Genomic DNA, 72,089 nt, shown 5'->3' with positions numbered 1-72,089 from the left:
TTACCACTATATATATATATTTAAAAAAAAAATTTTTACCAATATATTTTTTTTTTCTCAATGTAATTACATGACTGATCCAAAGTAATTGATACGATTACAGTGAAAATAAGATTTGTTATAGTTTTTGTTTCTTCTTGTCAATCTATTGATTGAATACAAAATTCAAGTTCTGTTTTTAACTAGGGTGTCACGTGGCCAGCACAACAACCGACAGCCCCTATTTTTCCCACTAGAGCTGGGTGGACTCAAAGACGCTAGAAGGAACATGAAATCTAAAAAAAAAAAAAAGCCTTCACCAGGATTCGAACCCGGCACCCACCGGTTCGGAAGCCAAGCATTTTCAACACTCAGCCGCCGCCTCTGCCTCCTGAAATGACACATTAGTTTAAACACAGTATTGTTTCCTTCCTGAATAAAAAGTTCACGTATTTCAATAGCAGGGTTTGATTATTCGTCATTTTTTAGCGAACATGGTAGCCAAAGTATAAAGGGCATAGATTCAAACGTTCGAAAGCCTTTAAAATGGGATTTGCGAACGGGAACTTGCGAAACCAGGAAGTAGATCGAACGGGCAACGGGAACTTGCGGAACCAGGAAGTAGATCGAACGGGCAACGGGAACTTGCGGAACCAGGGAGTAGATGAAGAAGCAGACAGAGAAAGCGATGGGAACACACAGTGGCGTAACTAAGGGGGGGGGATGGGGGGAGAATTTTAAAATCCCCCCCGGGCCCCCACCTAGGGGGGGCCCCCAAATGGGTGTCCGAAATTTATTTGTAAATACATAAATTAATATATTTGATTGACAAATAGTGTCAAAGGGTGTCTTTTTTTATCAACATTTATGGATTAAATTTATCACAAAGACTAAACCTAGATATTTTAAAAATATTTTTGCCGCAGGGATCAATTTTTTGGTAACATACGTTTATATCCATTAAAGACTATGTTGCCACGAATAAAACTGCATGATATACAGCGAATTCCAGGTATCTTGTTACATTTACTAACAATAGATCTAAACGTCGAGTATTATATGGCTACACTAATTAACGTTGAAGTAAAATTTACAGAATCGAGTATAACTAAAAGTTATTCTTAACAATGCTAAAATTGTCCATTATTCGGGTTTGGCGTCTATAATTTCAGAATTAAACTTCACACTCGAGTTATTACCCCTTTATTCATCTTTCCTCAATTCAATGGAAACTCTCTCTTTTTATTTACATCTAATGATCTAATCCTTTTGCTTTCGCACAAAACATAAACAAAAAATAATGACGTAATATCATATAATATTAATACATCCTTCCTATTGAAGTTATTATCACACACTTCCTTTTAAAGTTCTTAATAGTGATATCTACTTGCAGGGCCGGCTCTAGCATTTGCGGGGCCCTATGCGAAACGGATCGCGCGGGGCCTAGTCTGGGTAGGGATAAGCTTAATGTCAAATTTATTTTTTTTTAATTAGAAAATAGGCCTACTTTCGTCTTTGCAATAAATTTTTATCAAACGAAAGCTCGCAATGCCACTTTTTATTTATTGGCACCCCAAAATGTCAATTTCGTCTATTCTTCAGGAGATTTAAATAAATTCAAAAAAAGTTCAGGACTTTATCGTATATTTTGCCTTTTCATGAGATTTCCTGGAGGCCCTGAAAAATCAGGAGGTCGCGAAAAACCCTGTTATTTTATATACGTTATAATTGTTTAATTTAATAATGTACACTTGGAATTAGCGCGGGGCCTATGAAAGCGCGGCGCCCACTGCGACCGGCACTGTCTACTAGGAACTTTAACTATTCGTCCACTTCTGGTTGTCTTGACTGAACAAGTTCTCTAGACGTTGGTCTATAACTGTCTGTTTCGTTTGTTGCAACAGTTTGCAGTTCATTGTCTTCATCGGTATCATAGTACCCAGAGATGTCTTCATCGAAACTCAAAAAGCGTTGATTTCTTCTGTATGTTTTTCCGTTTGTCTTTATGGTGTAAGATCTGGGTGCTGAATGGTTTTTTTATGACAACTGCTTTCTGCCATGTTTGACCTAGACGAACTCTCCGACAGAATAATCTTTAGGTAGTCTTGCTTTTGCATCGTATTTCACTTAGCTTTTCATCTGTCGTTCGTTGAGTAATGTCTCTGCATTTTCAGCTACCAATGTTTTCAATAGTTTGTGATCAGTTGGAATAATTCCCTGAGTCTTCTACTCGTCAGCAGTTGTGATGGTGAATACGGCAGTCCACTTATTGGAGTATTTCTATACTCGAGCATAACGAGATATGGATCTTTCCCACCTTTGTATATACTCTGAATCCTTTTGCTTTCGCACAAAACATAAACAACCAACAATGACGTAATAATATAATATTAGCACAGAATCTTCTTCATGCAGTGGAAAATTAAGAATTTTTTGCCTATCTGGAATTCTGGTCAAAGCTCCTGTGCCCAATTAATATAGTTCGGAAGAAACTACAGAAGTCTGGACTGCATATACGGGAATCTGCTAAAGAAATTAGTACCCTTTCATGCTTTCTGCAAAATGATGAGAAACTGACAAAAACCCAATCCATGGAAAAAGCAAAAGAAGGTAGTGAATACTATGGATTCCCTGTAATCAAAACAACCATATGAAAGAAAAGACTTGATGGGAAGTTGAGTTCTAATGTAGGACTGTCAATACAACTGCAATTCAAACGTGTTGCGACAGAAGTGCTGGACAGATTTCATATGGAGATGAAGGGCAAATTCCAAAGGCTGGAAAGAAAATGGACACCTTTGGGTTTCTTCTTGAACCAAGACACCTGTTAGATGAAGACACGCTTGTGACAAACTGTGCTATTTTTCCTGTTTGTATGATGAAGTAAATGTCAAATCGCTTTTTCAATGATGTCATTGATGCACGAGCACTTTTCATCAACAAACCAGTAATACAATCACCAATAGACATATTGAGGAAACAGGCTTCATATGGTAATTACGTGTGCTCAAACTTTGCAACCTCCTCCGAATACCGCTAACTCAGGCCACTTCCATTACGTCATGTGAGAGATCATTCTCAAAGCTCAAGTTCATCAAAAGCTATCTCAGGAGCACAATGACACAAGAAAGGCTTATCATGGTTTTAATGTCAGTGAAGTCACAAATACTAGAAAGTATCGATGTAGTTGATGTTATAGATGTCTTTGCTGCACAGAATGCACGACGTGAAGCGATATCAATTTAGATTTGTCATTTGTGCATTATTTAACTAATAAACAACGGTATTATTCAGTAAATAAAACTTTATACAATGCAAAAATCGGAGAGGGGTGGAGACAGATGGTCAACAGATCTTGTGTCTTGCCCTAGGCTAAGGAATACGTGAAGGTGAATGAAAGCCATAAGAGAGTTGGGCGTCATAAAACTTTTATTGCTCTTGAGAAGAAAACTCTACGTGAAATGTCAACTTTAGCGTCCCCTAACTACCTACAATGCTTGGTCTAGGTCAGTGGTTCCCAAACTTTTTTGTCTCGTAGACCCCTTGAAAGTCTTCGTAGACACCTGAGGGGTCTATATAGACCACTTTGGGAATCACTGGTCTAGGTTAATAGTTAAAAAGTTCACATGACTAGATATTGTTCTTTTAGGAGATTTTTTTTTGTCAAACAATAAGTGTTATTATTTTGATACCATTTACACATGTATAGACTTAACATGAAGCCCTCAAGAGAGGGAATGCCTAGTCAAGCGGGACCACTCGCTTTTGGGTAGCTGATCTACAGATTAGTATGCAAGACATGCTCCAATCAGATTCCCATTTCTGTAGTTCGTATAATTCTCTTTTTAAAATTTGTGTCTTGTGTTGGACTTGGCAAAATTTAAGTCATTGGTTAACTTGCATGACTAGATTGACCTAGGACGTAATCATCATCTTTATTTTAAAGTAACGTCTGTATTATATAAGATAAGATAAGGAACAAGCGTAGTACATAGTCATCTTTTTTTTTTAATTAACGTTTCTTACCTCTGTATTTTATAAGATAAGATAATCATGTTATATAATCTTATAAATTACAGATGCTTCGCATTTCATGGGTCAATCTAGTCATGAAAGTTGATCAGCGACTTAAACTCTGCTAAGTCATTAGTTTTCCTGGCTGATTCAGGCAGCCCATTCCATTCTCTAATGACGCTAGGGACAAAGGAGCACTTGCATGAATTAGTCCTAGCATGTGGAATAAGAAATGTGCCTCTATCTTTTTTGTCTTTTTTTGAGTATTGTATTAGCTTAACATAAGGGGTCATGTTTAGTCCTACTATAGCCCTGGATGTTACCAACTATTTTACAAATAAATTAAATGTGTACTTAAAATAAGATGTTTTTATTTTTTTTTTTTTTAGGGAGATGGCATTTTTGATCAGCATGAGACGTCGTCTGATACTTTTGACGCTCATTCAACTCATGACTATTCTCCTGGTCGTCCATGTTTACACGTTTGGAAAATACAAGGAAGAGTCAAAGGGAGAGTACAAAGAAACACCCAAACAGGAGTCCAAAGAAATGGTATCTTTTTCTAAAGATGACCCACGATTACTTCTGCTGGAATTGATGGAAGACCAGGGGCACCGGCTGGACTACATAGAGAAGCACAACGCTGATATTCAAGAAGTGTTCCACCAAATGGACCTCGTTACGAAAGAAAATAAGAAGGCGCTTCTTTCGTTTCTCTCTCAGCCGGTCATAAACGACCACAGTTTCGACTACATCCACAACCCAGACAGAGCCTGCGTCAACTCCAACACCGATGTTCTAATCATGGTCCCTTCCTCGCCTGGGAATTTTCAGAACCGGAAAAACATTCGCAGCGGGGATTACAGCACCTTCACGGGAAACATTGAGAACAGGGCCCAGATCATGTTTTTCATCGGGCTGACGAAATCGAATGAAACTCAAATGAGAATCGACGAGGAATCGGAGACGTATGAGGACATCGTGCAAGAGTCTTTCGAAGACGTTTACCGAAATATTCGATACAAGTCGGTATCGATGCTGAGATGGGTCAGCACCTACTGCCGTGAGGCGAGATTCGTCATTCGAAACGACGACGATATTTCTGTGAATCTAAGTCTTGTACTCGATACCGTTAAACGCACACGAGAAAAATATGCAAATTTCATTCTAGGCCGCGTGCGTATGAACGACATGCCGATGAGAAATATGAAAGACAAATACGCGCTGTCAAGACAAGAATACGCCCCGAATGTGTTCCCCCCTTTTGCTCTGGGCGGACTCCTCGGCTTGACGACCTTGACAGCGGAGCTTCTCTACCAGGCCGCGCTCAGAGTGAGCCCCATCTGGCTGGATGATGTCTACATCACTGGCATCTGCGCACCGCACGTTGGAGTTAAGCTCATCAACGATAGCTCGTTTGCGTTCAAACACAAAGGAAAATGGGCGCACTGATGATGTGCAAGAAAAATCCTTATCTTTTCGCAATCTCGTTTGGAAAAAAAAAAGACTTTGGTCACGTAAGCCTTTTACAGTTACCTAGACAATAGAGTACTATCCTTGGGGGATAACAATCCAAAAACTGTGTTTCTATAGTAAGGATAAGATATTATTGATCTCAATTTAATTCCAACCGTAAGTGATAATCATGTGTGTCCCATCGGGTCATTTTGTGTATATGTTTCTAACTTCTAAAATATTTGAGATTTGGTGAAACAATAACCCGTTTGATCAAAGGGAAATATATATATATATATATATATACAAACATATATATTGTTGTAACTCTGCCTTGCACCATTGCTTGAGATGCGCACTAGCGCACTGTTGAACGTAAACAGGAAGACACTAAAATAGAGAAAAGAACAGTGCATCTGGGATTGTGAAGAGTCTGAATTTTTGGGAAACTAAGAGGCCAACTTTTGTGCTGCCTGAAGGTTGTAGTAGGGACCTGGAGCGAAGCGGGGAAGACTGTCGTTGGTCCACATTCGGCTTAAGTAGCAAAGGACTGGTATACTTAGTAGTAAGACTCTGAGGAAGCTGAAGGATGTTATGTGTTTGTCCTAGTAAATAAACACAACTATTTATTTCCTGTTCAACTGTGTTGAGTTGCCTGCCTTTTCGTTGAGTGCCTAGCCTAGAGTTGCAACAATATATATATATATATATATATGAGCACATTTGGATGGAAGACCAACTGGTACCCAATAACTCTGCGTCCCAACATACAAAGCATGGATGGATTTATGGACAAATAAGGGACAAACAGTACATCAGTATAATGTCAAAATATCTAACCCCAAATCTGTGTATTCCAATATTGATATTTTAGGAACAGAATAAATTAATGTTGTGACTTTAAAATTTGCATTCAAATGTGGAACAAGAAAGACTGAGTTTTTTTTTTTATTTATATTAATTCATTATTATGATCAGTTTTATGTGCCATGTATAAAACAAAACAAAACAAAAAAATGACAATGCGACGTTCGTCTATCGTGAATATTTCTATTATCCAATTTACAGAATCGCAACGAATTCTAAAGTAACTGCGGAATTTCTTTCCAAAGATTTTTTCTAGATTTTTTTTTTTTTTACTTTAAAATTATTTTAACCATCGTGCCAAACTGTAGAAACAATAATTAACTATACAAGCTTTGTTGTTATTCTAAATAGTTTATATATATATATTCTTGTTAACCCGAGGTATAGCCCTTCCTCGAAACTCAAAGGACCACCGTACCTGTCATTTTATTGGAATATATTTTTTTTATTGTTATGTAACAAATCTTGAGACTCCCCCCCCCCCCCCACTCTCACTTTCTTGTGATAAACTGTATACCCCCATCCACCCTAACCTTTTCCCCAAACACACACTGCATCATCTTCATCATCCTCATCCTCATCATCATCCTCATCATCCTCATCCTCATCCTCATCGTCATCATCATCATCATCCTCATCATCCTTATCATCATCAGCAGCATCATCATCCTCATCCTCATCATCATCTTCATCCTCCTCCTCCTTCTCATCATCATCCTCATCATCATCCACATCATCCTCATCCTCCTCATCATCATCATCCACATCATTCTCATTATCATCGTCATCATCATCCTCATCCTTATCCTCATCCTCATCATTCTCATCATCTTCATCATCCTCATCCTCATCATCATCATCATCCTCATCCACATCATCATCATCATTATCCTCATCATCTTCATCATCCTCATCCTCATCATCTTCATCATCCTCATCCTCATCCTCATCCTCATCATTATCATCCTCATCCTCATCCTCATCCTCATCATCCTCATCCTCATCCTCCTCATCATCATCCACATCAACTCATCCTCATCATCATCCTCATCATCATCATCATCATCATCATCATCATCATCATCATCATCATCATCATCATCATCATCATCATCATCATCATCATCATCATCATCCTCATCCTCATCATCCTCATCCTCATCCTCATCCTCATCATCATCCTCATCATCATCATCATCATTCTTATCCTCATCATCATCTGTCGTAAGGGTGCTGTGACAGTTCGCATAACCGAGTCCCTCCTTTTGTCCCGGTCAGCAGCTGTCCTGAGCAGGATATCAAGACGGAGGTCGGTCCTCTCTTTTGTAATGTCAATAGTCCGATAGTCGCTTCCTGCTCTCCGGACGTTTCCGTGGGTCTACTGAACATTGTGTACTGAATGCAAGAAGTACACTGTAGTACGCAATAGTAGTGACTAGCTAGTACTCTATGTTTGCAATGCACTTTATGTCACGTGGAATACTGCACTCCATATTAATCATCGGACTCGAAGAATAGCCTTATTATTATTATTATTATGTTAGAAATGAACGAGTAGTCATTCTCTGGCGTTGCCAGGGTCGAGTTTCGCTAAAGAGAAACAAAATTCATCGTAGTCCCTTTAACAGTTTCCACCGAGGAATTTTCTGGTGATGTGGCAGGTCTGCAGCAGTACCGCCCTCTGACAGGCAACGAAGATGTTCCTAGGAATGTTAAGGGCCTTGAAGGTGTCTGTGAGGTCAGTTGTTATTATCCCCTCGGTTGATATAACAATGGGGTATATTGTTATTTTGGACAACTTCCATAGACGCTTAAACTCCAAGCCTAGGTTCCCATATTGTCTTTGTTTTTCTATCTCTATTATTATTATTATTATTATTATATAACTATGCAGAGCCGGCCTAACGAATTGCGGGGACCAATTTAATGGATGTTTGCGAGGACCCTCTTTCATTTATTTTTTACAATTACTTTTACTATTAATTAGATCACTATATAAACATGTATTATACAACATGCATAGGAAGCACCTCAATCTTAATAGGCGCCAGTGGGTTAATCAAAGCTACGTCAATCGTACGATACACTAAATATGTTAACCCTTTACGTCCTAAATCCTTAAAAGCATGTGACAAGAGCTATGACATAGTGAAATGCCTAAGTTAAAATGCCCGGCCCACTGACAGGCGCGGGCCCAATTTTGACAGTCAGATCAGCCTAAGGCTTGCCCTCTTATTGTGTAATGACTACGCACTTGTTTAGTATTACTATTTAGTGTTAATATTGTATTTGATGTATTTATTAGATGTTTTTTTAAGCTGTATTCATTAAATGCAACATGTTTTATATTGTCTTTGCTGTATGTTCCATATCTGTATATTGCATATGTATTTAGGAAGTCATGCTAACGTTACTAAGTGTATGTAGATGTATTTATAGTGCAGTCGATGTATGTTAAATGCTCTTAGAACGAACCCTGTAGAAGGTGTATACGTTATAATATGTGTTTTGTATGAGATATTGAGCCTGATACGAACATAAAACAGGCTATTATTAAATAAATATTTATTTTTTTTAAAATCGTATTGAATATTGCAATATTTGTACAAAACTTGTAGTAACACTGTCTGTCTGTATGTCTGTCTGTCTGTCTTCTACATTTTTTTTTACATGAGATTCTTCTCATCCCCATTCTCGGATTAAGTTAAAACTTAACACAATTATTTATTGTACCTTCTAAGTTACAAAGCAGTCTTTTAAAGGTCGTCGCTTTAGTCTTAGTGGATGCGAATCTGAAAAATAGGACGAGGCTTTAGGAACAATAGATTACTGTCATATCTTAAATGTCATCTTTGACCTTATATATTACAGACGTTACTTCAAAAGAGAAGATAATTACGTCCTACTCATTTCATGTGTCAATCTAGTCACGCATGTTAATCAATGACTTCAACTCTGCTCTAGTTCTTTATGTTTTCTTGAAGTTGAGAGATCTTAAACAGAGGATGCATATCCCTACACAGCCATTTCTAAAGTTAACTTTGATAATTTTATAAACTCTCCGCTAGTATAGTGGTTACCGTGTTGGCCTGAGAAGGCTTGAGCCATGAGTTTGAAATCAGGTCATTTCCCCTTTTTTATTTTTATAAATGCTTTTTTATTATTCGTTTAGATATATTACAAATTTTATTAAATGACTGATCCAAACTAATCAGTATAAGTATGCTTAATACAAGTTTTTTTTTAATAATTATTTCGTTTGTTTGTGTTTGTAACTATTGAAGGCCTTGTGGCCCAAATGTCTTTTGTTCTTACTTTGGCGCATCAAGTTTTTCTAAATATATTTTTATTCTATTTTCTTTACATTTATTTTTCAGCCACAAAGTTTCCTTTTTTTTTTTGGCTAGACTTTTCTGAATCTAGATGAAGGGATCCTGGGTTGCCCATAAGCCTTGACCCCTATCTCAACTCCTTGGGCAGTTATTGCACGAGTTGTCGAAATAAATAATACTAGTCGACCCGCGGCGTAGCATACCCCCGCTATTTGCCGGAAGTATTCACGTATTGTCGAATGTATGACTATGCTTCCGTTAGTAAGAACAACGGACAAAGCATCACCATAGTTATCCCAATGTTCGCAAACAAAGCTTACAGCCATCTTGCAAAGCGTCGAGAGCAACAGTCTCGTCGATGACATTTCCAGACGTGGGAAGCGTGGTCGAGAGGCCAAGTGCGCTTGAACTTGGCTTGGCTTGGCTACACCCGACACCCGACTTGGGCAGAGTTGAGTTTTCTGAGCTGCCTAACGGCAGCACGGAAAACCAACTCCTAGATATCCCCCCCCCCAACTGGTCAAGAAATGACGAGACCTAAGCATGAAAGTAGCGCTATATAAAAGCTATAAATAATAAATATGCGACTGACAGAAATAAAACATACAGGGATTTCGACTATATTGAAAGACCTGTTTTGAATCCACGAATTATATATGAAGCGGTGGCCATGGTTAGCGAAAGAAAGGTTATACAGACGGGCAAAATCAAAACAAAGCTACAGAAAAAAAAACAACTATGCAACTCTTTTAATGACATCAGATATTGACGTGTGTAAAAAATTATTCAAATATAAAGAGAAAGAGTTCTTCCCTCCTCTCTTTTTGTTTGTCTGAGCCGTTCTCTCTGTCGCTTCGAAAGTTACGTGGGAAAACTCTAGTCGGACTTGCAGAAATAAAAGAGTTATCGTTCCATGACTTTTTTTCGTTGTGTACCGCATGGTTGGGTCACAAAGAGAATTATAGAGAGAGATTGTTGATAGTCAGAAGGCCAAATCGCTACACTCGTGATTTTTCATTGAGGCTGTATTCTTGGGCTCTAGCCCTGTTTGATACCATAGAATCACTCTTATTCTTCTTCTTATAAATTATAGACGTTCCTTCAAAACAGAAGAACTGACTTATTAAGCTGAAGAGATCTTAGTTTAGGATGCACCAGGTATCCACCTTCATCATTGGACCTGTTAATACTGGTTGTTTCTCCGGGATTACTATCCTATCCACACGAGCATGCCAAGCGACGGACATAGTTATCAAAAACTAGATTCGCATGACGTTCAAACAATGATGAATAGACAATGGGAGCTTGTCGAAGGCAACAGTAGTGAATGAAAGTGTCATAAGTTGTGGAGACCTCACGCCACAGACGTTCTCCTCCATCTTCCCCGAGGCACATTTCTTGCCGAAGCAAAACTAAAAGGTCTAAAATATCATGATGTTGGATTTTCAATATCTTTTCAATATCTTTTCTAGTTGACGAGATTTGAACGGGACGGACGGACGGACGGACAGACAGACCACACAAAATTAATAGCGTGACGGTATCGGAAGAGGTTAGTGATTGGTTGTGAATGATGCAACCTAGGTGGCATTGTCTTCACTTGGTCTTAGTTAGGACAGACGACTCCAGAACTTGAGACTGAAAGGTTGTGCTTTCTATTACGCCTACAGCTGTTTACCAGCAGTTTAGTGCCACAAGACAACGACCGGTAACAACAAAGGTTATATAACTAACAACGAGAAACATAACCATAGTCACGCTCAATAATAATTTTCGTTTGTCATGTGAGGCTACATCTGGGCTGAAAGGTCTTATCTTATCTTATATAATACAGACGTTACTTCAAAAAAGAAGACGATTACGCCCTACGCGTCATGCATTTAGTCATGCATATTAACCAATGACTTAAAAATTCTGCCAAGTCACTGGTTTTCCTGGCTAGCTCAGGCAACCCATTCCATGCTCTAATAGCACTAGGGAAGAAAGAGTATTTGTACAAATTTGTCCTAGCATATGGGACGAGGAATGTGCCTTTATCTTTGTGTCTTTCAGAGTATTTTACTAAATTTTGTTTTTGTATTTGAAGATTATGGTTCAGTGTTTTATGTATGATTGCTACTTTACTTTTGAGCCTTCTGTCCTGAAGGCTTTCTAAATTTAGTGATTTTACTAAAGGTGTTACTCTAGTCAAATGTGAATATTCGTTTGTTATGAATCTCACTGCTCTATTTTGTGTCTGTTCCAGTTTCTTAATGTTTTCTTGAGTTGAGGGGTCCCAAAACGGAGGATGCATATTCTATTATTGGCCTAACCAAGGTTAAATAACAGGTCAACTACTCCATGAAAAAAAAAGTTTTATATCTATTTGGTTTGGTTTGACGAGATCTTTTTTTCACTTTCAGTACTATATTTTCATTTGTGTGTGTAAAAGAATCCAGTCAGACGGAGGCTGTGCTTATATTATATGATATTACGTCATTGTTTGTTGTTTATGTTTTGTGCGAAAGCAAAAGGATTTGACGGAAATAAAAAGAGAGTCGTCTATGTCTACTTTGATAATCGCAGTCTCCGTTATTATTATCATTATTTTAAATTAATGTCTACAGTATGTTTATGTCAATATTTATCTGTGACAACAGAACAGAGGCTAAGTATGATTTGCTTCGTCTTGGCTACCTATCAATGGGGCGCGAAGTTCGACACCCTACTATAAAAGAGTTGTGTTTACTGAGCTTCTCAAGGAAGCAAGGAAAACCTCACAGATACCCCACTACCCATCTGGTTCACAACTGAGATTGGACCATAATGCGCTGAGCATGGTGTAAGCATGAAAGTTGCGCTATATAAAAGCTATTTTAAAAAATTAATTGACAAACATGTTGTTTTTTTTCCCTATATATATATTTATTCCGTGTCTAGCTAACTGTATCATCAGGTCGGATGTTCTTGCTTGGCCCACTAACCTTTCATATGTAAAATATGCCACCGGCCAGGGAAAACAGTATTCCACCTACGAATAACTGACACCCACACAGACACACAGACGTTGTAGACCCGCCTTACCGTTATAATCTCGTGGTTCTTTAGTGTATCGCTTGTATTCAGCTATGCTCGAAGTGTGAATAGACTATGTGTATCGTTGGTATGCTGTGAATAAAGTATCTCTTGCTTGAATGGCCCACTCTCATTATTGTACATTTCAACAGCGCATGAATTGGAAATTGTCACGTGGTTAAACTATAACGGAGCGCTACTATTAAAAAGTTTCATCCCAAAAAACTTACAAAGGTTATTTTTATGTCTTTTCATGTTATTTCAATTTAAAAAAAAAAAACTCTTTTGCAAGGAGATCTCAGCTAGTGACGGTATTCACGATCAATCAATGTCAAGGACGCTAAATTAAACTTAAAAACCGCCAACCACAGACCTATATCTATTATATCTAGTCTGGACTACAGACCTATATCTATTATATCTAGTCTGGACTACAGACCTATATATATTATATCTAGTCTGGACTACAGACCTATATCTATTATATCTAGTCTGGACTACAGACCTATATCTATTATATCTAGTCTGGACTACAGACCTATATCTATTATATCTAGTCTGGACTACAGACCTATATCTATTATATCTAGTCTGGACTACAGACCAATATATATTATATCTAGTCTGGACTACAGACCTATATCTATTATATCTAGTCTGGACTACAGACCTATATATATTATATCTAGTCTGGACTACAGACCTATATATATTATATCTAGTCTGGACTACAGACCTATATCTATTATATCTAGACTGAAAAACGAAACAAATTCTTATCCGCGATTGATCAACTCACAGACCTATATAAAAGAAAGATGTATTTCCAAAACACGATTCTTAAAGACAAACCAGCACCCATTAAACCACTGTTACATCAGATCTGAACGAAGTGGTCGTCTCCTTTCCATTAGAACTAAAACAGAAAGATTTAAAAACTCCTTTATCCCACTTTCAGTCAGAGTGTTACAAGATCAGCTGTCGTCATCGAGAAGTACATAGAAGTCTAATTCATAAAGCGCTGGGTTGTGAGTGTGTATGTGTTTCGTGTGTGAATGTTGTTCGAATTTTTCATCTATATTGTTATTGTTACAGTAGTTACGCTGAGGTTGTCAATTGTAGTTCAACTGAATTTTCATTTGATTGGATCAATAAAATTATCTTATCTTATATATATAATAAAATACTCTGAAAGACACAAAGACAAAGGCACATTCCTCGTCCCATATGCTAGGACAAATTAGTACAAATACTCCTTCTTCCCTAGTGCTATTAGAGCATGGAATGGGTTGCCTGAGCTAGCCAGGAAAACCAGTGACTTGGCAGAATTTAAGTCATTGGTTAATATGCATGACTAAATGCATGACGCGTAGGACGTAATCATCTTCTTTTTTGAAGTAACGTCTGTATTATATAAGATAAGATAAGATATTTATTTATATATTGTTATGCATTAATCACAGAACTATATATTCACAGAAATTCATAAAACAAAGCCATTTCCTTTTAGTTTCCAATATATTGTGATGTTGCTAGTTCAGGCTGTCTTGAAGTCAACCAATTACTCTGCAATCGTTTGGGTGTAATTGTCCGGGTGTATTACGTGCAGTTGAACTACAACACAAACAAGAACTGGCACATCTATTTTAACTAGTGAAGAGATGTAGTCGACTCTGATGAACTATTCAACATGTATTTATTATGATAAAAGGGCCACAGTAGAAGTCTCTGTCACTAAACACGTCGTTACCCTGGAATGTTCTATCGCTAACTGATTTTCCGGTCTCTAACCCAACATATCCCAAACGTCACTAGTCCCGTTCAATATGCGTCTACTATGGTGCGTCGCTAAATAACTAAAATAACTAACCTATATAAATAAGGTGTCTAACAGATTCCTCCCCCCCTTGAAAAAAAAATATGTCAATATTTTTCCACTACTGTCAAGTCTTACAAGGGCGTTTTCAATTTAAGGGGAAGACAACAAACATAAAATCTTGACATCTTCATCTTGACTTCTTCATCTTGACATTTTCATCTTGACTTGACAGTTCTTCATATTCAATGTCAATGTTCATAACAGTTCATAACATTCCAGAATCATCCTCCTTAGTACACAGTTCATCATAGAGGAAAATGTGGCATCCTATGGGCATGTCCTACACATCTCAAATGTTCTTCACTGGCAGTAATCTGATAAAATACAATATTTCAAAAAACAATTACAAACTTTATTTACACATTCAATACATTTTTTTTTCTTACCACCCTTTTATACGCTTTTGTCCATTTTTCTTTTATACTCACCCTTTTCCATAGAACTAACTTTCGTCAATGATATATGAAATGATTCACACAAAAAAAAATATCCATACTTACTTTTAAATGCTTAACATCAACTTTACTTATCTCCCTTTTCATAACATATAAATGGTGTCAATATATTAATATATATTACATACTCAATATAATCATAGTTTATTTACAGAAGTATTTCATTTCAATGTCATTCTAGACAATAGATCAGCTACAATATTCACAGATCCACTAATAGCTTTCACTTCAAATTTATATTCCTGTAGTGCTAAGAACCATCTATAAACACGACTGTTTTTCATGCTCTTTTGCTGTATATATTGAATAGGTTTATGATCAGTTAATAATATGAATTTCCTTCCTATTAAATAGCTCTCTAGCTTAGTAATTACCCATATTACAGCTAAGGCTTCTCTTTCAATGACACTATATTTTTTTTCTGCCTCTGACAATTTTCTACTTACATATAATATAGGATGTAAGTTATCATAGTTCTGCATTAAACAACCACCAATAGCATTACCAGATGCATCAGTTGTGACATAAAATATTTTGTCTTTATCAGGTAGTCTTAATATTAGTTCATGACTAAAAACATCTTTAATTCTGTCAATAGCTTTCACACATTCCTCATTACAAACTACTTTTTGAGGTTTTCCTTTTTTAAGTAAGTCATTTAGTGGATTCACTATTTCTGCTAAGTTTTTTATAAACTTTCTGTAATAATTTACTATTCCCAATATACTTTTAATTTGTCTTTTTGTTGTAGGTATTTCAATATTAAGTACTTTCTTTATGTTATCTTCAATAGGGCTAATCATGTTGTTATTTACTTTATGTCCTAGAAAAATTATTTCCTCCAATCCTATTTCTACTTTTTCTGCTTGAATTGTAAGTCCACTTTCTTTTATTATTTTGAATACTTCTTTTACATCTACCAAATGTTCCTCCCAACTATTATTAAAAATACATATGTCATCCAAATAGCAAATAACATTTTCTTTGTTTCCAATTATCATGTTCATCATTCTATTAAATGTGGCAGGTGCATTTACTAATCCAAAACTCATATAATTCCATTGAAAAATACCATATGGTGTCACAAATGCTGTGTAAGGTTTAGCATTTTCTGTTAAAGGTATTTGCCAATAACCTTTAGTTAAATCTAATTTAGTAAAAAATTTTGCTCCATTTAATTTATGTAAAATATCCTCTATATTTGGCATTGGATATGGGTCAAATTCTGTGATGTTGTTAAGTTTCCTATAATCAATACATAACCTTATATCTCCATTCTTCTTTTTGGCTATCACAATTGGTGAAGCATAAGGAGATGTTGATGGCTCAATTATACCTGATTCTAGTAAATTGTCTATTTCTTTCTTTACTTTGTCTTGTAAATGTAGCGGTATTCTATATGGCTTAAGCTTGATAGGTTTTGAGTCTGTTACTTTAATGTCATGTTTAATAATATTAGTTTTTCCTGGTATGCTGGAAAAAATTTCTTTGTATTCATGTATTATTTTAGTTATATCTTTTGACTTTTCCTTAGTTAAATTATTAAGATTAATCTTTTGCCAAGTTTGATTCTCTTTTGTTTCTATTACAGGTATTTCCTTAATATCATTTTCATTGTGATTTTCATTTGTTATTATCATCAAACATTCTTCTCTTTCTGAAAATGTATTTTCTATTTCCTCCTGAATGTTTTGTATCAACTCATCTTCTCTATCATGATACAGTTTCAAATTATTTATGTGATATGTTTTAACTTTCCCATTTATTTCAATTTGATAATTCACATCACTAATTTGCTTTATCACCTTAAATGGACCTTTCCATTGTTTACCAATTTTATTTTTCAGGTCATTTATCAATATTAATACATTGTTTCCTACTTCTAGTGTTTTCAATTGTCTTTTCTTATTTAGATTCTCATGAGCACTTTGTTTGTACTTCTTATTGTTGTTATATGCTTGAGTCCATATTTCTTTCAATTCTGTTGTGATTGTTGTTTCACTGTCATTATTTAATTTATTCTCATTGCTTATTAGATTTTCTTTAAAAACATCTAATTCATCTCTGGGTTTTCTTCCATGTATTATTTCATATGGTGAAAATTGTGTTGCTTCATGGATGTTGTTTCTATGAGCAAATAGTACATAGTTAATGTAATGATCCCACTTGTTCTGATTATTCTGAATTATCTTTGTTAGTGATCTTTTTAATGATCCACCATATCGTTCACATAAACCGTTACTCTCCGGGTGGTAAACCGAAGAGTATATGTGTTGTATATTGTATTGTTTAGTCCATTTCTTAAATTGTTCTGACTTAAACTGAGATCCCTGATCACTCAATATAATTTTAGGTATACCATGTCTTGTAATTACTTTTTGAGTTATGGCATTAATGATATTCTCTGCACTTGTATTTGATAATGGGATTGCCTCTGGGTATCTACTAAACATGTCTATTACTGTTAGAATGTATTTGTTATTATTTTCAGTTTGAATTAAAGGACCTATTAAATCAATAGATACTTTCTGAAATGGTGCTGTAGGTTCATCCATTTCTTGAATAGGTGCTTTATTCACTAGACTTTTGTTAGATCTCTTTTGACATATGTCACATGAGTTTATGTATTTGTTGATTGTTGCTTTCATTTTGGGCCAAAATACTTGTTTTGACAAATTCCTATAACATTTCTTTACTCCCCTATGTGCTGCTAAATTATTATCATGTGTCATGATTAAAACATCTTTCCAATATTTCTGTGGTAAGACAAGTTGTTTTATTTTCTTGTTATCATTACTTGTTTGTCTAAACAATATTTTATTCTCTATACAAAATTTCTCCATTGGATTATTATTGTTTTTATCTGATATTCTTGAATAAATTTTCCCAATAATATTGTCATTCATTTGTTCTAATGCAAATGTGGGTGTTGTTTCTTTTTCACTTTGAGATATTTGTGTTTCAAGACTATTTTGTGTTTCATTTTCTATCTCTTTTTCCTTAACATCTGTATTTTCTATTTGTATTACATTACTGGTTTGTTTTTCTTTATCATTACTAATTACATTTATTGTATTTTCCTGTTTCTCATCTTTTTTATCCATTGATCTTGTTATTATCATACTTGTTATATTTTGTGTTTCTATGTTTTCATGATTTTGTCTTATGTTTTTGTATTTGTTTTGCCAGTCTTCTAATTCTTTTCTTGAACATTCTTTAACTCCTTTTATGTTTCCTACTAACATATCATATCTCATTTCTGGTATTGCAATGCCATCACAATAACCAGTGAAAAATGGGGTTTCAATGTATACCCTTATAGCTTTAAATTCCCTTACGGTGCCATCTGCTAATTCTACTTTCCTAGTAAACCCTTTATACCAATGAGGTTTGACAAATTTAGTTTTTACTGCCAAAGTGTTACAACCTGAATCCCTGATTAATTCCACCGGAATTCTATCTACAAACCCTGGGTACACTGCAAAATTGTTCCTATTTCCTTCCATGAAATATATCCTATCTGTACCTTTGTTTTTGTATTCCCTACTGTAACTTCTATTTCTATAATTTCCCCTGTCATTCCTATCTCTACTCCTATATCTACTGTTATTTTGTTCATTGTGTCTATTTCTACTTCCAGACCTACTATTCCCTCTTCTACAGTTAGCTGCTATATGACCTTTTCCTTGACATTTAAAACAAGTTATTTCACTATATTTTCTATTTCCACTATTTGATCTGTTTCTATTTCTACTTCTATCAACATTTTCTTTGGTGTATCCTATTAAATCTACTTTGCTCTTATCCCTATCAGAAAATGGTTTATTTGGATAGGCATTTTTGTATACTCTCATTATTTCTGTTATTTCATCTATAGTTTTTGGGTTTCTTTCTTTAATAAAAGATTGTAACTGAGGATCACATTTATTTACAAAGTTGTCCACTAGAATAAAATTTTTTAATCCCTCATAAGAGTTATTCACTTTTTCTAATTTTACCCACTTATTGAAGAAATCCTTTTCCATATTAATGGTAGTTTGGGGTTCTATTTCTAATGATGGTATATTGTCAAAATATTTCTTTCTAAAAGTTGTAGCATTATGACCATAGGCATTCAATAATTCTCTTTTTAAAACTTGATAACTATCATCAATATGATGGTCATGATTTTGGCATATTGTTAGAGCTTGACCATGAACAAAGTCTATCAGTATTTCAGACCATTCTTCTTCAGGCATATTAAATGTAGACATTTTTGCCTCATATCTTTTCAGGAAATCACCAATGTCATCCTTCTGTTCATCAAAACTTTGTATTTTTCTCTTTAGCCATGTCTGTGAATTAGGGTTGTCTCTTTGAGTGGTATAATTATTTGAGTTATTTGTGTTATTTCCTTGTTCAGTTTGGGCTCTGGCTTGTGCTGCATCCAATCTCATCTTCTCCATTTTAGCTTCATGTTCTCTAATTTTTTCTCTCTCCTTGTCTTGCCTATCTTGGTCCTCTTTTTGTTTCTCATATTCTTCCTTTCTGATCCTTTCTTGCCTCTCTATCTCTTGTCTTTGATGTTCTTCTTGTCTTTCTATCTCTTCTTTTTCCCTTCTTATTTTATCTTGACGTTCCATTTCTTCCCTCACAACTTGCTGTACATAAGCGGCTAAGTCTTTTCCTTTTAACTCCATGGCCTTTCCATCCTGCATAGCTGTTTCCTTAACCTCCTTAAGGTCCACATATGATGATGTAGCCATTGTGTTTTATATTTTATATATATTTTTCCTTAGCCTATATTGGTTATGGCTATACTTTAAAAGTTTTTACACACTTTTATACCAGTTTTAAGTGTTATGTCTCTATCTATAGATTTAGTAAATGTGTAAATCTAGTCTGAGTTATTATGGTTATATTCAAATCTGTATATTAGGTCCAGTATTACACACAAATTTAAATCTAGTATATTATAGTATGTATAATATTACCATTTAGATCTATAGTTATCAAGAGCACTATGACTTTTAGATCTAGTATGAATAACTATGATCAATTTTAAAATCTGGTATGACTGAAGTCACAGTGAAGTGTCTTAGAGTAAATTCAAGGACTGTCTAGAGTCTAGATCTAGAGTAGATTATGGTTCTATTTAACCATACGAAACAAATATGTGTATACAGTGTCAAATATATCTTCAACAAGATATATATATCTAGAATGTACTACCTTCATTCATCTTCAACTTAATAATATTTCAAAGTAGAGTCTAGATAATTAAATTGTACCAAAGAGATGTACAACAATTTGCAGATCTAAATTTAGCCAGACGATAGTGTTTGACTACATAGCCAGTTTCGGCATTATTCTCATGGCAAAATCATATTTGATTTTAACCGCTCAAACTAAAATTATTTTAGTCTGATTCACAGTAAAAGAATCCTACCCGCACTTTCTATCATTAAGTGAAAAAAAAATACAGATCTAATTAAATTAATAAAAATAAATAATTTAAAATAATATAAACAAATGAAATAATTAAATGAAACTATCACTATGGGTTGGGATGTGACAATATGGCACACAATGATAACGTCACGAAGTAACCAGGCAACAACGGATATGACGTTTGCACAAACAAAACAAATTACAACCCTAAACGTATAATATAGCTTTTCATCTAAATTACGTCTTCTACCCCGACGGGTTTTAAGGCGCACCACCTGATTTTACTCAGGCTAACGTACCAAATTTAGACAAAATCTATTTCTAAGGGCAATCTAAACATATACTAATAAGAAAAATGGCACTTAGCTTTTGATAAGAAAGATCCCTTTGTTCGGACTCCCGAATATGCTAGATCACAACAAATTCCACTGCCTCTCTTCCAGTTCTGACTCTGTTCTCCGGTGCTACTAGTATCCCACGTAATGCCACAGATGTCCTGATATGCCACAGCAAAATGTTCCAGTTTCTTCGACGACTGTTGATGACCGTATGTGTAGTTCCGACGACTTTGTGTACACAGTTACTGACGAATAGGTTAACGGTTCTTCTGGCGATGACTTGACTTGTGTAGACGACTACTGACAAATAACAGTCTCTTGACGACAACTTGATCTGGACGACTGACGAATAACGAATTTCTTGACGATGACTTGATCTGGGCTGACGAATAACGGCTTTCTTGACGATGACTTGATCTGGGCTGACGAATAACGGTTCTCTAAAATAGTTCACTGCTTCTGCTGCTACTCTGGTAGTACGACGAAGTTTGCTGTTGTACTCTGCTTCACTAGACCAAACTGTCCAATGTAGACTAGGTGAGACCAAGGTCACCTCCGACGACGTTCCGTTATACGACTAACGGTTTTCAACGAGATTAAGTGGATGTAGCTGTTTCCACAACTGCAATATCAACAAGTCTAGATATGGTCTAGACCGACGAATACTAGATATATCAATGTTCAGTACTGATAAAGATTACTTCACTAACCTTCCAAAGGTTAAACACAGTGACCGTTATAAACGTGGCAAGCAACCGGTTCAATGAGCAAACTGCTCCACAAGAATCTCTCCAAGGGTAAGACGACAGAGCGATTTCGATTTAGTTAGCTACCAAACTTGTAGTACTCACAATACTTCTGACAGCGGGTAAACTGTCCTTCTCGAAACTGACGAGGTAAAACTTGATACTCAATGTGGCTCCTATGACGAAGAAAAAAATATGTCCAACAGGTTCACTAACGATCTCTCACCCGTTATGAATGAACGGTTTCTCTGGCTGTAGGTCGATTCAGCATATGAAGATCAGGCGTTGCGATGATTACGGTCCTGACGAAGGTCACCCTGAGTTAACGGCTCGTTGAACGTGCGATCAAACAGGCGATGACTGTATGTAGATCTAGAACAAAGTCACTCTGCGATACTGCTGTGTTCAGCCGTACTCCGATGAAATCTTATATCTTCGAGTGCACGACCCTCACCTGAGTAAACGTTCTGCTTCGAAGTCCGGTTCGATGTTCAGCTTCATCAGGGGTCCGGCTTCGAGGTTCGGTTCGATGTTCGGCTTCAACAGGGGTCCGGCTTCGAGGTTCGGGGTCGCCACTGTGATGTTGCTAGTTCAGGCTGTCTTGAAGTCAACCAATTACTCTGCAATCGTTTGGGTGTAATTGTCCGGGTGTATTACGTGCAGTTGAACTACAACACAAACAAGAACTGGCACATCTATTTTAACTAGTGAAGAGATGTAGTCGACTCTGATGAACTATTCAACATGTATTTATTATGATAAAAGGGCCACAGTAGAAGTCTCTGTCACTAAACACGTCGTTACCCTGGAATGTTCTATCGCTAACTGATTTTCCGGTCTCTAACCCAACATATCCCAAACGTCACTAGTCCCGTTCAATATGCGTCTACTATGGTGCGTCGCTAAATAACTAAAATAACTAACCTATATAAATAAGGTGTCTAACAATATAAATAACCCAGATCGAAATAATTCACGTCTATTGATTTTAGTCATCTTATGTACATTTAAATAGATTTATTTTATTGTTATGTATCTAAAAATTGCACAATAATAATTATGAGACGAGAGTGCTCTTATTTTCGATGTTCAATTACCAGATCAAGATCTAAACATTAAATTACATGTTATATAGGTTAGGGTGGAAAAAAAAATTTGACATCTTATAATTACTTTACAAAACAACGCCTTGTTTCATCTTTTAAAAAAAAAATTTTTTCACGAGATTTTTAGTAGTGTTAAAAGATCTCCATGTCCAGTATATATAATATATATAGTTCTGTGATCTCCATGTCCATTCTAGATATAATATATATATATATACGTCTGTAGTCCAGTCTAGATAGAATATATATAGGTCTGTGGTCCTCGTCCCATATGCTAGGACAAATTTTTACAAATACTCCTTCTTCCCTAGTGCTATTAGAGCATGGAATGGGTTGCCTGAGCTAGCCAGGAAAACCAGTGACTTGGCAGAATTTAAGTCATTGGTTAATATGCATGACTAAATGCATGACGCGTAGGACGTAATCATCTTCTTTTTTGAAGTAACGTCTGTATTATATAAGATAAGATAAGAAAAATTCTATTTATAATATATATATATATATATATATATATATATATATATATATATAGGTTTGTGCTGCTACCTAAATAAAAGCTACCAACGGAAGTGCTTAGAGAATTTGATTCTGCGATGCTAAAGAATGCCCACAAATAAAAACAATCATAAACTTAAACAAGAAAAAACATTTAAAAATACTTTTAAAATACCAATGCATATATCAAGTGTAATTTTATCAATTAGTTTGGATCAGTCATGTAATTATTTGCATGTCATCAACCTAGGCGTAATAGATCTGTGCGATCAGAAATATCTGTACCAATTGCTTTTGTTGAGCTGTTAACTTTCTCAGATCCTATCACTTGTCTGGACCAGTTGTGAAAGGGGGAGGGAAGAAAAGGGGGCGGGGTTATCATGTGATCGTTTTTTTTAAATGGATTTTTAAAAAAATTCATTCAGGGCTCAAGGGGACTAATTCAACTTATTCAACAACATCTGTCAAGAACTATTTATTCCTCTTGTTCAAGATACCGAAAAAAAAAAAAAAAAAAAACTAATTGGTATTTTTTTTTTAAATTGATTCTTGTGTTGTCAGGTACAATAAATAATTGTGCAAAAGCTCAGCTTTATCTTAGATTGGGTGTGGAAGAAATAACGTGTACAAACTTTTTACCAGTCAGACACACAGACAGTCAGATGATATAAGCTTTATAAAAGAAAGAACATTGATTATAAATTATTTTGTTTCTTTTTCTGTATTTATAGTTATAATTTTTTAAAAGTTTGTCCGTCATTTCTTATCTTATCTTAACTTATATAATACAGACGTTACTTTTAATAAAAAGATGATTACGTCCTACGCGTCATGCATCTGGTCATGCAATGTTAACCAATGACTAAAAATCATGCACAGAGATGTCACATATCCAGTTAATAAATCTTAAGTTCCTCTTTCAGACCCTGCGATCTTTAGGACAGATGATGTAATGGTCATCTGTTTCCGTGGCCCACGGTTAAGGAGGGCGTCACGTGGCTAACAAAATGACCAACCGCCTCTACTTTTTCCCCAACTAATATCAGGTACCCATTAGAGCTGGGTGGCCCCCAGGGCGCCCTAAGAATACCGAAATATAGAATCCCAGTATTCATCAGGATTCGAACACGAAAACCAACGGTTTGGAAGTTAAGCGCTTTACCGCTCTGTCACCATGTCACCGTGTCTCCCAATTAAATCTGTCAAATTATTAATGTTGAGCTGTTTGTTTACTTGGAATGGGTGTATTACGACAAGTATGTTTCATGGACAATTCATGATCACTAGACTAGAAAATAACTTTTTGACATTTCACCAAAAGAAAGAATCAATGGTCTCCTAACATATGCAGTCTAACAAGTAGACCCAAACATTCATGGATAAGGTTTGAATCATAGTATAGACTTAAAGCGATGTTAAAAGACATAGAGACACTGAGTTTACTATATTTGAAATTTTATCCATGTTTCACAAATAGTTTTTCTAAAAAAAAAATGCCTTTGAGTCCTTTGCTAGGCCCCCACCCATTGGAGGCCCAAGGCGGATGCCTAGTTCGCCTATGTTTAAGGCCGACCTTTGAACAGATTAAAATAGGGGGGAGTTCACCCCGAGTTCATGGATTTATGCCTTACAGTACAACATTTCATATAAAATAATAAGAACAACACAAGATACTGAAATTTTACAAAGAGAATTAGATCAATTACAGAAATGGGAATCAAATAGGAGCATATCTTTACACATAGAAAATAATGCTTATTATTAAGAGACCCAAAAAATAAACAACTAAAAAACTGCATATCTTATTAAACTTGTACCGATTACACAGACTAGAAAAATTCAAAATATCTATTTTTTGACATAGAATCCACATTTGACAATATTATTTACTTAAAAAAACAACAACAAAAAACTTAGGGTTTATTAGAACATTTTTTACAAATCGAACAGGAACATAAAACTAAAATGCTAAATAACCTTGAATTGACCAATATTATTGCTAAAGTAGCAATACATAAAACAAAGAACCATAACTTACAAATACATAAACACCAGCTAATAAATTACCAAAATACAAAGATATAAGTAAATTTATTTTCCCGAATCCTAGGATAAGCATAGATAAGTCTCCGTTCGTCCTTAGTGCCATTACAGTAAGCGTGGCCAACCTTTTAGTTCCGTTCGCGATAATTTATCACTTCTGATTCAGATGTGCCACTTCAAATTTTATAAGTCCTACTATCTCGAGGTTTAGAGATATAGAATGTATAACTATTATAGTACACTAATATGTTCTGTTATTGGTCTGAATAGTGTAATATACATTTCGATCAATTTGGGCGTCGTATTAACCAATTAATTAAATTTCCTGTGAAACTTTTTTTTTTTACAAAAAAATTGGTTATTATCTTTTTTGGGGAAAAGAATATGCTTTTTCTTGAATTTCTTTCTCTAGGTAAAATGCGCCACTTGTATTTGTGCAATGTTCCACTTTTGGCGCATGCTTCATAGGTTGGCCACCCCTGCATTAGAGCATTGAGCCTGAAAAAAAATGTCTTAGTTTTAGTCTCTAATTAAAAATGTAAAACAGAATTAATTGACAAGAAACTCGATTGATAAAAAGCTTATAATATCCGCTGTGTTATCAGCAGCAGACAACTTTGCCCGCTTGGCCACTTTCGTAGAATGCCAGTAGGTCGACTTCCACAGGACATCCTGTATGGCGATCTAATAGAAGGCAGGATAGCCACTGGTAGATCACTTTTACGTTATACGGATGTATGCAAACGCGACATGAAGCTCTTCAAAATCGACACTAGCAGCTGGGAAAAAAGTAGCACTGGATAGATCCACATGGAGAGAGAGAGCATGAAGGAAGGGTCACAGATTGCAGATGTCATACACAACAGAAGCAGAAAGAAGGGTGAGAATGCAACGGCGCCTGGTGATCACATATGCCCAACCCTGCGATCGCAGCTGTGTATCAAGGATTGGCCTCTTTAGTCACACAAGAAGTTGCAAAGGGAAAAGATCGTCTCTCGAGACGTAAAATGCCACAGACTATCACAATGTGTAATATAAAAATAGAAATGTCATTCGTGATAGTTGAAAGACAGACTGGGTTTAGGAACTGACCAAAACATTAATGCACTCTTAGTCTCTTACTGAAAGAGCCGGCCTTAGTTAAGTGGAGGTCCTAGGCGACGTGAATTTAGGGACCCCCCAGATGAAATAGAAAAATAAAATAATAAACAGCGAAGAAATAAAATTACGCAATTTAATTAAAAAACAATTTCGCGATATTTCGTCTTCAAAGAAATATTTAGAGTCCTGTGAGAGTGTGACAAGAGGGACAATAAGGGTGGCTACCTATATTTTTTTTAGTAGAGTTAGTCCCCTTTATTACTGGATTTAAGTCCCTGTTAACTGTTTACAATTGCCACTCTCTCTCTCTTAAGTCTTTCAACTGACCAGTGTAGTTTGAACTAAATCTCTATAATGTTTAACTAATACTTGTGTTGTTGTACTATTGCTGTGTTACTCAAGAGGAGTGTGCCACTGTTGTGTGAAGAGTATTTCGATAATGAGCTAAGTACACTTTATTTATTTGTTAGTACTAAGTTGGTTTATGTAAATGGTATAGGTCTACTTAGTCTCTTATCCTCTCCTGTATGTTTTTTTTAAAGGCATCTTTTGTTTAGATACGACACAGTAGTTTGTCTCATGAATGACGTCATTTCATTGTTTATGCATGTATGATATTATTGTAAACCATCTTTTTGGTTTTTCGGAATAAAAATGTTTGTTTTACATGTTTCGGATGTTCCTTCAGAATTGAAGATAGTTTACTTCCTAGTCCAAACCTCCCGCAGGACGACGGGGGATGGGAGCGGGCAGGGTTTGAACCCTCGACCGTCGATAAATCCGAACGACAGTCCAGCGCACAAACCGCACGACCAGGCAGCCATCCAATAAGACATTAATGTGCCTCTATGATGGTGGTTCTTTAATTATATTGACCGGAAACTGTCTTGCTACTTTGCTTTGTTTCATTATGTTATTTTCTTTTGTGAGCCTTTATTGCCATTTCTATTTTCCATGATCTTTTTCTTTTGTTTGTAAATAAAATCCTTTTTTTTTTGTTGCAACTGAAATCTCAGAATTATTACTTGTCTGTCTCAGTAGTTTTGTACATCTAGAGGCTATAGTTATTAGCCTAGATAATATAATTGGGACCACAAAGTACCACTGGACTAACTTGCCAGTACAGTACAGGTCACTGGTCTTATGACCTATCCTAATTCTAAGTCACAGTGAGACTTCCACCAATCGAAGGCCCTAGACGACTAGGATATTCTAGCTCTTATTATTAAGCAGTGGTTCCCAAACTTTTTGTCTCGTAGACCGCTTGCTATGCTTTCATAACTTATATTGCATTTTTGCAAATTCACCAACTCCATTTTTTAAAACAAATTTCTAACTGTAGTTAGTCGAAGAGTGAAAAAGTAATACAATTAATTTAAAGCTACATAACAAATTATAGAGATCTGTCTTCTTTATTGACGAAATTCATATCTGAACCGATTAAAATAACAATTATTGTGTATTGCTGGAATCACCAAACGCACTGGAAACGTTTTTTTTAGCAGGTTCATCATCCGTTGCTACGGATATTTTATTAAATATAAAAATTTGTTGTTCAATGAAGTAGTCCTTCAACATTAAATATTAATTAATTTATTTATATGCCTTAAGTATCATTGTAAAAGTATTCGCAAACAGTAGTTTCTTGTATATTTATTTTTTTTTTTATCTTTCACGTCTGGCTCAAATATTGTGTCCGCGGAACTGTTTTCATAAACAGGTGAAGGAGAGTAACTGGAGCATAAACCAGTTAGCTTTGAGCAGGAGGGACTGATTAGACTCGGCTTGCTACTGTGATGTTGCTTGTTCAGGCTGTCTTGAGGTCAACTATGGATGACTGTTGAATTTCAACCAATTACTCTGCAAGCGTTTGGGTGTTATTGTTCGGGTGTATTCCGTGTAGTTGATCAACAATCCAGACAAAACAAACACATCGGTTTTAACTAGTAAAGAGATGTAGTCAACGCTGATGAACAACTTCACATATATTTATTCTAAGAAAAGGCCACAGTAAAAGTCTCTGTCACTAAACACGTCGTTACCCTAGAGGATTATATCGCTAACTGATTTTCCGGTCTCTAACCCAACATATCCCAAACGTCACTAGTCCCGTTCAATATGCGTCTTCTATGGTGCGTCGCTAAATAACTAAACTATAAATAAGGTGTCTAACACTACCCACCTAGCAGAAGAAAAACTGAATTCAAACCTCTGAAACTTGCAGCTATACCCGAACATGGAAACATTTTCGTGCGTCAACTCCGAGGAAAAAACCCTTTGCTTTCACACAGCGCTACACCTCGTATATGGCTATAAGTAAAGAGATCTTGTAAGACGCTCACAAACCACCAAATTCTCTAAATGATGTTGAAGTGAGATTTTGTGGGTCTATTCTGAATTTGTGTTTGAAATAATTAAATAATAAAGCCACGACCTTGCTTAAATGAAATCCATTATAGTAGACCCTCGTGGACATCTTATAGACCTCCAATTTATTTTTTCACTTCCGTAGACCCCTTGGAAGTCCTCGTAGACCCCCTTGGGTCTATATAGACCACTTTGTGAATCTCTGTTATAAAGTCTTATGATACGTGTCTATGCGTGTGATTGTGCGTTACTGTGATAAGGGAGACAATAATATTTTTTGTGTTTGCGTAAAGTTTTTATGCTTATTATTTCCCTTGCTAAAACCAAATTATGCATGCCTGACCTGTGTCGTCCAGTGGGCCCAAGAAATGATCCGCACTCATGACGCGGGCCGCATTTATTACAACATATTATATTCAATTCGGATAAAGGAGGGGGGTATACAAATTTGTTACGATTTGTTAGAAGAGGGGAGGGGGTGAATGAAGATTTTTTACGTAGGAAAAACATGTTCAAAGGAAATTACAAAACTATTTTTAAAATCAGTTTGTCATTTACAGTTTCATATGTCATGTTATCACGACGCCTCATGCTTACATTGTGTTTGTAATAAATTTAAATTATTATTATTTACAAGTACAGTGGTCCCTGGACTATCGCGGTTCCTACTTTCTTTCACCACGAGTTTTAAGAAATATTAATATTCATTTTTTTTTTATTACGGAAGCCGCCCCCAGGTATATGTGTATAGCATTGGGAAAAAAAATGAATTCGTCTTCGAAGCGCTTAAAGAAGTGGATACTTTTTCCAATCAGTTCGATAAATATCCATCCCAGTGACACTACAGCTCATGGAAGCCCCTGGCCTGCTTTAGCACATCTCTCCATTCTGATTTATCCAGTGATTTGCGTCTCCATGGAAGACCGTTGCCTGCTTTAGCACATCTCTCCATTCTGATCGATCCTGGGCTTTGCGTCTCCATCGAAGACCATTGCCTGCTTTAGCACATCTCTCCATTCTGATCTGTCCTGGGCTTTACGTCTCCATGCCCGGAATTTTAGCTGTTGTAGATCTGCCTCTACGTCATCAAGCCACTGTTCTCGTGGTCTGCCCTTTTGGGCGCCTGCCTTTTGGTTTTAGCTGGTGAACAATTTTATGCTCATCTGTTCTCTGCGACCTGCCCTATGTAATCTGTTCATTTTTATTTCTGTCACCATGGAGTGGTTTTCATATAGCTGGTATATTTCTTGGTTGATGCGAATCCTCCATCCGGTATCCCCATGTATGGGAGCATTCATTTTTCTGAGATTGTTCATTTCCAAGGTGTTTAGCAGACTTAATGATGTTTTTTTTTTTGTTTTATTGATTTTTTTTCGATGTCCAATTTTCACTTGCATCTATATCTACTGGTTTTATGATTGCTTTTTGGATAGTTTCCCTTTGTTTTCTTAGATATACGTTTGCTTTTTAACTCTTTCTCTCCTAAATGACGATACCAACGTTGATTTCACCCGAATGTTGTAAATAATTACGGAGAGAAAGAGTTACGTATGTGTTACGTGATAAAGAAATCTCTGTTGCCTGCAGCAAGTCGTTCTTCAACTCTTTCGTAGTGGTGCCCTTTGGAAAGTATCATGTGTCCTAAATATTTAAACAAACATGTTTACGTTTTCAAACTGGTGGTTGTTAGTTTGAATATGTTGTCCTTTTGCCTGGCCTTCTCATCTTGTGATTAGAGAAGTCTTGATTTTGTCGTCATTTAGTTCAAGTCCTGCTGGTCGAGATTGTTCTTCCAGTTGTGTAAAAGCTGTAGCAATGTCACAGGTGCCCCAATAAGGCATATATGTATGTATGTGTGTATGTGTGTGTGTATGTATGTATGTATGTGTGTATGTATGTATGTGTGTATGTATGTGTGTATGTATGTGTGTATGTGTGTGTGTGTGTATGTGTGTATGTGTGTGTGTATGTGTGTATGTATGTATGTAAGTATGTATGTGTGTATGTATCTATGTATGTATGTATGTATGTATGTATGTGTATGTATGTATGTATGTATGTATGTATGTATGTGTGTGTATGTATGTATGTATGTATAATTCTCTACGTCTCCCAACCATGCGGGACACCAACTCTCCAACCCTCCTCCCGATGTAAGCACACTATGCACAAATTGTAAGACAAATTTCCTTACGGATAATAAAGATTATTATTATTATTATTATTTCACAGGCTGCACGAGGCTTTATACGGAGGATAATAAATATACTAACACACAGTAATAAATAAGCTTATTGAGCCCTTGAATTCACTCTTATAATAATAGATCTAGATCTATTATAATAGTATCTAGACTAGAGATGGGAAACGAACCGAACCCGAACCGAACGAACCGAACTCGAACCTCACTTATGACCGAACCGAACCGAACCCGAACTTTGAAACTGCTTGGTACGAACCAAACCGAACGAACCCTCCTTTTCTTAACCGAACTAACTTTGCAATTTGTACATCCTTTTTTTTTATATTTTTGGTTTAAAAAAATATAAAAAAATACTTAAATATTTTATTTAAATCCTAATGATTCCATTATACTTTGAAAACTTGGGAGGGGGGGGGGTATTTTGAAAACTTTAAAAAGAAAAAAAAAAGCGGCGCGCAGGTATTCCCATGGGTTTTTCCGTACGTGCCGACTCCCCCCTGGCTTTGAATTTTCGCGGGCTGTTTGCAATATTGGTATTGAGTCGAATAGGCGCCCTCTAATTCTTCTTCTTCTTCTTATATAATACAGACGTTACTTCAAAAAAGAAGATGATTACGTCCTACGCGTCATGCATTTAGTCATGCATATTAACCAATGACTTAAATTCTGACAAGTCACTGGTTTTCCTGGCTAGCTCAGGCAACCCATTCCATGCTCTAATAGCACTAGGGAAGAAGGAGTATTTGTACAAATTTGTCCTAGCATATGGGACGAGGAATGTGCCTTTATCTTTGTGTCTTTCAGAGTATTTTATTAAATTTTGTTTTTGTATTTGAAGATTATGGTTCAGTGTTTTATGTATTATTGCTACTTTACTTTTGAGCCTTCTGTCCTGAAGGCTTTCTAAATTTAGTGATTTTACTAAAGGTGTTACTCTAGTCAAATGTGAATATTCGTTTGTTATGAATCGCACTGCTCTATTTTGTGTCTGTTCTAGTTTCTTAATGTTTTCTTGAGTTGAGGGGTCCCAAACAGAGGATGCATATTCTATTATTGGCCTAACCAAGGTTAAATAACATTTTAGTTTTATGTTCTTATTTGATTTATAGAAATTTCTTTTAATAAATCCTAATGCTTTGTTTGATTTTTTTGTAGTTTCATCAATATGTGGATTCCATGACAGTTTTTCATTTATTATAACACCTAGGTATTTTGCGTTTTTAGTCTGTGTTACTGGTTTGCCATGAATAAGATAAGTGGAATTAATTTGTTTTAGTTTTTTTGTTACTCTTAACAACTGACATTTTTCTGGGTGGAAAGACATGCTCCAATTTGATTCCCATTTCTGTAATTCATCTAATTCTCTTTGTAAAATATCTGTGTCTTGTGTTGTTTTTATTGTTCTATATATTATGCAATCGTCTGCAAATAATCTGACTTTTGTTCCTGAAGTAATGCAATTTGGTAAATCATTTATGTAAATTAAAAATAGTAGTGGACCCAAGACTGTTCCTTGAGGTACAACTGAGTTTACTGTTATCGGTGTTGATTTAGAGCCATTTATTATTACAGTTTGTTCTCTCCCTATCAGAAAGTCTTTAATCCACTGATGCAGTGCACCATTAATGCCGAAATATTTTAATTTTTTAAGCAAACTATGGTGGTGAATTTTGTCAAAAGCCTTAGAAAAATCTAGTAAGATAGCATCTATTTGTTCACTATTATCTAAACCTTTTGAAAAATCATCAATTAGTCCTATTAGTTGTGTTTCACATGATCTATATTTCCTAAAGCCATGTTGGTATGGTGTGAGGACATTATGTTTGTCTAAGTGGTTTATGATGTTGCTACATATTGTTGTAACTCTAGGTTAGGCACTCAACGAATAGGCATGCAACTCAACACACAGTGTAACAGGAGATAAATACAGGTGTTTATTCACTAGGACAAACACATAGTATCCTTCAGCTTCCTCAGAGTCTTTCTACTAATTTACCAGTCCTTTAGATAGCAACCCGAATGTGGACCAACGACAGCCTTCCCCGCTTCGCTCCAGGTCCCGTCTACAACCTTCAGGCAGCACCAAAAGCTGGCTTCTTAGTTTCCAAACATTCAGACTCTTCACAATCCCTGATGCAATGTTATTATCTCTCTCCTAGTCTCTTCCTGTTTACGTTCACTAGTGCGCTAGTGCGCACCTCAAGCACTGGTGCAAGGCAGGGTTACAACACTACCCCCACCTTAGTCTTTTCGTCCCGAAAAGAAACATGTTCACGGTTGGCCAGTGCAGGTGGAGGTCGGTCAGTGGGAGTCACAGATTGCATTGATCGTGCTCCCCACAAAGCAATCCACACTGCTCTCTGCAGGTACCGCTTTCTCCTTCTGCTCCAATTGACCTGCCTTTGGTTAAGGGGAAGTCGTTTCCGTTGTCTGGCCTTTCTCTTAGTTACCACCGACGGCAGACTCATGGCAAGAAGCGATGCAGTGGATGTCATAGCGTAGGTCATCAAGACCATTTGTCTTACACGTTGCTCCAGCAGGCTTTCTCGATGTGCCGTGGGCCCCCAGGAGGCCAAGTTGTCAAACACGGTATAATCTTTAAGCTTGTCTGAAAGACATATCTGTGGGGCACGTTTACAACGTCCTATGTGTCCATCTGCTGTACCACCATCAGCGCTTCTCTTGCTGATACTGGTATCAGGACAAATACTTAGTTGGCAGGTCTTCCGGTGCTCGAATTCTCCCTTTGAGGAGGTCCCGTCATCACAGTTATTTTTCAACGTCTGAGTGTAGGCAGGAATCACGATAGCATGATCAGATCTGTGCTCAGTACTTTCACAACAAATGTTAGGATTCTTGTCGTAGGAGCCAAGCTTGCACGGCTCACTATTACAGTCATAAACAGCGCCACCATCAACGGCGTCTCCGTTGAGTAACGGATTGTTTATACCTGTCGACATGGTAGCCATCTGATCGTCGGTCTTGCTCATCACGGTATCAAACGTATCATCAGTCTTGTTCAGCGAGGTACTGATACCTATCTGTTTAATCATGGTACAGATCTGCTCGTTGACCTCTTTTAGCTGTACCTGGAACGAGTTCATCTGATCTGTCACGGTATTCATGAGCTCTCTGATATCTGGTTGTACTTCGAACAGATACGAGTCCGGATCTTCATCTTCGTCCAGCAAGGCTTGTCGAAGGCGTTCTCTCATTTTTTCTTTGGCACAGAAGATCCTCAGCTCCCTGGCTCGGAGCTCCTCTTTTAACTGTTTACAGCTTAGTTCATCTAGCTTCCTCAGCGTTGTCATTGTTTCCTTTCGTTGAGCTGCCTAAATCCCACTTCTGATACCAATTGTTGTAACTCTAGGTTAGGCACTCAACGAATAGGCATGCAACTCAACACACAGTGTAACAGGAGATAAATACAGGTGTTTATTCACTAGGACAAACACATAGTATCCTTCAGCTTCCTCAGAGTCTTTCTACTAATTTACCAGTCCTTTAGATAGCAACCCGAATGTGGACCAACGACAGCCTTCCCCGCTTCGCTCCAGGTCCCGTCTACAACCTTCAGGCAGCACCAAAAGCTGGCTTCTTAGTTTCCAAACATTCAGACTCTTCACAATCCCTGATGCAATGTTATTATCTCTCTCCTAGTCTCTTCCTGTTTACGTTCACTAGTGCGCTAGTGCGCACCTCAAGCACTGGTGCAAGGCAGGGTTACAACAATATTATGTGTTCTAGGATTTTACATGTAATGCTGGTAAGTGATACTGGTCTGTAGTTTCCTGGGTCAGATTTTTCTCCTTTTTTAAATAGGGGGGTGACATTAGCTTCTTTCCAGTCCTTTGGTACTCTGCCCTGGTTAAGTGAAGCCTGAAAGAGTATTTTGAACACTGGGGCTAGCTCATTACTTAGTTCTTTGAGTAATCTAGCTGGAATACCATCAGGTCCAGAAGCTTTATTTGGTTTGGTGTTGGCTAATAGTTTTTGAATTCCATTTTCTTGTACTACTATATCTTCTATGTTGTCTACTTGGTTCAAATTCAGTAATATGTCTTTGTCTCCTGGGGCTGAGAATGCCGATGCAAAGTATTTGTTTAGAATGTTTGCTTTAGTTTCATTATCATTATGTATTATGTTCATCTTTTAATGGCGCTACGCCTGTTGTTTCCATTTTCTTAGACTTAATGTATGACCATAGGTTTTTGTTGTTGTCTTTAGATATTACATTGTTTATGTATTCACTCTGCAGCTGTCTGCTTACTTTTTGGGTTAAGTGTTTAATTTTTATATACTTTTTGTAAACTCTTTCTGCATTAGTTTCTTTAAATTTTCTATATAGGTTTTCCTTCTGTTTACAAAGCTTCTTTAGTCTATTATTAAACCAGCATTTATTTATTTTGTTTGATATGTATTTAGTTGGTATTTGATTTTCTATAATGCTTTTAAGATGGTTTTTAATGAAATTCCAGAGGTCATCGACTGGTTGGTTAATGTCTTTTTCTAATAAGAATGTTTGTTGAAAGTTTAATGCAGCTTGACCTAGATCTATACTCCAATTCCTAGTAAGTGCAAAGTCAACATTTAAATATTGTCACTTTTATTTGAAATGGCTGTTAGTTGAGAGTAGAATAGTTTTTGCCGATTAGAGAGTGTAGATATCAATCTACAATAAGTTCATGTGTGTTCTAGTTATCTTCTATTAAGTGATTTATTTTTACAAAATTGTGAAGTATTAAATATTGGAATATTATCAGTGGCGTAGCAAGGGTGGGGGGGGGGGAGAAATGTAAAATCCCCCCAGGCCCCACTTGAGGGGGGCCCCAAATGAGTGTTTTTTACAATAAATATTCAATATTACGCAAAATGCAGGGGCCCCCAAAGAGGTCCAGCCCCTCCCGGGCCCCCAAATGATGAAAAATTCCTAGCTACGCCCCTGAATATTTTTACTATTATTCTGTTTTGCATTATTGATCATCAGTATTTTTAATGCAGCGTTTCTCAAACTTTGGGTCCTCCCATGTGGGTGGGGATGGCGAGTACCTTGAATTGGGGGATGGGGAGACGCAACTTCCTGACAAAAAGGGGTGTCATGAAGTGTGTGTGTGTGTGTTTCCTGGTGGCGGTAAGAAGAGGTTAAGCGATTGATTTGTGTTTATGCTTTGAGGATGATGAAATTAGCGTAATGCAAATGTGAAAGGGCAGACAATCTTAAGACATGAAAGAGTAAAGACGTTGTTTTGTGGTGACCTAGATTTCGTTTAAATATCAGTATATTTTATTAATATTACATCTCTATCTCAAGTTAAGTATGTGAATATTGTAATAACAGTTAGGCTATATTGAGTTGTTCACATAAGAACTTTATTTTAAAGTTTAAGTTTATATATTATTATAAGGCTTTTCTTCGAGTCCGAAGATTAGTGAGGAATGCAGTTTTTCCCATGGCTGCGCAGTCCCAGCTGTGACCTACATATTTTGCCACATCCAGAGCAAGCATAACCACTATCCGCAGGTGGTCGATTTAGTTTTTCTTTTCGCGTCTGAGTATCACGCGGCCTTTGGGAGTGAACTCCAACTAACTCGTTCTGAGGCCGCATGTAACCAGGTGCTCTCTTCTATGTCAGCTAAGCAAAGTTGACGCCTAAGCTGGTCTATGAAGCGTTTCCGTGGGGCGCCTCTGTTACGTCGACCACCTTTTAGCTCACAAAAAAAAAAAAAAAAAGACTGCCTTTGGCATACGTTCGTCTCCCATACGCGATACGTGCCCTGCCCAGCGTAACTGTCTGACCATAACAAGTCCCTCTATACTATCCTTAGCGGTAAAAATATAAAACGCCTTTATTGGTTCAATTGTACTAGATGTTTGTAAGCGACTAACCAACGACCAACTAACAAGGAGAGGGGGCGTCGAAAAAAAGTTTTATTTTCAGTGTAACTTAGTATAATTACATGTTTAAAAATTAAAATATATTAAGTAGGAGATGTCTTTTTATCTTCTAATAAGACCTTGTCAACTGTAGACTGCTTTTTGCGAGGCGCGTATGCACAATTTGGGTCAAAACGTTTTGAAGTAAACATTTTAAAACATCTTCGCTATTGTGATTCTTCTGCATTTTTTTTATCTCAGAATAGTCGAATTTCTTCCGTATGTTGCAATTTATTATAGTGACGACTTATGTGTGAAAAAAAAATCCTCGATAGAGACGTCTTTACACGAAGAATATTTGTTTAAAAAGATCACGCCCATTATAGAAGTACGTGTAATATATGGCTAGTTTCTAAATAAATGGCTTCCCTGGGAAATGAGACATAGAACATTTGTGTATTCTTTCCATTTAATTAAAAACCTTTCCCAGTTTTATTGATAGCTTTTATCTTATAGAAGAATATTTAATGAAATGTCAGCCTTATTAAACAAATGTAGAGATTTCTAAAACCTTGGTTTCGTATGTATTTGTAGTACAGAACAGAGAGATATTGATAGGTTAAGTATTTTAAAAAGAAACTTATATTTTTTTTTTTTATACATGCAGAATTAAATTTCTTAGCTTTCACTTATAGATCAAAAGTTTTTTTGTTTTTTTTTTAATAAATCTTATCCCTACTTATGTCAGGTAGCGTCCTTAATCTCTTTTTACTGGGAATCGAATTCATGGCCCCTGGGTACCTACGCTTTTTCCCCAACTGAATACATAAACATCGTAAAGACATCGAAGTCAATCTCTAGTAAAAACAAAAAAAACAGGAGAGGGTGACCCTTAGGTAGTTAGTATCACTCAGAGATAGGCCTACATCCTGTCAGAACCAGTAACACCGCTGATACCAAAATCTATCGCCTACCTTACGTTCCTTAGAAGACATAGACATTATATCGATTAGATCAGCGGTTCTCAACCTTTTATGCTCGGCGACCCCTTTTTTACAATCCCCCACTTAGCCGCGGACCCCCCCCCCCCCCGCACACTCACACAGCAATAGAAGAATAGACAATAACAATCCATTTTTTTCAATGGTCTTTGGCGACCCCTGGCAAATCGTCAAGGGGGTCGCGACCCACAGGTTGAGAACCCCCTGGATTAGATGTAGAGGCAAAGTTTTTTAGCGTATCTTATGTATTATGCTATTTAAATCGATATCGAAAATGGTTTCAGCGAATTCCTAACCTTTTTTTTTTTTAGGAATTGAAATACACCACGATTTCTGAATAAAGGAGCTATAAATTGTATGCCCTTTTTTTAAAGCGATATCCGGGACTAATGGGACATACACTGAATGAGGGCTTTGTATCGCTTCCAGCTGTTACATTCAGACTTAAGTCGATATCTTATAGAAACATGCTCAGAGTGTGATCACGCAGTGTGTCTTTCTGCGAGGCGCGATACAAAAGTTACAAAGATTAGGGGTTGACTCTCTAACAGCGCTTTTACAGACACTTTTATGTGTTGTCTTTATATGAGAAAAGAGTCCTTGTAATCACAACGAATTTCCGTAAGGATCAATAAAGCAGTCTTAGTCTTAGTCTTAGTCTTATTATATATAATTTAGACGTATATATATATAAAAGTTCTTGATGGATATAACATGTACGTCTTGTCCATTCTCTCTCTCGCTCTCTCTCTCTCTCTGTCTCTTGTCTCTCTCTCTCTCTCTCTCTCTGTCTCTTGTCTCTCTCTCTCTGTCTCTCTCTCTCTGTCTCTTGTCTCTCTCTCTCTCTCTCTTGTCTCTCTCTCTCTCTCTCTGTCTGTCTCTTGTCTCTCTCTCTCTCTCTCTCTCTCTCTGTCTCTGTCTCTTGTCTCTCTCTTTCTCTCTCTCTCTGTCTCTTGTCTCTCTCTCTCTCTGTCTCTTCTCTCTCTCTCTCTCTCTCTTGTCTCTCTCTCTCTCTCTGTCTCTTGTCTCTCTCTCTCTGTCTCTCTCTCTCTGTCTCTCTCTCTCTGTCTCTTGTCTCTCTCTCTCTCTCTCTCTGTCTCTTGTCTCTCTCTCTCTCTGTCTCTTGTCTCTCTCTCTCTCTCTCTGTCTCTTGTCTCTCTTTCACTCTTTGTCTCTTGTCTCTCTCTCTCTGTCTCTTGTCTCTCTCTCTCTCTCTCTCTGTTTCTTGTCTCTCTCTCTCTCTCTCTTGTCTCTCTCTCTCTCTCTGTCTGTCTCTTGTCTCTCTCTCTTTCTCTCTCTCTCTCTCTGTCTCTGTCTCTTGTCTCTCTCTTTCTCTCTCTCTCTCTCACTTGTCTCTCTCTCTCTCTCTCTCTCTCTCACTTGTCTCTCTCTCTCTCTCTCTCTCTCTTCTCTTTAAAATGTTTACAGCCTCCACTTAAATTTTTATTATTGCTACAAGCAATAAACTGCGTAGACCTAATCTGGTGTCAGAAGTAGTTCACCTCACGTCACCTATCCCCTTAACCTATTGGACCGTTGGGGCACCACACAAGATTTGTCATCCGTCTTTCACCATTCCTCTCTGTCTTTTGCCTGGGATAGAACCTCTTTCAATGGCAGGCAAGTTCATTATTTATGATGTCTTTCGATCGCTTTCTCTGTCTGCCTCTTCTTCTTTTTCCTGGTACTGTTCCCCGAAGGAAGGTTATTTGCAAGCCCCGAAGTTCTTGTAATATGGCCATAGAATTTTAGTTTCCTTTTCTTATCTTATAAAATAAAGACGTTCCTTCAAACAATATAATTGCACCCTACTCGTGTCCCTAGGTCAATCTAGTCGCCAATCACAATCAATGATATAAACATTGCGAAGTTGTTGGATTTTCTGGCTGATATAGGCCCAGTTCCGAGTCGGACACTGTCCAAAAGGTGCGTACTTTGGACGGTGGAAGGAGAACTACGACACACGGTGCCGCCACTGCATCGAGGACGATAAAACAGTAAACCACATTCTTTATGAGTGTCGCGTTTTGCACGAGGGACGATCGGGACAAGGAAATGAGAGAGAGAATACTGGTCCATGTGCGGCATTAGGTCTGTCCTTGTACGGGGACAAGGCGACCTTACAACTCACTGCCCGCTTCCTCTTCTGTGCTCTAAGGGAGTAATTCTCAGCATGGGGTTTCTGATTCGGCTGATACAGGCAACCCGTTTAATGCGCTAAAGGGAAGAAGGAGTATTAGTACTCATTGGTCCCAGCATATTCAATAACAAGAAATGTGCATTTATCCCTGTGGCTTTCTGAGAATTTTATTTATTATGGTTCAGTTTTTTATGTATAATTGCTACTTTATTTTTTAATCTTCTATCCTGAAAGGTCCCTAAATTTATTTATTTTTTTTAATTATTGCCAAAAAATTATTTTTTTTTGGAAAACTAGTTGGTTAAGCTGATAAAAAATCAAGAAGAATATGTTGAAATAAAACATGATAAGCTTTCAATAACTATCATACACAGCAAACTCACTCTGAAAATTACTAGAGAAGTGGGGACACAGGGTAAAGCTAATTCTTTCTATATGTATCTCTGGCACTGGGTTGACCTGTCCTGTCCCTTTATTAATTTCACTTTATTTGACCTACACTCTTCTACTTAGGAGTAATATTGTAACGAAACCAATCAGTAGGCCTAATAAGTGGAGACCAATAACTTGTTGCCACGTCACAGGTTACTGTTCAAGCCGTTTGATAGTCAAAAGAGCTGAGCCGAGGCTCTTCGAGCTGTGGGCTTATAAGTCTGTTTGAACGAACCGTTCTGTCTGGAAGAGGTCCAAGTCAATGCCTATATAAAGCATTGCTATTTCCGATGTATCTGGCACTCTGGGGTCATGGACTAGAATGCATGGTCGAAGGCTGAGTACACCGGGAACCCCCGCCATTTTCCTATGTTGTACCAAGCTAACCGTGCAGGACTCGCCATTATTCTAACGGTCCCTTGAGGAACGCCGCATGGATTATCGACAGGGACGTGGAAGCTCCCTTTCAACTCCGCGCCGTGCAATGGGAAAGCTCTCGCATTCTCTTGGACACTCCCACAGGAGTTTTATTTTGCTATTCATTTAGCCTAATTACTTCCTCAAGTAATCGTTTCCACCCGAGTGCCACGTTGAGGCAGAATAGCGTACCCGGGACCGTTCAGGCTTACTAGGACGATTGTTTTCAGTTGCAGACGCCAGGAGAATGGATTCAGGAAAACGCTTGAAGGAACTTACAGCGCCATCCCATATTAATTTGTAAACTTTGATACTGACCATTGGGAAGACATAGCCTTAGACCGCACTAGTTGGGAATAGACGGTTACCAATAAAGCTATGAACAGTGAGAAAACATGAGCCTCAGCTCTGGAAGAAAAGCGTTTCATACGAAATATGGCCAGCTCCTCTACCACCAAAGCGAAAGCTACCTTGACCTTCAATACATGTGGACGGGAGTGTCTCTCCAAAATAGGGCTCCACAGCCATGTGAAAAAGTGTGCGAGATGAAACCAGGAGTCGTTCTACGCCTAAAGGAAGCCAATATAAAACAGGAGTGGAAAGAGGAAAACATTTTTTAGGGAGGCATCATTAGTAATAGTTTGAGAAACACTGGTCTAAACCAAAGGCGTGGAGTTTACACACCGTTGACTGTTCATTAAGTTCAGGTGTTAGATTTTAATTGTGTAACTAGAGTACAGGTCAATTAAGCAGTTGAAGCAATGGAGCAGCTTTAATCTGAGTCTGAAATTAAAAAAAAAAAGCTGACTTCAAACAAAGAGTATACGCTGTTAAGTATACAGCTTCCAGGCCACCTATCGATCGCAAACTAATAATTAAGATTAACAGAGAAGCCAGTCTCAGGGGTCAGTAAGCTATCACGTGACCGTTATTCTGAGTGAAAATGGGTCAGAGTTGCAAGTAATTATGTAGGTATATGCTCTGTATAATGTGTGACATTCGTCTCCCTGTAAGTAAATGTAGAATTCAGTAAACAATATGTATTTATCTCTTATTTTTCTTACTGTTTCTCTTTATGTTAATCTCTCTTTCTCTCTCTCTCTCTCTCTCTCTCTTCCCTTAACTCTCTTTTTTACGCTCTCTCCTTCTCTCAAACTCTCACAATCTCCTTGTTTTTGTTTACAAAGCTTCTATCAACTCTGTCTGTCGGGTAAAACGTTTGTTCACGTTATTTCTCCCACAACTTTGTTTTGGATCAACTTTGCACAATTATTCATTTGGGCATAGACCACACTTGAATCAAGAAAAATATCTTTAATATTTCAATTAATTACTGTTAACGTAGACATGAGAAGCGTCCCAAATATGTCAACACGTTTTCAAAATTCACAGATACTACTGAACTTGTAAAGTGTCGTCCGCCTAGATCCAGCGGTTCTCAACCTTTTAAGCTCGGCGACCCCCTTTTACAATCCACCACTCTGCCGCGACCCCTCCCCCCGCACACACACACAGTAATAGAGGAATAGAAAAAAAACAATCCAGTTTTTCGCTGGTCTTTGCGACCCCTGGCAAATCGTCAATCGACCCCCAAGGGAGTCGCGACCTACAGGTTGAGAACCCTTGGCCTAGATAATTAAATACGTTCACCCATTCTCGAGACAGCCAAGCATGTATGGTCTTGTCCCCTTCGATAATTAAACGCCCATTATCAAATCAAGTTGAAATTTTAAACAATTATTTATTGTACATAACAAATATGTATGCATTAAAAAAAAAAAGTATCGGATTAGTCAATTTATTATGGGTAATTTATTATTATGCTTGATAACAAAGATGGGATATAACGTAGCCACTATTGAGAGATATAGTTCTAAGTTCTTTCCCTTACAGCATTTGTACAAGTGCTATTATAGCATGGAATAGGTTGCCCGGGCCAGCCAGGGAAATCAGAGACTTGGCAGAATTTAAGTCATTGGCTTACATGCATGACCAGATGCATGACGCGTAGGACGTAATCATCTTCTTTTTTGAAGTAACGTCTGTATAATATAAGAAAAGATAAGTTTTGTTTTATATTAATTTTTTTTTTTTTTATATTTTGTTTGTTTTATCTCTCCTTCTCTCTCTCTCTTTCCCTCTCTCTCTCTCTCTTTCTCTCTTCCTCGCTCTTGCTCTCTTACTCTGACTCTCTCTCTCTCTGTCTCTTTATCTCTGTCGATATAAACATATATTCCTTTATAGCACTCATAAACTTACACACGTTAGATTACCATTTTATCTCCTGAGGTACAGGGCTTCCACTTAAGATTGCAATATAAAATTTAAACAAAAATGGAGGGTGTTTAAGGTAGTACTTTTAGAATTTTACTGTTGTTTCCTGAAATGTAAACATATTGTGAATATATATATATATGTCTCCTTTTGTCTCGAAAGGCAATGGATGCGCCCAAATGAGTCACTGGTTTTGGCTTAATCTTGAGACGGGTTCAGAACGGCAGACTTTGCCACAATTCGTACATGTGTATGCCTCTGATTCAGGGCTAGCGGACAGGGCAGCTTTCTTTTTTCCCTCTTGATTAAGGCCGCTTCAGTTCTTTTGTTCTCAGCAAGGGTTGTCCCAGCACGCACAGTCTGTCTCCATGCACTCCGGTCTTTGGCTATGTTTTCCCACTTTTACTTTCGCTGATGCCTGAGGCTCTCATGTCTCGCTTGCAGACATCTCTATATGTTAGTAATGGGCGGCCCTTGGGTCACTACTATTGGAATTTTACTGTTGTTTCTCGAAATGTAAACAGATTGTGGATACAGTAAAACAAAATTGGAACCTTATTGTAAGGCGTCATCCAGTAAATAAAACAAAAACATAGAGCAAAAATTAAAAATATAAATAGAATCAGTTGTGGGGACAAAAAGGGAAGCAACTCATTGTCAAACTGTTTGAGCTTAGTGTATCTCAAGATAGATTTCGTCTTAACCCCTCTCACAGTCAGTCAGTTACACACCTGTTTTATAAACGTTTTTACTTTGTATAAACGTCGAGAAGTAAACTTTTGTAGACACACGGTCATTTCAACCAGAAAGGAATACTGGAGAAATTCGATAGTCAATTGCTGAAGCTCGGGTATGTTTTCTAGAGAAAAAAAAGAATCCAGTATTACAAAAGAAAATTTGCCAGAGCCTGAGCAAAGAAATAATGCCACCTGAGCCTCTCAAACCAAAGCTTCCTAAAAAAGGCTCATTTCTATCAAGAAAAGACGACAGACTCATTAAGATAGCTCAGGTCACAAAGACAACAGCCACGACAGCCAAAAATACAAAGAACTTCATTTTTCAGTCTTTAGACCAACAGGAGTCCCAAGATGCTGGTGCACATAAAGGCGTGGCGCCATCAAAACGAAAAGCTCACACCCCTAGCCAATCAGAGCAGTCAGCCAAGAAAGGGAAAGTAGCAGATTTGCAGAGCAGCCCCCCCCCTCCTCCCCTCCCCCCACCCACCTCACAAATATCGAGATATTTAAATTGTTAAAGTGTTTGTTGTGAAATGGATTCTTTGGTGATGTGCCTGTGTGTATGTATTTATTATCAGTTGGGCATGTAGCCTTCCACGTGACGTATAAATAAACTTTAATTTTACTGTTTTAACCTTTATTTTTATGTATTTATGATTACAACTGATTGCGACAAAGGATCCCTAATGTGTTACAGAGAAGCTATAATATAGCCATATAATATAGCCATACAGCTAGTTGGATTTATTGTAAGAACATGGACACAATGTGAAGAAAAACAAGGTTACAAAAGACAGTTTGTGTGGAAACACAAACTCAAAATCGGCCCCCGAAAAGGTCCATCCAGGCAGGCTTCAATATTTTCAGAAAGAACATGCAAATGAAATTATATCAAAGACAAATAGAGATAAGAATGGAGAAAGAAGGTTAACAGATCTTGTATAGTGCCCCAACGGTCCCGCAGATCAAAGGATAGGTGAAAGTGAATGTAAAGTTACATGTGAACCTGGCCTAACTAGTTCCCCTTTTAGACCTTGTGGTTTATAGGACAGATGATATAAAGTTCATCTGTTTTTGTGGCCTACGATTAGCGAGGGTGTCATGAAGCCAGCACAACGACCAACTGCCTATATTTTTCCCCAGGTACCCATTAGAGCTGAATGGACTCAGAGGCGCCCAAAGATTCCAAAGTTAAAAATCCCAGTCTTCAACAGGATTTGAACCCGGACCCCCAGTTCGGAAGCCAAGCGCTTTACCGCTCAGCCACCGCGCCAGCCTTGGCCTAACAGATGTCTTATAATTGATCCAATTGTTTTGAAAAGGCTCAATCTCTTATTCGAATCCTCTAAAAAAAAAATAAAAAAAATAATGATAATAATTCCGCAATAAAATAAAAAAAATGTTCATAAAAATGAAGTTTATAAGAATACTATTTATTTTAAATTAGGTCTAACTTATAATGCATACTAATTAGCTTTTTCTCTTTGAAAAACTGCTTGCATAACTGATTTTAAAAATCAGATTTTTCGCTTTCAGAAAAAAAAAAGTAGCCGTTGCATCAGAACTTTGAATGGTCTAAAATATTGTGATGTCGGATTTTCAATATCTTTTCTAGTTTACGAGATCTAAACGGGACGGACGGACAGACGGACAGACGGTCAGACGGACAGATGGACAGACATTTCGCACAAAACTAATAGCGGCTTTTCCCCTTTCGGGGGCCGCTAAAAAAGCTTTTCAAGTTTAAAATAAATCTTTCAACTAAAAAAAAAATTAAAAGATTGGACTACACTAACAATATTAATAAATCTTTAACTCTAAACCTACCGCAGGACGAAGCGGGATAGCAGCGGTCAGGGCTTGAACCCGGGGCCATCTAGACGCCCGAAACAGCGCACATACCTCACGATCAGGCAGCCACCCATGCTCAGAAAGACACAAAGATAAAGGCATATTTCCTATTTTTGATGCTAGGACAAATTCCTGAAAGATCTTACCAGGGCCTCACACAAGACTAATGACTCTTTTATTTATAAGAAACAGCGAACAGTCCAATGTTATTGTTGGAGTCACTAGGTTTGAAATGAATTGTGTAATTCTTTATTTTCGTTGTTTATTTTATATTTTTCTGTTTCATTTTGGGGCCCCCCAATTCACTGCGCCTATGGCCTCCAGATATCTAAGGCCAGCCATGACCAGATTCACAAAAAAAAAACAAGAAAACAAAACACTAGCTGTTTATAATTTTACTTAGATGAGAATCTATTATGTATAGTATAGAATTCATTTCGGAATTGGCTATCACTTTAGAGATCAATACAAGAAAGTTAAAGTAGCAGGTTAAAGTAGCAAGTTAAAGTAGCACGTTAAAGTAGCAAGTTAAAGTACCAGGTTAAAGTAGCAAGTTAAAGTAGCATGTTAAATCAATAAATGTAAGTAGCAAGTTAAAGTAGCACGTTAAAGCAATAAGTGTAAGTAGCAAGTTAAAGTAGCAAGTTAAAGTACCAGGTTAAAGTACCAAGTTAAAGTAGCACGTTAAATCAATAAATGTAAGTAGCAAGTTAAAGTACCAAGTTAAAGTAGCACGTTAAATCAATAAATGTAAGTAGCAAGTTAAAGTACCTAGTTAAAGTAGCAAGTTAAAGTACCAGGTTAAAGTACCAAGTTAAAGTACCAAGTTAAAGTAGCACGTTAAATCAATAAATGTAAGTAGCAAGTTAAAGTAGCAGGTTAAAGTAGCAAGCTAAAGTACCAGGTTAAAGTAGAAAGGTAAAGTACCAGGTTAAAGTAGAAAGGTAAAGTACCAGGTTAAAGTAGAAAGGTAAAGTACCAGGTTAAAGTAGCAAGTTAAAGTAGCACGTTAAAGCAATAAGTGTAAGTAGCAAGTTAAAGTACCAGGTTAAAGTAGCAAGTTAAAGTAGCAAGTTAAAGTAGCAAGTTAAAGTAGCAAGTTAAAGTAGCAAGTTAAAGTACCAGGTTAAAGTAGCAAGTTAAAGTAGCAAGTTAAAGTAGCAAGTTAAAGTAGCAAGTTAAAGTACCAGGTTAAAGTAGCAAGTTAAAGTAGCACGTTAAAGTAGCAAGTTAAAGTAGCACGTTAAAGTAGCACGTTAAATTAGCAAGTTAAAGTACCAGGTTAAAGTAGCAAGTTAAAGTACCAGGTTAAAGTAGCAAGTTAAAGTAGCACGTTAAATTAGCAAGTTAAAGTAGCACGTTAAATCAATAAATGTAAGTAGCAAGTTAAAGTAGCAAGTTAAAGTAGCAAGTCAAGAAGTTCATTACTTTTTTATGCCAGGACGCTTTGTGTCAGGGGCAATAACACAGTTGGTAAAAAAGGAAGCTCAGCCATTTTATTGACTCGATCTGAGGAGGGATGTGTGACCAGTCGAGCGTATCGAAATAAAAGAATCCCGCTACACAATAGTCGGTGTGACCTAGTAGGAAGTAGCTTGAATCCTTCAAGCGAAATCAATATGTAGGATACCTTGGGTGATTCACGTTAGATTTGGGTTTTTTTTTTTTTTCCCTCTGACACCTCTTTCATGCATATGGTGCTTGTTTTGTAGATGACGCGAAAGGGACAGAACTCGTTAATAACCGCTGCATTTATGTACAAACGGCATTTAATGGGAATTTGGTTCGAGCTTGTAGCTGTTATTGAGTATGGGCGTTCCAACTAACTCCCTGTCGTACATTGCGGGTGGGTTGGGGGGGTGGGGGGGGCGGCTAACGCTTCAAGAGTAGACAAATGTAGTGAAGAGAAAAGGGGGGGGGGAGGGGAAGGCGATTGACAGTGAGGTGAAGTGTTTTTTTATTTTCTGGGGGGGGGGGGGGAGATGCTTACCATGATGTAGCGTGCCGAAGAGGAAAGGCAGGGAGCATTTACCAAAGGCTGCAGCCTATTTGGCCAAGCCAAGCCATTGGACTCGAGACAAAAATACACCTTCTCAACACAATCGTCATTCCAACTGCTACATATGCATGTGAGACGTGGAAGTCATCTGTCAAAATTGAGAAAAGACTAAATGTGGCTCAAAAGAGATGGCTGAGACGGATTTTGGGAGTCAGTTATACAGATCGGGTCTCAAACAGGGAAATCCTATGCGAACTGGGAGTCGAACACTTAGTGAGGTTGTGACTGAGCGTCGCATGAGGTTTGCGGGACATGTTCTACGTCAAAATGAATTACGCACACCAAAAGTTGCGATAACATGGAAGCCAAAACGAGGAAAGCGCAAACAAGGACGTCCTCGTATTACTTGGCGACACACCTTCATGGAGGACCTCAGAACAGTGGACACAAGGTGGGAGGAGGCTTCAGACATTGCCAGTGACAGATCTTTATGGAGACAGCTTGCCGCCCAATGCGCCGAACGGCGCGGGAGGACCTAATTGACTAATAATAATTGTTGGCATCTTTTTTACGAGAGTGTTGTGTAAGCAACACAACGACCAACTGAATGTACACTTTTCTTAACTATCAATAGCAGGCCAGACTCGAAATTAATTTCGAAACTTTCATGTGGGTTTGAACTAGACACTTTTCGTCACAGAGGCCGATCGCTCTGCCCGTAACTGGAGAATCAAAACTAAGATATCAGTGGTTGCCCTTTATCAGCAGCGATATGAATTGATTGTATATTTCATCTACATAGTATGAAACCAATTTTCTAAAGTAGATTTTTACATTGCATTGTGGTTACTTAAACACTGTGTTGTTTACATCTTGATTGATGTAATACTAGGAAGCGGAGGAAGCGGTGGCTGAGAATAAAACACTTGGCGTATGAACATCTAGGTCTTAAGTTCGAATTCCGGAAAGGGCCAAGGATTTCAACTTCAGGATATTGGTGATTTCTTTTCTTTAATTACTGGCTAAAATAATTTGAATGATCGCCGTGCTTTGTATAGTTAGCTAAACGTCATAATTTACAACTTTGCGTATTCATTGGATTGTTTTAGATATTTTCCTATAGTAAAGTAAGATTCCCATTCAGACCTTGCGATCTTAGGGCAGATGATGTAAAAGCCATCTGTTTCTGTGTCCCACGGATAACGAGGGTGTCATGTGGCCAGCACAACGACCATGCGCCTTTACTTTTCCTTAACTAATGTCAGGTACCCATTAGAGCTGTAACACATTGGTATTATTTGTACATTTGCACACTAGCGCGTCAGTGCAACACCGCTTGTATTTAAATAATAAATGGAGTTCCCAATATGTCTTCCCCCTTAAACACTAGTTGATAATTTGTATAACACAAATATTATACACATACAGTAGGTCTCCCTATACATTAGAGTTCAAGATTGATATTTTAGTCTTGTTAGAGATGTGGGGACATTTCCAGGTTGGTTTTAGGTGAGTAGATGTCTGACGCGCTGGGATTATACGACGTTTAACACCGACTACACTCCCAAGGTAGAAGTAGATCTAGATTCTATATTGTGAAACTATCCACTTGGTCTATGGTCTGAGAATCCAGTTCTATGTCTCCAATTTGTTTGTTGTTTACTTTAAGTACATTTTGTTTGTAGTGGTTTATTTTGAGGCCTACTCTTTTTCCTACTTCACTGTGAACTTTTCTTACATATCTTGTAGTCTATGTGATAATAAGGCTCTGTGTCATCTGCCAATTCAAGATTTTCCAGCTTTTGTGTAAAAGTCCATTGGAATACTTTCCCTGAATTAGAGTAAGCTTCTTTTGTGACCCGATCAGTCCCAATCCAGTACTAGAAGAAACAGGAGTGGTGAAAAAAAGATACCCCTGTTTGACTCCTGTTATGACTGGAAATTACTCTGACAGTTTGCCACTGTGGGCTACTTGGCATGTGAAACCATCGTAAAAGGTTTTTGATTGTTGTTATTAGTTTGTTTAGCATCCCGAAATGTCTCATTACAGTCTAGATGGATTCTATGTCTATAGTCTACTATCAAAGGCCTTTTCAAAGTCGACAAATGTTTTGCATAAAGAGGAGATTGCCATTCGACACATTGCTCCGCATGTCTACAGTTACCCTGCGTGTTGCTATTTGTTCAGCCTTTTCTTATTTCTATCTGCGAGAATTCTACTAAAAGTTACATTAGACACTCCCCCCCCCCACACACATACATACATACACACACACACACACACACGTCTCTAAGTTGTCAACACCATACGTCGCTTTAATGTCTTAAGGAGTAGCTCTATTTGTGACAATCAGAGTTTATCCCTTCCAACATTTAGCACTTAGAAAACGTAGGACACAAAGAAAATATCTTTCGAAAAGTTACAGGGCGAGAAAAGAGGCGGGAATGTTTTATGGAGAAGCTAAAACGTGAAATGTTTGTAATAAAACATCTCTCGACAAACAGTCACACACACACACACATCTCTCTTTCTTCCTCTGTCTTTTCCTATCTCTCTGTTTTTCTCTCTCTATGTAACAGACAGAGACAGACATACATACAGACAGATAGATAGATAGATAGATAGATAGATAGATAGATAGATAGATAGATAGATAGATAGATAGATAGATAGACAGATAGATAGATAGATAGATAGATAGATAGATAGATAGATAGATAGATAGATAGATAGATAGATAGATAGATAGATAGACAGATAGATAGATAGATATAGAGATAGATAAATAGATAGATAGAGATAGATAGATAGATAAATAGATAGATAGGTAGGTAGTTAGGTAGATAGATGATAGATAGATAAATAGATAGATAGATACATAGATAGATAGATACATAGATACTTAGGTAGGTAGTTAGGTAGATAGATGATAGATAGATAGATAGATAGATACATAGATAGTTAGGTAGGTAGTTAGGTAGATAGATGACAGATAGATAGATAGATAGATAGATAGACAGATAGATAGTTAGATAGATATAGAGATAGATAGATAGATAGATAGATAGATAGATAGAGATAGATAGATAGATAGATACATAGATAGATACATAGATAGATACATAGATAGTTAGGTAGGTAGGTAGATAGATGATAGATAGATAGATAGATAGATAGATAGATAGATAGATAGATAGACAGATAGATAGATGGATAGATGGATAGATAGATAGATAGATACATACATAGATACATATTAAATATCAGTCTAAATAATATTTCTTATCTTATCTTTATAAAACACAGACGTTACTTCAAAAAAAAAGAAGACGATTACGTCCTACGCGTGTTCCTAAGTCAAAAACCACACACACACATTTAACTGATGCGTGAATTACACCTGGTGTAGGATGGCGCCTTATGTTCCAGCCGCCCTCCCACTGGAGCAACTACGTGCACAGAATATTTCTGACGCGTCATTCTCTGTCCCATGTCACGCACACACACACACACACACACACCTGTGTGGCTAAGTATCATTTACCCACCGAAGAGGCACAGTGACTTATGCTGTGTATTTCTAGGTTTTTCTATTCAGTAGAATCTAAGTACTTTAAACTCAATTTCAACACAAGAACACGCTAAAAAGCATTTCGTCTATTCAATTCTCGTTTCATTCACAAACAAATCTTGCAACGGGTCATTGTAAGGGGGAATCACTTTGGAATCTTACATGACCAGATAACCACATGGATAGCTCTAGGAAGTAATGATCTTCCGTTCTAGGGAGACATCTCTAATTTATAAGATAAGAAGAATAATTATATTGGGTAAGTAAAGAATGATATGTAATGTTCTAGAAGTAGATCTAACAGTAACTAAACAAACAGTCGTTTGATATAGATTTTAGTTTAACTTTATTACTAAGTATATAATATATACGCATTTCGTATATTAAAAGGTTAGTGCTCTGTAATGGCACATTTGGCAAGATTTAGGTAATTTTAGCTCTATTATTCGATCTGCCCACTACGTGTGTCATGTTGGCGCTATTTAAATCATAGTAAAGTTAGCAGTGGAGTAGCTAGGGTGGGGGTAGGAGGGGGAGAATTTGAAAATCCCCCCTGACCCCCACTAGAGGGTGCCCCCAAGTGAGTGTTTTTTTACATTAAAAATTAAATATTACGCAAAATGCAGGGACCCCAAACGGGTCAAGCCCACTGGGCCCCAAAACGATGGAAAATTCACAGCTACGCCCCTGTTAGCTTTCATGCCTCTAATTTAAGTCAAGCTGTTTCTTTTAAGTTCATGTTGATGATATTTATGCATTTGGGCAATGACTACTCTATTCAAATACGACTCACATTGATAATATTTAATAAATAGTTACACACTAGGGCTCTATTTAGCCAATTTCGCTACTATTTATGTCACGAATTCTCAGTACTAGTACATATAAACGACCTTTGGCACTATTATGTTATTGTAAGTACCATTTAGACCATGTCGGATGTGTTTTGGCAGAGTCGGCAAAGTAAAGGACATGTTGTTTGTTGTTTGTAAAATGTTTGTTTGTAAAAATGTTTGTTTGTAAAATGTTTGACATGTTTCGGATGTTCCTTCAGAGTTGAAGATAGATTACTTCTTAGTCCTAGTCCTAGTTATGTTTAAACAATAGATGTCAGTACTACAGAGGCCATGTCAGTACTACAGAGGCCATGTCAGTACTACAATGGCCATGTCAGTACTACAAAGGCCATGTTAGTACTACAAAGGCCATGACATTACTACAAAGGCCATGACAGTACTACAAAGGCCATGTCATTACTACAAAGGCCATGTCAGTACTACAAAGGCCATGTCATTACTACAAAGGCCAATGGATACCAGCTCACATACAACTAGCAGGAAATGAGAAAGCTGACACACTCGCCAAGAGTGGGAGAACAAACTCACAAGTAAACTCTGCACTCTATCCAGAAGAAATGAAGAAATTAATTGTAGATAAAATAAATGAGAAATGGACGAGCTCTCATCCAAATCACAAGAAAGATGAAGCTTACTATAAGCTATCCCAACAAGACCAACGTCTAATCTTTCGACTCAGGACCGGACACAACAGAATGCGACAACACATGTACCGGAAGCTCAAAATTGGAACCAGTGAAATCTGCCCATGTGGAGTATCACCAGAAAATGCCGACCACGTCCTCCAAAACTGCTCTCTCTACCAAGAGGCCCGTATAAGACATTGGGCCCAAACCACCCCAATAGAGAGAAAACTACATGGAGAGCTCCCTGATTTGGAAACCACTGCGCAGTTCATCTCATGTATTGGTCTAGTCATATGAACACTCCAACATAACAATGAGAACGATGAAGAAGAAGAAGAATAACTAGAAAGGCCATGTCAGTACTACAAAGGCCATGTCAGTACTACAAAGGCCATGTCAGTACTACAAAGGCCATGTCAGTACTACAAAGGCCATGTCAGTACTACAAAGGCCAAGTCATTACTACAAAGGCCATGCCAGTACTACAAAGGCCATGTCAGTACTACAAAGGCTTGTTAGTACTACAAAGGCCATGTCAGTACTACAAAGGCCATGTCATTACTACAAAGGCCATGTCAGTACTACAAAGACCATGTCATTACTACAAAGGCCATGTCATTACTACAAAGGCCATGTCAGTACTACAAAGGCTTGTTAGTATTACAAAGGCCATGTCATTACTACAAGGGCCATGTCAGTACTACAAAGGCTTGTTAGTATTACAAAGGCCATGTCATTACTACAAAGGCCATGTCATTACTACAAAGGCCATGTCATTACTTGAAAGGCCATGTCATTACTACAAAGGCCATGTCAGTACTAGAAAGGCCATGTCATTACTACAAAGGCCATGTCGTTACTTGAAAGGCCATGTCATTACTACAAATGCCATGTCAGGCCAATTTAGTACTACAAAGATCATGTTTAAACTAAAATAACCATTTTAGTACTACAAACGCTTGTTAGTACTACAAAAGCCGCATTAGTACTACAAATGCCATGTTAGTACTACAAAGATCATTTTAAAACTAAAATGGCCATGTTTGTGCTGAAAAGGCTGTGTTAGTACTACAAATGTCATGTTTAACACAATTGATTCCATGTTAGTTTGACCAAGACCTGCTAGTGCTTTAAAGGCCAGAATGAAACTATCGATGACATGTGTGCACTACAAAAGGCCATGTGTAAACAATTGATACTATGTTTGTACTACAAATAGCCATGTTTAAGCTATTGATGCCATTTTTATACTACTATATGCTATGTTGTTCCTATTTAGGGCCAAAATGGCTTTGGTGAAATAAGTAGACCCAACTAAAATTAGGCTACACAGATATAAAGTATATATATCCATATAACAAATACGATTCAATGTGAATTAGTCCTTCAGTTTTCACAGATACAGCTAAATATGTAGGGTCTCGTTCCCTTCGATAATCGAACGCCCGTTCTCGGATCAAGCTGAAACTGTAAACTATTATTTATTGCACCGAAAAATCATAAAGCAATGAAAAAAACAACAATTAGTCAATTAATTAGTAGTCATTATTTTTTCAGACATCATGCAAGGGAACTAACCTCTACACTATTAAGATATAATGTGGAGTTATTCCCCTTAGATACGCTTTTTAAAAAAAATTAAGCTTACGTCATAACATTCACTTAATGTTAATTGTTATTAATGCGTTTTTTTTCCTTCTCTTCAGATAAATGCCAAACTTACATCATAACATTCACTTAATGTTAATTGTTATTAATGCGTTTTTTTTTTTCCTTCTCTTCAGATAAATGCCAAAGTACATCGCCTTAAGTCGCCGGAACAAGTTGTTGTCAGGGCTGACATTGCTTCTTGTCTGTGTCGTCTGGTACGTTTACCCCGGGAGTGACCCAGACTCAGGATTACAAATCTTACAGATTCAAAGCCGTTCGCCCAGCAGACGTGACCTTGCCGTCATTTTAAACCATTTCATCAGAGACTCGGGCAAAAATTTCGGCTTCCTTGGCGACAATGTCGACAAGCTGTTTCCTGTCTTCGAGCAGCTGGATAACGACACGCTGGTAGTCAAGCAGACGATTGTATCTTTCCTGGCTCAGCCAATCATCAACGATCATGCATTTACCTATTTGCACAACCCTCACCGCGCATGCGCAGGTCGTGACCTTGACATTCTTTTTGTGATTCCTTCGTCTCCTGATAATTTTGAGAAGCGGAGCATCCTACGAACAGGAAACTACGGCGAATATGTCCGGAACGTAGACAACAAGGCCAAGCTTTTGTTTTTCATCGGAAAGCCGAGCACCATGGAGATTCAAAATAAAATCGATACCGAATCGAACACATATGACGACATCGTTCAGGAATCGTTCGACGATATCTATAAAAACATACGCTACAAAGCGGTATCGATGCTGAAATGGGCCAGCACGTTTTGCCAGCAGACGTCGTACGTTATACGAAACGATGACGACATACAAGTGGACCTGTCAGCGGTGGTCAAGGCCGTGAAACGAAGCCATTCCAAATATGCCAATTTTGTTTTAGGGCGGGTCCGTCTTAACGACGTGCCTTGCAGAAACGCGTCGGCGAAGGCTTATTTGTCCAAAGAGGACTATCCCGACGCGCATCTGCCGCCTTTCGCTCTGGGGGGACTTCTAGGGTATCCGATATTGACTGTGGAGCTGCTGTACCAAGCAGCGTTGAGAGTGAAGCCCATCTGGTTAGATGACGTGTTCATTACTGGAATGTGCGCGCCAAAAGTTGGCGCGAAACTACTGAGCGATTCTGCTATGTTGTTTACGCACAATGGGAAAATAGCGGAGTGATACAATAGTGAAACAGTAGGCAGACATTTAACTTTCAAATCAGGAACCGGACTACATGGGGTCATAGGAGTATTATAAGATACGCTACAAAGCAGTCATCTGTGTCCATGGGAGGACAACCAAGGAGGAACAAAGCCTTTGAAAGGGAAATAAACGCTCAAAAAAACAAAACAAAACCTAGCTGAAAATGCATTTCACGAAATCAATGGCTTTACAACATGAAATAGAGAATTTCTAAGGCAAAGCTACTTTTTCTAGTACTTCAACGCTTTAACAAATATGTGCCTGGAAATGTGAGAAACCTGCTTTTTGTTTATGTTTGGGAACAATGCCTCTCTTGGAGTCACAGGATATTCTGTTTATCTCCACTATTCATCAGCAAAAATACTTTCGTCGACGAAAACGTGTGGAAACTTTAATGCTCCAGTCGATGTAAAATAGATATTAAGATATTAAGAAAGTTTAAGTATCAGGTTTGGTTTAGACTGCCTTGATTATATACACATTCTTATTATCTCAGTTCGCTGATATGTTCTAGTGAGTTTAAACCACAAAGTGTAAGAATTGAATTCGATTGATGGATAAATGTAATTGGATTAAACGACGGACATTTTCATCCTAAATTCAATGCCGGCCAATCAGATGATGACCCCATTTCCTCTCAACGCAGCCCGCCATGACACACTCTCAACAGTCCCAACACCTGCTTAGCTTAGTCAATATGTTGATGCTTTGGGCCCACACTAGGATAAAGAACTGGTCATCCAGAGATCTCTGGACATAACAAAACTAGCCAGTTTTGAACGAAAGCACTGAAGGAGAAAGACGAAATCAAAGGAGATAACTCGTAACATTACAAACATAGAGTGGCTAATATAACATCTATATCACAAATTGCAAAAAAAAAAACAACAACAATGTTTTAATTAATACAGTATGATAGTTTAAACACAAAGTATTAATGCGTAGTATTTATACCACCGCAAATGTTCATCTTTGGCAGGAAAAAAAAAAGGAATAACTATTAAAAAGCCTGATTTGTACACATTTTACATTAACTTACTCTACTTGTTTATTTGTCTGGAGCAAACTTATGTACACGCTATATCTCCCACACCCATTCCCGGATCAATTATACATTGTACACTTTTATTTATTGTCTTTAATAAAATATGAATCAATAAAAAAAAATAAAAAAATTAGTTAATTAAAACTTTGTAATTATTTTTGTATTTGGTATCTAAAGAGGGAAATAATTCTAACAGTATTGAAAGATGTAGCTGTATTTGAATGGATTCATTCCCCTACTAGGTGTAGTGGGTATTATTTTTTCCCAATTCCCATTCTTGGATCACGTTAAAATTTTGCATAATTAATCATGGTCGATGGCCATGTGCATAAATAAATGCAAATATTACTCAATTAGTTAATCAATTAGTGGTAATTGATTTATTTTATTTTATATAGCACTACAAACAGCGATGTCCTTGCGAACGCCGGTATGGACAGTATAGAGGGACTTCTTATGGTCCGACAGTTACGCTGGGCAGGGCACGTATCCCGTATGGGAAACGAACGTATGCCAAAGGCAGTCTTTTTGGGTAAGCTAAAAGGAGGCGCCCCCCACGGAAACGCTTCAAAGACCAGTTTAGGCGTCATCTTTCCTTGGCTGACATAGAAGAGAGCACCTGGTTTCATGCGGCCTCAGAACGAGACAGCTGGAGGTCACTCACGAAGGCCGCGGGATAGACATTTGAGACCAAAAGAAAATCTGCTGCCGAGGACAAACGCAGATGGGGAAAAGAAAATCTGAATCGACCACCTGCGGACAATGGTTATGCTTGCCCTGGTTGTGGCAAAATATGTAGGTCACAGCTAGGGCTGCGCAACCACGGGAAATACTGCACTCCTTACTAATCTACGGACTCGAAGACAAGCCTTATATATATATATATATATATATATATATATATATATATATATATATATATATATATATATATATATATATCAATGATTTTAATGTTATTTCCCAGAGAAATGATTTGTTTTAATTGAAGTTAAAAGAAATAGATTTTTTCCCTTGTTTTAACTATCCAGAGTATAGAAGAAAGGACGTCTAGATCAGCGTTACTGTGGGTTACTTGGGCGTCTAAATACACTTGAATTTGGCTTGGCTACCTATGAGGGGTTTCGACACCCGACTCGAGCAGAGTGGTGTTTACTGAGTGCCTAACGACAGCACCGAAAAACCCTCGCCCCCCACCCTCCCCTCCACTGGTCCCCAAATGAGATTGGACGATAGCGCTCTGGGGCATGATAACAGCTTAAAAGTAGCGGTACATAAAAGCTGTAATAATTGTGTATTCCGATTCTGGTACACTTTGTATTTATCACAGCATAATCATTTTCCTAACCTCTTTTGTTTCTAGCTCATTTATTGTTTAGTTTCTCGTGAGGATAAAGTATTTATCTTCACATTACTCGATACCGGCCGAGATAAATTGTCATCGAAGGCCTGAACACTGACCTGCAACGTCACAATCTGTGGGCAGTTTAGACCAAATAGCCGTCACAGGCCTGTACGACGTGGCATCGTGCTATTGGTGTAACCAGCCCACGGGTTATGACGTTTGTTGTTACCGCTCGTTGACCCATAGCACCGAACTGCTGTTAGACAACTAGACCGCTGTAGGCGTAACATATCCAGATTTCCTTTTGAACAAAGAACTTTATTTATAATATAGACCAATCAACTTGTGATAAATCAAATAATTGTGGTAGACTTCAGTAATAATATTCTTTAACAAAATCTAACTCTCTGCGATAACACAATCTCTCGTTTTACATTCTGGAGTCGTCTCCCCTAACTAAGATCAAGTGACAATGCCCAATATCTTGCATCGTACACAGCCAATCGCTAATCTCCTCCCATCGTCACCATAGAAACACATACACACATACCATGACAAAGTTACAGGTCAGTGTTGAGGACTTCTATTACGAATGGACTCGTCAAGGATGTAAACAGTAAAACTTGGGGATCGATTGACAATTTGCCAGGGGTCGCCTAAGACCATCGAAAATATGGATTGTTATTGTCTATTCTTCTATTGCTGTGTGGGTGGGGGTCGCGGCAGAGTGGGGGATTGTGAAAGGGGTCGCCGAGCATACAAGGTTGAGAACCGCTGGTCTAGAGCATAATACATAAAGAAGGCCCCAAAAAATGACATTCTTGGAAACACACACACTTTTTCCTTTCGCTTTTATACCTGGTCACACACCAAGGCGCATAGCTGGCACTGACTACCATTTCATAGGATTAAAAGCCAGACTCGTTCAATCAATAACAATTGTCATTTGACCATGTCAGGTAAAACGACGTCACTGCCATCTCACAGTGTATCTGAAAAGATCAATCCTAGATCGATACGGGGAATCGTAAAGCCTGCGCTATTGTCCAACAACAAAAGAAGTTTCAGTTTTATTACCATGTGAACTGTACTCGATTCCAATTAATGTGAAGTAGGATCGAAGACACCCAACCTGTTCTTCCTTTACATTTATTGATCTCGTGTCACTTGCCTCTTGGTGTGGACGGTCGTTAGCTTGTAACACAAAAGCGCTGGTAGACATCTAAGCCACTGTGGGAGTATAATATCTTAATTTACATAAGCTTGAAAGAATTTTAAAAAATTTCCTGTCAGTAATGAGACCAAAAGAAAATCTGCTGCAGAGGACAAACGCAGACGGCGAAAAAAAATCTAAATCGACCACCTTAGGGCAATAGTTATACTTGCCCTGGATGCAGAATATGTAGGTCACAGCTGGGACTGCGCAGCCACGGGAAATACTGCATTCCTCACTAATCTTCTAGCCTTATTATTATTATCATTATTATTATTATTTTATATATATATATATATATATTAAAGGTAACTTTCATTCACGATGCAGACACTGCCATGAAGACGACGAAACGGTTAACTATCTGCTTTACGAGTGCGCGATACTACTCCCCAAAAATGGTCATTTGAGTGAAAAAGTAACTGGTACGCATGGCGAGCTAGCTCTGTACGGAAACAGGGAGACTCTGCTAAGAACTGCTGCTTTCCTTGCCCGTGTTATCAGAGAATAGAGTTCTCAACACGGCGCCTCAGTTCAATGAGACTTACACGACATAAACACAGACCTTTGACATAGCGACCTGTGGTCAAAGGAGACCAATACCTCGTCGCCATGTCACAGGCTGACAGGTGACTGGTCTGTCTTCAGACTTAGTATAACCGTGACCTACGTGACCTCTACATCGAAGGTGCCGGTATAACGATTTTGCTCAACTAGAGGTGGCGCTTTAAAGATCAAATCTTGCGCCACTTAGCGCTGTCTGGATTAATAAAACAACTGGCAACCGATGGGAAATAGACATTTGTTTTTTTATTTTGTGTACCAAAATCAGACTGATGCGCTCCCTTGTCATGGCCACATTTTTATATGCTTGCGAGTCTTGGACGCTGACTGCAGAGCTAGAGAGGAGGATCCTAGCAATGGAATTGAGCTGCTACAGAAGGATCCTAGGTATCACATTTAACGACCGCATCACAAACCAAGAGATCAGAGACAGGGTTACTGCAGCGATCGGACCCCATGATGACCTGCTAGCTATTGTAAAAACAAAAACGCAAACTTAAAATGTATGGTCATATTACAAGAGATGCGGGGCTCGCAAAAAACTTCGTTTAGGGAACAGTACCAGGAAAAAGAAGAAGGGGCAGACAGAGAAAGCGATGGGAGGACAACATAAGAGAATGGACGGGCCTGTCATTGCAAGAGGTTTTAAACAAGGCAAAAGACAGAGAGGAATGGAGAAAGACGGTGCCCCAACGCTCCAACTGACTAAGGGATAGGTAAAGGTAAAAAGGAAGGTACAAAGCGTGAATGCTACAAAGGTAGCAACAGCTACAGGAGGAGAACTCCTAACAGAGAAAAGACCTTACGAGCAGTTAGAAGACGAAACAAGTTTATTTGTCTCATGCGAACACTGGCTTGTCTGCATCAAATGTCTGAATAGTGAGGGCTCTTAGTAAGTAAACGCCCTGAGCAAGATTTTTTTTATGGTCCTTACAGTGTTATAGCTTTAATCATCATCATCATCATCTATTCCGTGACTCTTGTTGTAGGGGGCGCTGTGAAAGCTGGCGTAAACCAATCCCGCCATTTTTCAAGGTCATCGGCGTTAGAGAGTGTGTGTGTGTGTGAGAGTGTCTGTGTTTTTCAAAGGTGCTATTTAGGGCGTACGACTCCAGAACGTGAGACTTTTAAAGTTGTGTTATTGTATTGAGCTAAAAATTACTACCGAGGTCTTGTACATTTATATACTTGATTTTGTCTATAGTGTAATAAAAGTTACATTTACTATTGGTTTACAAGGAAGTTACTCAAGTCATTTCATGTTTATAAATAAAGATATAATATAGCTGTTTGGTTGTCTACCAGCAGTTTGGTGCTATAAGTCAACGGCCGTCACCAACAGTAAGGCCTGTCCATTCTTTTACGCAGTCCAGCCAGCGTTTCTTTTGGCAAGTCCTTTGTCGTGCTCCTCTACTGTACTTTGAAGGCAGGGCCGGTCCTACCGTTTGCGGGGCCCTACGCGAAACTGCCTATTCTGGGTTGTGATAAGGGTAATAGGTGAAAATTAAGATTTTGTATTAGAAAATAAATTCGTCTTTGCATTTTATTCATTCTTTTCTAAGTACAAAATTGCGATCAAGTTAATTTTACTTTACCAATCTTGCAACCTATGACATATTTATATACCAGTGACTATAAAAGTAAATACGTATTGGATCCTCCGGTTAAGGGGAAAATTCGTCCGATTATTACATTTTATTACATGAAAGCTGACAATGTGTTTTTTTTTTTAATCGTGCGTAGGAATGGCGTTTCCCATAATGAATGACACACACAAATGGTAATTTTGTCTATTTTTCATGAGATTTTTATGAGTTTTTAGGAAATTTTAATAAGTGCAGGTTATTTCCAGGAGTTTTTCGTATATAGTTTTCAATTAATAATTACACATAAAATTAGCGCGGGGCCTATGAAAGCGCGGGGCCCATTTCGACCGCATAGGTTGCAGTGGCCTAAGACCGGCCCTGTGTAGGTGTGATAGTGTTGTAAGATGGCTAGGATATTAGAAAAACTACACTTGTACTGTTAGTGCACGATTCGGAATTGGCGGGAAAAGTTTTTTGTTTCACAAAAAAGGGACAGGTGACGAATTAAAACCATGTATGGCGCGTGGGACGTAATCCATCTTATCTTATCTTATATAATACAGACGTTACTTCGAAAAAGAAGATGATTACGTCCTACGCGTCATGCATTTAGTCATGCATATTAACCAATGACTTAAATTCTGACAAGTCACTGGTTTTCCTGGCTAGCTCAGGCAACCCATTCCATGCTCTAATAGCACTAGGGGAGAAGGAGTATTTGTACAAATTTGTCCTAGCATATGGAACGAGGAATGTGCCTTTATCTTTGTGTCTTGCAGAGTATTTTATTAAATTTTGTTTTTGTATTTGAAGATTATGGTTCAGTGTTTTATGTATTATTGCTACTTTACTTTTGAGTCTTCTGTCCTGAAGGCTTCCTAAATTTAGTGATTTTACTAAAGGTGTTACTCTAGTCAAATGTGAATATTCGTTTGTTATGAATCTCACTGCTCTATTTTGTGTCTATTCCAGTTTCTTAATGTTATCTTGAGTTGAGGGGTCCCAAACGGAGGATGCATATTCTATTATTGGCCTACTTCTTTTTGAAGTAACGTCTGTATATTATAAAATAAGATAAAATAAGATAAGATGGCTGGGATTTTTGGAAACGAGAAGAATAAACTTTTAACAGTCATGAAGTATGATTGGTTTTTAATAACTGAAGTAAAGATTTAGTTTGACGACATTCGACAGTTCCCTTCATAGTTATTAAATTTCTTGTTCGACATTCACTATCAGCGTCGACTATCTTATAGTGTTGGCCTTTCGACTGTGTTACTGGATTTCTTTACTTGAGAGTTACCTCCGTTTGATCTATCTATATAAGACACATCGAGGAAGCGCCTAACAGTTCGAAATTTACATCATAGGTAGCAAATTACGCGCCGTGTATAAATTTCAAAGAATTTATACATTTATATACAAAATATATGTCGCGAGAAAGGTAATAAGAAGTGTAAATTATAATGATATGCGATTGATGGAAGTACATTTAGTGGTTATATTTAAATCTTCACTAGATGTTATAGGCAAGTGATTCGAGTGTCACAAGGAGTGTACAGTAATGGAGCATGTCAGTGCTGTGTGAAGTCATTTATATACAAAATATATATGTCGCGAGAAAGGTAATAAGAAGTGTACATTATAATGATATGCGATCGATGAAAGTACAATTAGTGGTTATATTTAAATCATCACTAGATGTTATAGGCAAGTGATTCGAGTGTCACAAGGCGAGATTTCGTTTGGAGCCTGTCAGTGCTGTGTGAAGTCAGGTGCTGCTGGTTGCGTCTACTCCTGGGTTAGCGGAGCGGATACAGGCGTGTGCTGTGACGTCAGCATTCAACTTGTAGCTCTGAGCTGCTAATCCAGCGCAGGCGTCTCCTCAGCCAAGGGCAGATAACCTTAGCGTGACAGCTGTTAGCCTCGATGTCACTGCGGTGATGTAGACACCCTACTGCAGGGGTTCTCAACCTGTGGGTCGCGACCCCCTTTGGGGGGGGGGGGTCGAATGACCATATGCCAGGGGTCGCCTAACAGCATAGAAAAAAAAATATTTTCATACATTTTGGGGTTCATAGTTAATCTACGTTGAAATGAAATGGCTATTACTTAGATTGTGCTAATATTATAAGATATTACGTCATTGTTTGTTGTTTATGTTTTATGCGAAAGCAAAAGATCGGACGGAAATAAAAAGTTAGTTATATATGTCTACCTTGATAAAGACAGTCTCGTTATTATCATTATTAATTAGTAACGTCTACAGTAATTTATAATTAATCTGTGACAACAGAACATAGATTACATTAATATCAGACAAATTATGAAAGGAACGTCAAGTATCAATTAAATAAAATAAAAAGTGGGAAAGGGGGGGGGGGGTTGACAAATACAAGTCTAAGAATACGGATACGTTGCCAGGGGATACAATTCTGAACTTTTAACTGCCGAACTTTGGAAGCCGAACTAACATCATACCTTTGCGAAACATAGTTTTTCTGCCTTTTAGTTATCAAGTCTAAATACAGAAAAAAAATTAATGCAGAAAATGTGAACTCCTAATCTAGTGAAATAAAAACAATTTCAACCTTCGCACTAACTTTGGCGTGTTTGAAAATATTGTCGCAACAATTTTGTAGCAATGTAGTTGACTGTATCGAACACTGTACGTTTTCCAAGCTTAACAATATTTGATCATTGTCATTGCAACATGATTATTAGAAACAAGCATTAGAAAAGTAAATAAATGAAAGTCATAAAAGATAAAAAAATGTTGTAATTTAAGCGCAAATTAATTTCACACTAAATAAATATGTGTGTACGTTTAGTTTCTAGCAATGGAATGAACATTATAGATATCAGATACCTTTTGATAACTAGGGTATAACAATAGCTACATCACAAATGAACAAACAAAAAATTATTATTGGGGTCGTCGCCTACTGGAAAATTGTATTAGGGGGTCGCGGAACTAAAAAGGCTGAGAACCGCTGCCCTACTGGGAAGGAGACCATCAGAGTAAATCTGTGTCAGGTATTGAGTACAAGAGTCAGGGAACTAAGGGAGCTAACAAAGTAAAAACAAAATACAGATAAAGAAGAAGATTAAGTCCCTTAGGCAAGGCGTTATAAAGTACATATTAACTGACATAATAAATTGTAATGTTGACATTACGCAAAACATCGAGAGATGTAAGATCAACGAATGATGCTCGGCTGTAGCTAAATAGAAACATACTTTAAACAAACGAGGACGACGTCTCCAAACTAAGATTTTGAAAATGTTAAATTTTACTCACTACAGTAAAATTTATTAAGGGACATACCAGATATTGATATAATGTAAATATTTATAATTGGGACTTCGGGATAATTATCTGAAACGTTACCAAGCAGGAGAGTGAAATATTTACAAAACATAAATGTTACGGTGGAATAATCTACAGGGAAAAACAAAGTACAGCATTTGGCAAGACCTCAAATATGAAAGTAGATACGTGAACGTTTCCGGGGCATGCTACCCTGCCTCATAGTGGCGCCCCGGGTGGAAACGATCGCAGGAGGAAACGATAAAGGGTAGCAAAACAAGACTCCCGTGGGGGTGCCTAAGGGGGTGCGAGAGCATCCTCATTGCACTGCGCGGAGTTGTAAAAAAGCTCCCACAACCTTGTCACAATCCAGGCGCTGTTCCTCAAAGGGCCGTTACATAAATAAACGGCATGTCCCGCACGGTTAGCCTGGTATAGAAAAGGCAAATGGCGGGGGTCTTAGATCTACACGCGGCCTCTTGCCGCGAGTTTGACGCACCAGCAAGATAAAACAGTGTACACTGTTTTCATTCAGGCCGGTGAGAGGGAGCTCTTGTTCACTTTTGCTGGCCTAGAGTTCCAAGAGACGAAGGCTCAACTCTACCTGACACTTTAAGAAGAAGGTGAACGTTTACGTTTTTTATAAAGATTAACCCTTTACCTCCGCAATTATTTTTCCACGTTCTGACAGAATTGTTATTTTTTTCATATTTGTGCATTCTACCCTGTTATCATTAAACTTAAACAACATTTTTGTTTGTAATCAGAAAAAAAGTTATTTTTGGTATAGAATTATAGGGAAAACGCATGCAATTTAATTTAATGTGGTCAAATCAATGTTGTTTTCGTTAATTAGGAAAGAGAGAGAGTTAATGTAGTCTTGCTAAATGAGGTCAGAGAAAAAGAATTTGAGAAGCCTTAAATGCTGTGTGTATAGTCACCAATGTCTCAGAACCCAACAAAAAATAAAAAGAACCATTGCTTGATAGACGGATAGGGTTAAGCAGATATTAGAATCTATTATACGCTGATAAATAGATCTTCTGATTGTGTAAAAACACAAACTCATAATCGGCCCAGGAAGTGGTTCACTCAGGCAGGTAAAAAGGCGGGTTTCAATTTTTTGTTTTTCAGAAAGAACATCAGAATGGATTTCTATCAAAAGGCAAATGACAAGAAGAATTTCAGAGAGAAGGTTGACAGATCTTGTGTGGTGCCCCAGCGGTCCAGCAGACCAAAGGATAGGTGAAAGTGAATGTGAAGTTAGATGTGAACCTGGCCTAACTGATGTCTTATAATGAATATCCAAATGATCTAATTGTTTTGTAAAGTGTCAATCTCTTATTCAAATCCATTAGAAAAAAAAATAATTTCCTAAAGTTAAGTGTTCTATAGTTGACATACACTGCTGCAGTTAACGCGATAATATGAAAAACTAATTAGTAATTATTGTTTTAAATTATATCCAACTTATATGAATACTAAATAGATGTTTCCTCTTCCGCTTTCCTCTTGATATTTTGATGTAACGACTAGAAGTGCAGTACATTATTATTACTTAAGTAGTAAGTAGTAAAGTTCCCCTTTCAGACCTTGTGGTCTATAGGGCAGATGATGTAAAGGTCATCTGTTTCTGTGGCCTACGGTAAACGAGGGTGTCATGTGGCCAGCACAACGACCAATCGCCTTTACTTTTCCCCAACTAATGTCAGGTACCCATTTAGAGCTGGGTGGACTCAGAGGCGCCCAGAGATCACGAAATGAAAATCCCAGTCTTCACCGGGATTCGAACCCGGGACCTTCGGTTTGGGAGTCAAGCGCTTTACCGCTTAGCCACCGCGCCTCCTTACTATTACTTAATAAACCTTACATTTCTCTGCTGAAGATCGACTCATGTCTTTGTATACTATTCATAGACACCAGTGACACCCAACCTTATTCGATCTGCGGGCCATTTTAATTTCCGACACTCGTGTCACGGGCCACATGACCCCAAATGTACAAAACCAAACGAAATTGACCTGAAACAGTTTTATTAGAAACTTGTGGATCTAGTAATCAAATTAATTAATGGGAGATAATAAATTCATTTTTTTTTACGCGTCGGAAACTGGCTTCGTTTTTCTACTTACAATGTGACCAACATTGTAGATAGATAGCAAACGACTCATTTTCTTGTTTCTTGTTGTTAAATATTCGCATCAATTCTCCAGGCGTAGTTTTATCATCTTTAATTCGCGGCCCAAACTAAGAATGTTTTAATCCGTTTATATGTTGCTGTGCTTTATAACTGCCACACTTTACAAAACAAATTTGTTGGTTGATTATCATGTTCCACAAAAAGGTAAAGATCCGTTCACTTTTCCTGATAAATTCTAAATTCGGAGTCCACTTTTAGTTTCTTCGGCTCTTCCATTTCATAAACTTACACATTTTAAATATCATGGTAACAATCCATCAGAGAAAAAGTCAAGGCCCTGAAAAAAAAAGGGGGGGGGGGATTTTATACACTTTGTACCGACGACGGGCCGGATGAAACCACATCACGGGCCGGATCTGGCACGCGGGCCGTATTTTGGGCATCACTGAATACACTATTACACTGCTATATATAGGAAGCTAGTTAAAAAAAATCGATATTCTAGTTTATACACTGTCTCTGCAAAGGATTACCTATGCTGGCCTACTTTTTGACTGTCTGTTTGTCTTATTAGCAACGGTGATAGTCTTCTTTGTTCCATTTGAATTCTTATTTGACATACAGTCCGGTAGCAAGAAGTAACCTTAGTTATCGCGCTATATAAACGAACTTTTGTGTTATTAAAAAGGTAAATGACATGCTGCTTCTTTTTATTCAATTAACTTTAAATGTCAAGGATACGAAACATGTCTTTGATTGTTTATTTGTGAAGGTACAATAATTCTTTTACATCATATTGATTTTGAAGGTTAGTATTGTTAAGGAAATTATTAATGACCTTTCTAATTGCATCTTAATCAATGTGATTCCCATTTTGTCTCTAGATTTGACTCACTATTTTTTATTTTCCCAGTGTTGCCAGTAAAAAAGTAAAAAAAAAAGTAAGGTTCCCCTTTCAGACCTTGCGATCTATAGGGAAGATGATGTTAAGGTCATCTGTTTCTTTGGCCAACGGTTAACGAGCAGGGTGTCATGTGGCCAGCACAAGGACCAACCGCCTTTACTTTCCCCAACTAAAGTCAGGTACACATTAGAGTTGGGTGGACTCAGGGGGCGCCCTAAAAATCCCGAAATTAAAAATTCCAGTCTTCACCAAGATTCGAACCCAGGACCCCAGGTTAGGAAGCCAAGCGCTTAACCACTCAGCCACCGCGCCCCTATCCCAGTGTTGCCAATGAGCTAGTAATTCATTTCCCAAAGGTTGTACATTAACTGTAAGATTTGTAGGAGAATTTTTAAATTTATCTTGCCAACATTCTTTATGACAATAAACTTTTATTTTAAAGTCCTTTTATTAAACTATGTCTTTATTAGCAATACCCACCGGCTACGCCGGTTGATTTGTTATCAGGCTATTTTTTTAAATTTTTATTTAGCCATGGGCACCCCTACAGTTTGTTTTCTTCCTTTGGCTTTTTATTTCTAGTGTCTATTGCGTTGAAATGGACCAGCCCGTAAATAAAAGCCAACACAAGATCTTGGCCGTAACATCAACAAAGTTTTTTTTTATTTTATGGCACTATCTTGGGACTGTTCACACCGAAGGAAATATTACTAATATCGACAACGGAACCTAACCAAAAATAATAGGCCTACAAAAATTATAGGCTAACCTGTTAACTAAATAACTACAAACAGAACGTTATTATTATTTTTAATATCACAATAGAATCTTGTACTCTCTACAACGTTTCCCCCATTTCCCACTCTCCTCATTAACCCTTTAAGTGCTGAGCTGTTTTGCAATGAGTACATACAGAATGGAATGACAATTCTGATGTTTAGAGGCTAAACTACCACACGCGTTTTAGGGGTTAACAAATTCGTATTTACACAGACTATTCTTCTGTTTTTCGTCATATTAGATCCAACAAAGACTCAAATAGCATTTGGCCGTCCCCCCAATTTTTTTATATTTTTTTTCGCTCTTGTAATAAAACTATCATGCCTTTGGGCCAGTGTATTCAGTCCTTGCGATCTATAGGCCAGATAATGTTAAGGTCATCTGTTTCTTTGGCCAACGGTTAACAGGAGTCTTTGACCAGGACAACAACCAACCGCCTTTAGTTTCCCCAATTAAGGTCAGGCAGCCTTTAGAGTTGGGTTGACAGAGGGGCGCCCTTAAAATCCCCTCAGCCATCGAGCCCCCTTGCATTTGGTAGGTGTAGCTATATTAAGCCCGAAATATTCGGCTGCATACAGGGCAGGTTATTCCAGCTGGAGCTAGTGTCGTTTGTCTTGCTTTTCTTTTCTGGCGTTTTTCTTCTGCCAGCGTTGTTCTCTTTTCCTCAGCAACCTGTGCGCCAGTTTTCACAGAAGTAAATGTGTTCGGAAAGGTTATTTAAGGGCGGTTGGTCATTGTGCTGGCCACAGGACACCCTTCCCGTAAACCATAGGCAAAAGAAACAGATGACTTGAACATCATCTTTCCTATAGATCGCAAGGTCTGAGAGGGTTAACTTTTTGTCTTTAACAAACGCATATTTTCGCCCCTGAATTTACTTACCAGTATCACTTATTTTCCTCTCTTCCTCATACGCCTTAAAAAATAGTAATACATAACATCTGTAATATAAGAATTCTTCGAATTTTTATCGAAATATTCTAAATACCCACATGACGCTTTCGAACACCGTACATTTTTCGAAAAAAGTGTTAAAAATCATTTTAGGATCGAGGTTATAAATTCCTTTTTAACTTTTATGTAGAACGAATCATTTAAAATCTAATTGAGCGATAAGCGCTATTTAAAGTGGTAAAAACATTTTTAAAAATTGGATTTGAATTTTTAGTCATCATAATTCAAGCCTGATGCTCTAACGACTGAGCTAAAAGAGTGCTATTAAAATAAGTGGAAATTTTGTCCAAAACTTATAATAAAATCTTGTAATTTTCACTATGTCGGTGATAGAAATAAATGTTGGGTTTAAATTCGTTAATATAAAAAAAAATCGTTTTTGGTTACTTTAACTTCTGCGGTTTTGATTTTGAAAAATATCTTAGTTGTCTTATATACAATGAAAGTTATAACATGCTAAATTTTCATATTTTCATCTACTATGTCAAGCTTGAGAATTAGTGATATGTAAGGGTTTTCTATATTAAGTGTAAACTGTGAAGATCTGGAAAACATTTTTCTAAATGAAGAGTTTATATATATATATATAAGTGGGAAGCGTGGTCGAGAGGCTAAGTATGGCTACCTATGAAAGGGGGCTCGAGGTTCGACACCCGACTCGGGCAGAGTTGTGTTTACTGAACGCCTGAAGGCAGCATGGAAAAACCTTCTCCTAGAACCTCCCCCCCACCGGTCCACTACTAAGATTGGACCATAGCGCTATGAGCATGCTATAAGCATGAAAGTAGTACTATCTAAAAGCTATATAATTCAACTATTTATCAGGCAATCCAAATAAAATCTGGCTGTGTTATCATGTTTATTTTTGTTTGTGTAAATGTGTAGACATTCAATCCCTAATTGTTGAATATTGTTTTACGCCTGCAGATCTCACAAAACCTTTGGAAAGAAGCTGGTAATGACAATGCCAAGAATGATTTCAATTTTTGTATTCACCAGTGCCCAGCCCAATATAAGATCAGACAATTTTTAATTACATAATTTGATTGCGAACACGATTCATTAGCAGACATGGAACATAAAAGAAAGGAGAATAAATCAGCATTAATGTCTCCGTTAGTTTTAGCTAGTCTGAATATACAAACTTTGAATAACATAGAACGTCAAGAATCTTTGGTGGAAGAACTTAATTATAATGATGTACATATAGCATGTCTACAGGAAACAAGAAGAGCTGGAGAGCATTATCTTGATTTAGAAAACTATCGTGTTTTTTATAAAGGAGAAACTAATACCAAATATGGGGTAGGAATCGCAATTAAAAATACAATGCTCGATATAATACGTTCCGGACCAATGCTCACGGAAAGGATATATCATTTGATAATGAGAATAAAAGATGAAATAAACGTACACATTATCAATGTATATGCACCTCATAATAATCTGCCAGCCATCGAAAAAAATACATTTTATAAAAAACTTTCAGACATAATTCTTGGGATTCCAGAATCCGAAACAGTTTTCATAATAGGAGATTTCAACGCCCATGTAGGGCGTGACAGATCAAAATGGCCGAATATTATTGGAGATTATGGATATGGGAAAACGAATAATAACGGCAACAGATTACTACGATTTTGTGATTCTTACAATTTTGTGATCACAAATACACAGTTTGACCTCGAAGAAGACCTAAAACATACATTTCAAAGCCCTGACGGAAAGAAGAAAACTCAAATTGATTTATGCTTAACTCGACAAAGAGACTTACAATGTATTATACGTTGTGATCCATTTATTCATAGAATTCATCGATTAGGACATAAAATGTTGATTGTTGAAATTAAACAAAACAAAATTAAAACAAGCATACCGTGTATTGAGAAAACAAAAGAATCATCTCGTAGCGACAAGTTATTTTTGGAGGCGAAAGATCATATACTACAATTAGACAAGAAAGGTGAAACGGAGGAGTTTAAAGATGCATGGGAGTCATTTAGATTAAGCTTCAAAAATCACTTAGGAAAAATTGTTGATAAAAATGAGGACACAATTTGGTTTCGTTTAAGACATGTCGAAGAAGTAAGAGAATTTCTTGGTAAGAAAAGTTTATCTGATCAAAAATCAACTGAACTTTATGACACTCCCATTTCAGCATTGTCTAAATGTTTGTGTCTGATAGATGATGGAAGTCGAAATGAAGACAATGACAATGTCTCCATATTTAATGATAACTTTACAGATGAGATCAATGAATCTGCTGATGTGACCTGTAATTTTCGTGAGATCTCTTGAATGCAGATAAAAGAAGCCATTACTTTTGTGATGAAAAACTCTGTGACTAACTTTTCTATATTAAGCGTAAATCGTGAAGATCTGAAAAACATTTTTCAAGATGAAGAGTTTGTAAAATTATTTGAGCTATGCTGGACTCAAGAAATTATCCCCACAGAAATATTATTCGCAGATGTTTTTAGCTCTCACGTTACACCAGCTTACAACGCTATATACGTATTTTCGTTGTTTAGTGAAATATTCCAATATTGTATTTACAGAAAACTGAGATTTTGTATAAAACAAAACGAACCAGCCCATGGTTTCCTCATGACTTTCTCACAAAGAGAGTTGTACTTTTACGTTAATAAGGTGCGCTGCAAGAGCCTTGCTGTGAATGAACCAATGTACATTGCTGTACTTGATCTCTCTAGAATCTCCATGGCTTTAGATGCTGGTGTTATTATAGAACATTT

At 37.5% G+C, this 72,089-nt stretch overlaps 3 protein-coding genes and 1 long non-coding RNA gene across 8 annotated transcripts in view; 3 read left to right on the top strand and 1 right to left on the bottom strand.

Annotated features, from left to right (window-relative positions):
- The window catches only part of LOC106058620 (beta-1,3-galactosyltransferase 1-like), a 20,214-nt gene extending 13,466 nt beyond the window's left edge, over window positions 1-6,748 (top strand). Inside the window, exon 2 of the mRNA XM_056016950.1 lies at window positions 4,386-6,748. Coding sequence (XP_055872925.1) covers window positions 4,390-5,448 — 1,059 coding nt within the window. The 5' untranslated portion in view covers window positions 4,386-4,389 and the 3' untranslated portion in view covers window positions 5,449-6,748. The remainder of the gene's footprint in view (window positions 1-4,385) is intronic.
- A 7,467-nt stretch (window positions 6,749-14,215) lies between these two features.
- LOC129923911 (uncharacterized) lies at window positions 14,216-22,503 on the bottom strand. Its single transcript, XR_008775858.1, has 2 exons — window positions 20,250-22,503; window positions 14,216-14,897 (listed from the first exon to the last, which is right to left on the bottom strand). It is a non-coding gene; the product is annotated as an uncharacterized LOC129923911 (long non-coding RNA).
- A 26,440-nt stretch (window positions 22,504-48,943) lies between these two features.
- LOC106072312 (beta-1,3-galactosyltransferase 1-like) lies at window positions 48,944-56,633 on the top strand. 5 transcript variants are annotated; one of them, XM_056016954.1, is made up of 3 exons: window positions 48,948-49,102; window positions 51,305-51,424; window positions 54,433-56,633. In XM_056016954.1, the coding sequence occupies exon 3, from the start codon at window positions 54,437-54,439 to the stop codon at window positions 55,469-55,471; it is 1,035 nt and encodes a 344-aa protein (XP_055872929.1). In that variant the 5' UTR covers window positions 48,948-49,102; window positions 51,305-51,424; window positions 54,433-54,436; the 3' UTR covers window positions 55,472-56,633. The 5 variants fall into 5 exon arrangements, with proteins under 5 accessions (XP_055872930.1, XP_055872929.1, XP_055872926.1 ...); XM_056016951.1 differs by having other exon boundaries at window positions 48,951-49,102; window positions 51,179-51,424; XM_056016953.1 differs by having other exon boundaries at window positions 48,952-49,102; window positions 51,196-51,424.
- A 10,730-nt stretch (window positions 56,634-67,363) lies between these two features.
- Window positions 67,364-72,089, top strand: part of LOC129923907 (craniofacial development protein 2-like) — a 6,140-nt gene continuing 1,414 nt past the window's right edge. The window contains exons 1-2 of the mRNA XM_056016949.1: window positions 67,364-67,506; window positions 70,264-72,089. The exon at window positions 70,264-72,089 is cut by the window's right edge and continues 1,414 nt beyond it. Coding sequence (XP_055872924.1) covers window positions 70,408-71,634 — 1,227 coding nt within the window. The 5' untranslated portion in view covers window positions 67,364-67,506; window positions 70,264-70,407 and the 3' untranslated portion in view covers window positions 71,635-72,089. The remainder of the gene's footprint in view (window positions 67,507-70,263) is intronic.

This window comes from Biomphalaria glabrata, chromosome 18 (genome assembly GCF_947242115.1).
Source record: "Biomphalaria glabrata chromosome 18, xgBioGlab47.1, whole genome shotgun sequence".
Classification (NCBI taxonomy): Eukaryota; Metazoa; Mollusca; class Gastropoda; family Planorbidae; genus Biomphalaria; species Biomphalaria glabrata.
The sequence above is the reverse complement of the archived record's forward strand: the minus strand, read 5'-3'. Positions and strand labels throughout refer to the sequence as shown.

Bases quoted from the DNA above. Each gene is read 5' to 3' on its own strand.
- LOC106072312 (XM_056016955.1), top strand. From the start codon at position 54,437: ATGCCAAAGTACATCGCCTTAAGTCGCCGGAACAAGTTGTTGTCAGGG.